Below are 71,623 nucleotides of genomic sequence, written 5' to 3' on the forward strand. Positions count from 1 at the left end.
AATCATTTCAGGTTAACTTGAATTATTCTATACTAAGAAAATCCTAATTACCTACTTATTATTATTATTCCTAATTATTTCTAATAATGGGTTAAGTATTATCCAAAATTTTTACTATTAAATGACATAAGGATTTAAGTATTTATTTAAATCCCTTAATGAATAAGGAAAATAAATAAATAAAAATCCTTAATATTAACCTAGGGCTTTTATATTTTTAATGCTTAGAGGAAAATAAAACAAACCTAATAAAGTTGGTTTGACTATTTTAGGAGACCTCTACAATTTATAGCACATAAAACAAGTTTAAAACAAATAAATAAAATCTAAACCAGATTTATTTGCACAAAACCCCCTAGACTTCTCTCTCCTTCACTTCTACCCTTTTCTTTTTCCACTCGGCCCCTTCCTCTTTCTTTCCTTTCCCTCTTAGCTCCTCTCCTCTGTTCTGCCTCTAAGCGCGCACGGCAGGGGGCAGCAGCCCTGGTGACCTGCCGGCAGCGGCCTCGCCGGAGGCCGGCGGCCCGCCCATGCGGGCGCCCCTGCTCCTCCTTTACTTTGTGCCCCCGAGCCCCCAGGAACACCCCTCTCTCCTTGCTGGGAGTCGCGCCGCCATGGCCGCGGCGGCGAGCCCGCGTTCCGGCGAGACTACACCCGAATCGGCCAACCAAACTCACCACCACTCTCCGCACACCTCAATCTCTCCCATAGACCTCCCAAACCTACCCCACACCACGGGAATCCCTTCTTCTCCGGCGACCTCACCTTACTGGACGGTGGTGACCCAAGGTTGAAGACGACGGCGAGCTGGCGGCGATGGTCGATGGAAAGGCTAGGAACTCTCAAAATTGATCGAGAGAGGGCTGGTGGTGCTGTGTATGCGAGGAATCGAACCGAAATCGAGCGAGGACGACGAATTTCAGTGAAGATCAGAGAGCTCGAGTTGGGGGAAAAAGTGAGCGGGAGGATGACGATGAGCTGCACTGAGAAGTATTTATTCAAATTCTTACCGCCTTCCGGTCCTCCACCTCATGCTTTCATGCTAGCTGCAGGCACACACCCGAATCGACGCGTGGCCTTGGTTCAAATCGTTGCCGCCAGGTGCACTGAACCTGATGAACACGAGCTCGGCTCTCTGTCTCTGTTCCTGTCTTAATTCTCTCCTCTCTTCTCTGAACTCGCGACTTCAGGCCCTTGTATCTCCAAAAACCAATAACGAACATCAAAATCGTCCAATACCAAACTTGTAGAAGGTACATTCCTTGACATTTTTCTCCATATACACTTCTCCTGATTCGGCCATAATTATAGTTAAAATCGGCCCTGAACATTGCTGTTCTAATGAATTCGACCAAAAATGCAGTGTTTCAGTTATCGGCTCAATCCTGCCATGTTTGGGTCCAAATATTTCCAAGTTCTATTACTGAAAATTAAAATTATCCAACATAAAAGTTGTAGCGGGTTTATCAAGCTATCTTTTTCATGTTGTGCACTTCCCTTGATTCGAACTCTAACTTATTCAAAAAGTGCTCTGAACATTGCAGTTTACACTGAGTTAAATCTGAATGTTTCTGAACCTGATTCTTGCAATGTACTTGTCGCCAAAATTTTCCACTGTACATCGAAATATCCCAAAATAAAAGTTGTAGACCTGATATGTTTCTATAATTTTCGTTGCAGGCACTTCTTCAAATTCAGCCTCTGACATAGCTGAAAACTGCTCTGAAGCTGGCTGTGTATATTGGTGTCAGACTGAACTTCTCTGTACCTGAAATTTGCAATGCATTTTCCTCCAAATTCTCCCACTAAACTTAAAAATATCGAATAAGAAAAGTTGTAGCTTTTATAATTATCTACAACTTTTGTTTCAGGTGCTCTTGCTGATTTGTCCTCTAACCTGTTCAAAAATAGCTTAGAGATCATAGCTTAGCTCTATCTTGCTTAGTTTCATATCCTTGTTAGCTTGTGTAGTTTGCTTTGTTTAGCCGGTTGGTGAATTGAGCCTTACTAGCATTGCATAGGTTAAGGTTATTTTATCGATCTTAGAAATTTGAAAAAGGCCCAATTCACCCCCCCCCTCTTGGTCCATCGATCCTTACAATTGGTATCAGAGCCTCGTTGCTCATTTGGATCATTAGGCTTCACCGCCTAGAGCTATGGCCAAGATGGGAGGTTCGCCGCTTCACTTCGAGGGCAAGAACTTTGCCTATTGGAAAGTTCGTATGGCCGCATACCTTGATGCGATTGCCCCCGAAGTGTGGTTGGCAACAAAGACCGGGTTCACGGAACTCCCACCACGGAGCAATTAAAATGGAATGCAAAGGCTAGAAATGCAATTTTCGAAGCCATTAGTGAGAAAGTCTTTGCTAGAGTAAATGGCATGGACTTAGCAAGTGATATATGGAAAGAGCTAATTGAAATTCATGAAGGCTCCACAAAAGTCCGTGAACAAAAATATCACTTGTTTAGAGCAAAATATGATTCTTTTAAAATGCTTGCTCATGAAAATTGCAATGATATGTATTCCCGCTTGAATGTCATTGTCAAGGACATTAATGCTCTTGAAGTTTCCAAAATTGACAGTGGCTCCATCAACCGCAAGATTCTCATGCTCCTTCCGAAGCCCAAGTACAACATTATCAATGCTATGCTTCAAAAGGAGAATCTTGATACAATGGAAGTGGGAGAGCTTGTGGGCGAAATTCGCGCTCATGAAATGAGTATCCTTGGTATGACCGAAGAGCCAACAACAAGCAAGTCAATTGCTCTCAAAACCAAGGCTAACAAATCCCGCAAGCTCAAGATGGTCAAGCAAGAATCAAGCTCAAGCAATGAAGAAGAGGATCATCATGAGAGCTCATCCGATGAAGAAGATGATGGAGAACTTGCTCTCATGATGAGGAAGTTCACACGCTTGAATAACAAGATCAACAAGAAGGGTTTCAACTTTGACCCCAAAAGAAGAATGTTCCGGCCATGGGGAGATGTCAAGAACAAAACTTGCTATAATTGTGGAGAAAAAGGCCACATCTCTCCCGATTGCCCCAAGCCGGACAAAAGAAAGAAGGACAACAAAGGCAAACATCGCCATGATTCAAGCGATGATGAAGAAGATGAGAAGAAGAACAAGAACAAGAAGCTTGGAAAGAAGAAGAGTCATGACAAGAAGACCAAGCTCTTCCCAAAGAAGAAAGGGCACACCAAGAGAAGCTTCTTGGTGGAGAAACAAGAATGGGTGACCGATGTCTCATCAAGCGAAGATTCAAGTGATGAAGAAGACATCGTCACCATCGCCCTCACCAATGAAGAACCACCACTACCTCCGCCTCCTATGTGCCTAATGGCAAAAGGTAACACCAAGATATGTGAGGTAGATAGTGAAGATGATAGTGATGAAGAGCTTGATCCTTATGAATTCACTAACCTCATTAATGAGTATACATCCGTCATCAAGAGGGAAAAGGGCAAAGTCAAAGTTCTTGAGAGCACTCATGCCAAGTTAGAGCTTACCCACTCCGATTTGCTTGGCAAGTACAATGACTTGCTCAAAAAGCATAATGAGTCACTTGTACTTGCTAAGCAAGTTGAAGAGAGCCACAAGAAGCTTAAACAAGAACATAGGGAGTTGGCTCACAAGTATCAAGAACTTGAATTTGCCTATGAAGCAATTGACCCAAGTCTTGAGAACTTTGCTCATGAAACTATTGAGAAGGTCAATGCTTCTACTTCATGTGATGACCTACTCATTAATGCAAATGCCACTAATGCTTTGCCCAAGCTTGTACCTTCTAGGGAAAAGGAATTGATGGATCAAGTGGCAAGCCTCAAGAGTAGTGTGGAGAAGCTCTCAAGAGGAGAATATATCCACAAGGAAATTCTCTTCAACAATGCACGTGACTTTGGCAAGAGAGGTCTTGGTTCATTTCTGGAGCCAAATCAAGGCACTACTCCTTCTCCGGAGATCAAGATTAGCTTCATCAAGGAAGTTGGATCATATTGCCAACATTGCCAAGTCACCGGGCACCACACTAGGGAGTGCACTTTACCATCACGTCCTCTTCCTAATTTACCCAAGAATTACTCTTCAATGTTTCAAAATAACCATTTTCTCTTGAGTAAAGTGAAGGGCAAGGTGAAGGCCAAGTTCATTGGCAAACTCACTAAGGAGTCAAAGAAAAAGCTCCCCAAGCAACTTTGGGTCCCAAAAGCTCTTGTCACACATGTGCAAGGCCCAAAGCTTGTTTGGGTTCCTAAAACTCAAAAGTGAATTCTCATGTGTGTAGGTGAACTACAAAGCCGGTGGAAAACATTGGGTACTTGATAGCGGTTGCTCTCAACACATGACCGGCAATAATAGCATGTTCACCTCTCTTGAAGACCCCGGCGATCATGAACATGTCACCTATGGTGATAACTCAAGGGGGAAAGTCTTAGATTTGGGTAGAATAGCAATCTCTAAAGATTTATCCATCTCTAATGTCTTGTTTGTAGAAGCACTTAGTTTTAATCTCATCTCTATTGCTCAATTGTGTGATCTTGGACTAACGTGTACCTTTGACAAGAATGGTGTTGTAGTAATTCTTGAAGAAGACAAGTCAATGGTATTCACGGGGTTTAGGCATGGCAACATCTTTTTAGTGGACTTCTCTTCAAAGCAAACAAGCACCATGACATGCCTCTTCACCAAGTCTTCTCTTGGGTGGCTTTGGCATAGAAGAATTGCTCATATTGGCATGAGCAACCTCAAGAAAGCCCACAAGAGAGGGATGATCACCGGCTTGAAGGATGTCACGTTTGACAAGAACAAGCTATGTAAAGCATGTCAAGCCGGGAAGCAAGTCGCAACACATCATCCCATCAAGACGATGTTGTCTACCTCCAAGCCGCTCGAGCTACTTCACATGGATCTCTTTGGTCCAACTACATACAAGAGCATTGGTGGTAACCTCTATTGCCTAGTAATTGTTGATGATTTTTCACGTTACACTTGGGTTATGTTTCTAGGCGATAAGAGTGAAACTCCGGAACTCTTCAAGACATTTGCAAGAAGAGCTCAAAGGGAGTACAACTCCCCAATTGTGAAGATCCGGAGTGACAACGACACCGAGTTCAAGAACATGAAGATTGAAGAATGGTGCGATGAAGATGGCATCAAGCATGAGTTTTCCGCCACCTACACACCTCAACAAAATGGAGTGGTGGAAAGAAAGAACAAGACACTCATCACCCTAGCAAGAGCAATGTTGGATGATTATGGCACGTCCGAGAAGTTTTGGGCGGAAGCAATCAACACGGCGTGTCATGCATCCAACCGAGTGTATCCCCACCGACTCCTCAAGAAAACTCCATATGAGCTCATCACCGGGAAGAAACCAAATATATCATACTTTCGAGTCTTTGGTTGCAAATGCTTCATCTATAAGAAGAAAAGGCTCGGTAAGTTTGAAAGTAGATGTGATGAAGGTTTCTTTCTTGGTTATGCATCAAACTCCAAAGCATATAGAGTATTCAATCAAACCTCCGGGTTAGTTGAAGAAACATGTGATGTGGAGTTTGATGAATCTAATGGCTCCCAAGAGGAGGTTGTTGGCTATGAAAATGTAGGTGATGAAGAGATTGATGAAGCTTTGAAGAATATGTCCATTGGGGATGTCAAGCCGGAAGAGGTGCATGAAGGCAATGATCAAGGGGGAGGACCTTCCTCATCTACACCAAGCACCTCCAAGGCACCCCAAGTGGATAAAGATCAAGAAAAAGATGATCCACTACCTCAAGAAGATGTGCCAACACCAACACCCCAAGTCCAAGAACAAGAAGAGCAAAGTGTTCCACAACAAGCACAAGTCACCAATGATTCACCCCAACAAGCATCCACGCAAATACCGCTAGTGAAGCATGGTCGCATCTCCAAGGATCATCCAATTGGTCAAATCATTGGTAGTCCTTCAAAGAGAGTAAGAACTCGCTCTAAGCATGCTTCATTTTGTGAACATCACTCGTTTGTTTCTTGTATTGAACCCACTAGCATAGAGGAAGCACTTGAGGACTCGGATTGGGTGATGGCCATGCAAGAAGAATTGAACAACTTCACCCGCAATGAAGTTTGGGTCCTCGAAGCTCCTCCAAAAGACAAGAACATCATCGGCACCAAGTGGGTCTTTCGAAACAAGCAAGATGAACATGGGGTGGTGATACGCAACAAAGCAAGACTTGTGGCAAAAGGGTTTTCTCAAGTCGAAGGTTTGGATTTTGGTGAAACCTTTGCTCCGGTCGCAAGACTTGAAGCTATCCGTATCCTTCTTGCTTACTCTTCACATCATAACATTAAGTTGTATCAAATGGATGTGAAAAGTGCATTCTTAAATGGCGTTATTAACGAACTTGTTTATGTTGAGCAACCTCCCGGGTTTGAAGATCCGAGGAATCCTAACCATGTTTATAGGTTGCACAAGGCACTCTATGGGCTCAAACAAGCTCCAAGGGCTTGGTATGAGAGGCTTCGTGACTTCCTAATCATGCAAGGCTTCAAGATCGGGAGAGTGGACACCACGTTGTTCACAAAAGACGTCAACGGGGATCTTTTCATTTGTCAAATTTATGTTGACGATATTATTTTTGGCTCAACTAATGATTTACTAAGCCATGAGTTTGCTACCATGATGTCTAGGGAATTCGAGATGTCCATGATTGGCGAATTGACCTTCTTCCTTGGTTTTCAAGTCAAACAAATGAAGGAAGGGACATTCATCCATCAAGAAAAGTATACTAAAGATATCTTGAAGAAGTTCAAGATGGATGAGTGCAAGCCAATCAAGACACCCATGGCAACCAATGGGCATCTCGACTTGGATGTGGACGGTAAACCGGTTGATCAATCCCTCTATCGTTCTATGATAGGGTCTTTGCTTTACCTTACCGCATCTAGGCCCGATATAATGTTTAGTGTGTGCTTGTGTGCCCGCTTTCAAGCTAACCCAAAGGAATCACACCTCTCGGCTGTGAATAGGATCCTTCGGTATCTCAAGCACACCCCAAGCATAGGCTTGTGGTACCCCAAAGGCGCTAGCTTAGATCTCTTGGGATACTCGGATTCGGATTTTGCCGGAAGCCGTGTGGATCGCAAGAGTACCTCCGGGGGTTGCCACTTGCTTGGGCGTTCTCTAGTTTCTTGGTCGAGTAAGAAGCAAAATTCCGTGGCTTTGTCCACCGCGGAAGCGGAATATATAGCGGCCGGTGCATGTTGTGCCCAAATCCTATATATGAAGCAAACCCTTTTGGACTTTGGTATGAAACTAGATAGGATCCCGCTCCTTTGTGACAATGAAAGTGCCGTAAAAATTGTCAAAAACCCGGTTCAACACTCTCGCACAAAGCACATTGATATTCGCCATCACTTCTTGCGTGATCACGAAGCCAAAGGAGATATATCTCTTCAAGGTGTGAGATCCGAGGAGCAATTGGCGGATATTTTCACAAAACCTCTAGACGAGAGTACTTTTGTTAGGCTAAGGAGTGAGCTTAACGTTCTAGATGCTTCTAACGTCATATAATTGCCTTATCATATAGATGCATTTCACATGTACATGTGCTAGGGGCTTGTCTAACCTTGTCAAGATAGTGATGAACATGGGTCTTGCATGAGCCGGTGGTCTTGGTTTCGCTCATGGCATGAAGAATGGTTCATCATGAAGAAGCTTGACGAGGGTTCAAACTTGACAAGATAGATTTAAATTTTGCAATGCATGTGCTTGTCATATAGAATGCATCCATGTTTAATTTCACGCTTTGCATTGGCATTGCATCACGTTAGTAGCATCACAAGGGAGCAAATCACACTTCGAGAAAGATATTCATGCTAAATATGATATATCATCTCTACAAGGGTGATAAGATCAATGTTGTGCTTTCATGCCTATTGAGTCACGTCCTATCGAACTTAAAGTTTCTATCTCTAAGTTCATAGGCAAAGTGGCTCATACATTTGGTTTTTGTGTTTAAACCTCGCTCGGTTCTTATTTTGTCTATGTTTATAAAAGCTTGCGAGCACTTAGTTTGAGTGTTTGAGGGGTGAGGTTGTCTCTCAAAAATGATCCAAATTGAGTGTTTATGGCTTTGGTTTTGAGAATTTGGATCAGAAGTAGAGTTTGTAGTTCAGCAGAAATTTTCCTTAACCACCGGTTAAACCGACGCCCTGTGTTTTTGCTTCATCGGTTCAACCGGTGCTTAAAGTCTTCGTGGCACGGTTTCTGCATCGCCTCTGGAACAACCTCCGGCCGTTACACCGGTGCTCACCGGTGCTTCCGATGGTTGGCGGATGAACCGACGCATAAGCATCGGTTCAACCGGTGCTACTATGTGGAGTTTTGGCCCGTGCCTTGTCTCTGGACCTTACTCCTGCCGTTGCACCGACGCCCATCGGATGTTCCGATGCCCCAGTAACGGTTCTTCCGGTGCCCTTTTCACCACGTTTTCCTCCCAAATCAGATCTGGTCAAAGTTACACCGGTGATTACACCGACGGTCTTTTCTCCAAACCATCGGACCTTCCGGTGCTTAGGGTTGGCGGGCCCGCCCGTTATGTTTTCACTTAATCTTTCCGCGGGCCCACGCGTCAGTCTCACTCACCGTTCTTCTTCCTTCTCGCGAAACCGCCGCCCTCACACACGCCCGTACGCCGCTCCGCCGCCGCCACTCCCGCGACGCCCCTCCACTGCCGCACGCGCGCCGCTCCTGCCCAACTTCGCCGCCGCGCCATGCGCCAGCGCTCGCGCACGCGCCGCGCCTGCGCCCGCGCCACGCTGCGCCGCCCTGCGCTACCCTGCGCCGCCCGCACCGCGCGCCGTCGCCTTCCACGAGCAGCGCCGCCGCTTCGCAGCACCTCCGCACGCGCGTTCCCCTGCTCCTTTGCCCTACTCGAGCCGCAGCAAGGGCTCTGTCTCACTCCCTACACCCCTTGATCAGGCGCACTCAAGGTGCTCGAGAAATTGCCTCTTAGGTTTTTTCTTCGATTTCTTCCCTGATTTGCAAGGGTATGACCTTTACACCTTGTTGCAAAGTGAATTTCCTTTGTTACGTCATCCTTTGCACACATGTTTACATATATCAGTGCCTTGATCACACACACAAGAATCTTGTCACTTATCTTTGCACATGCTCACATAGATATCTTTTAATTCCTTTAGCGTGTCATCGATATCAAGGCTGCTATCCACTAGATTTCACGTCATAGGCTCAAATCAAAACTTTGTTTTGACTCTCTATGTCAGATGGCTGGTGACAAGAAGGGCAAGAGCAAGATGGTTGTGCAGAAAAAGAAGAAGCGCACCCGTGAGGACCGCGAGCGAGAGCAGGCTGAGGCAGTGGCAGATGCAGCTGACAGGCAGGGCTCACTCAGGATCAGGGATCCTCAGGCTCAGGGGGAGCCACAGCAGCAGTTACGTCGCTTAGGACGTACTCAGACAGCTCAGGCCACACCTAAGTTCCGCTCACGTCCACGGACTCGAGGTGGTGGCACACAGAGGGGAGCAGGTCATGCACCGCAGCAGCACACCGTCAGTCAGACACAGTCAGGGGGTCAGGACAGTGGTGAGGAGCTGCCCGAGGTTGAGTTGTTCGATCTCAGGGGTATTCCAGGACCTAGGGTCAAGAGACTGCGTTATGTGACCCCGGAGCAGTGGTTTCCCGAGCAGAGGGATGTCGGAGTTGATCGTCGTTTTTACACTCTGCTTCAGGAGTCTTTTTACCACACCTACTGCCAGTTGGACATCAAGATTAGTGAGCACAAGATGCTCCACTGGGTAGCTATGTGTGTAGCAACAGGTGGGACTCCAGTGCTTCCTCTCTTTGAGAGATATGTTGGATTGCCTGCTCTACTCAGTGAGAGGTCCAGGTATATTCGAGAGTGGGTTCGAGTCTTCTACGCCACTCTGTTTATTGAGGAGGACCGGCAGTTTATTGACTTCATGTTCCAGGAGAGGCACTATCGTTTGACCCGAGCACGACTGGCTACCTTTCTTGGAGTTCAGATTGCCGAGGAGCCACACTTCTTACACTATCAGGCTTATGGCAGCACGGTACCTCCTCGACGTCCTCATGAGTCTCACGTACCATCTGACGAGGAGATCAGTGTTCTTTTCCAGTAGCCCTTCCTGCCTGGCACACCGAGGACTCCGGACAGGCTGACTCCCATGGCACACTCTATCCATCTAGCTTTGAGGAAGAGTCTGTTATTTCGGATTGGATACAATGAGGGGATTACAGCTCTGCAGCAGTGGCTTCTACTTTATATCATGACAGGTCGTGACTTTGACCTAGTCGACTTTTTTATCTGCGAGCTAGAGGATGTGATTCTGGATGGCATGACAGTTCACCGTCGGCATCCGTTTGCTCATTGGATCTGTTGGATTCTGGCTCAGCTAAGTCAGAATGAGCATATGGATGAGCTGGAGCACTCGAGGACACAGTTCAGTTTTTACTCACCAGCTACTCCTCGAGACGGTCGTCGTGGCTCGAGAGGCCAGCGCCGAGCACAGCGGGTTCTTGATGAGCGTGTCTTGGCTGAGGGCAGAATTGCAGACGATCCGACAGCAGCCGAGGACGCTTCACTAGCAGCAGCAGAGGCTCAGCTCCCACACTACCTGATCACTGACTCAGAGGACTCGGAGGATGACGAGGACTTCATTCCTACTGTTACAGTCCCTCGAGGAGCTCATGATGATGAGGCAGGATCCTCTGGTGCAGCACGAGCCCCTGCTCCTCCAGTCACCACTGCTCAGGTTACTCAGCCTGATGCTCTTGCTGCCATTCTTACTCGGCTATCAGATCAGCAGGATCGGTTTGCTGCAGCTCAGCTGAGTATGCAAGCCGAGCAGGCTCACCAGCAGGAGGCCCAGACTCTAGTGCTTGAGGGGATTCGGCAGCAGCAGGAGGCCATGAGGCTACAGCTACAGCAGCAGTCCCAGATTCAGCAGCAGATGTTCACATTCTTTTCGGGATGCTTCGGTCAGCTGTATCGTCACACTGGACTGCCTGAGCCTCAGCTCCCTACACCCCAGCAGCTCCAGTTCGACCCCACTGCTCCTCCTCCACCTGCTGGCGGATTCATGCAGACACCCTTGTCATCTTTCCCGATGTCACCACTTCTACAGACCGGGTTGTTTGCCAGTCCTGTTCCTACTGCTGCCCCGGCTCCTGCTCCACAGCCTAGTGTCTGGACAGCCGAGCAGCGTGCAGAGTTTCATAGACAGCAGCAGATCCTACACCAGCTCCAGCACCCCTCGGCTCAGTCACTCACGTTCGACTCTCCTTCTCAGCCCGAGGTGCTCCGTCCGTCCGTCGTGCGCCCCACTCAGCCAGACCTGACTCCCGTCACGTCTGCTCCTCCGACGGACTCCACGATAGTCGCCGCGCCAGCTTCTACCGCTACACCAGCTACTTCTGCTGCTCCGACGACTCCGGTCGAGCAGAAGTCTTCTTCGGTCGACGACGACTGGACGGACGACGACGTCGACGACTCCGCCGCTCGTTTCTCCACCAGACCCAGCCGGAAGACCCCGCCTTCTCCAGCTCAGGATTAGATCGCCTTCCTTTTCGGTGCTTTGTTGCCAAAGGGGGAGAGGTGTTAGGGGGAGGGTAGAGAGTTAGGGGGAGGGTAGAGCTAGAGAGAGAGCTCGTAGTTATCAGGACTTTGATTCTTTGTATCACATTTGGTGTTAATTCATGGATATGTACATTTGTCGCTTGAGTATGCCGCTCTTTGAGACATATCTATGGATTTCGTTTGAGCCGTTGAGCTCTTTGGTCCTGCTTTTGGTTTGCTCGTGTTTTTTTCCTGCTTTATCTTTCTCGCTCTCTCGTTATTTATGTTTGTGTTGTCATCAATCACCAAAAAGGGGGAGATTGTAAGCATCTAGGCACTCAAGGTATGTTTCGGTGATTAATGACAACCATTATTGTGACTAATGAGTTTGTGCAGCTTAATAGATCATTATCGCTCATTTGGTCATATGTCAAAAGAGGCCCCTCAATTTCGGTCATTCAAAAAGGCGATCTCGGCTTTTAACTTATATTTGTCAAGGCTAAGGATCTTTCTAGTCCTAAGTGTCACAAGGTTGAGAAGGACACTTAGGTTAGTATAGGTTTTATAGTTTTGTAGTGATCGCACTATTAAGAGGGGTTCATGAGTTTGTAGCTTGATCAAACTTAAGTTGGCCCTAGAAATATTACACACTCACTCAAAAACAGCAAAAGATGGTCAATAGAAGTCAACACAACTCTTGGAAGAAGAAACAATCAAAGTCACATTCGAATCCAAGTCAAAACAGCTGAAAACAAAGAAAATCAACAGCACCGGTTGAACCGATGCTCTAGCATCGGAGCATCCGATGAATGGCGGAAGGACCGATGCCCTGTCGGTCTATCTTCTCTGGATGAAGGCAGAAATCAAGTTAAGCACCGGTTGAACCGACGGTTCAGAATCAAAGCACCGGTGCAATGAAAGTCCTTTGTTCCAGAGAGCATGTTTTGGTGGACTTCAACATCTCTTCAGCACCGGTTGAACCGACGGTTCAGAATCAAAGCACCGGTGCAATGAAAGTCCTTTGTTCCAGAGAGCATGTTTTGGTGGACTTCAACATCTCTTCAGCACCGGTTGAACCGACGGTTCAGAATCAAAGCACCGGTGCAATGAAAGTCTTTTGTTCCAGAGAGCATGTTTGGTTGACTCCAATTTCTCTTCAGCACCGGTTGAACCGACGGTTCAGAATCAAAGCACCGGTGCATTGGATGTACTTTGTTCCAGAACACTTGTTTGAGTTGATTAGCGAACCTCTTCAGCACCGGTTGAACCGATGCCCCTACGGAGCATGCACCGGTGTAATGACGCAAGCGTAGATACTGTGTCAGAACTTCAACGGCTACTTCTTTGACACAGAGAGACCGGTTGAACCGATGCCTATATTTTCTATACCGTCGGTTCTTCCGGTGGTCACGGTTTTTCTGCAGAAAACTTCCAACGGCTATGTGACCTCCTCCACTCTATATAAGGGTACCCCCTGGTTCATTTCAGTTGCCTTTTGACACCTTGAAAACCTGAGGCCACCCTTGAGAAGAAGAGAAAGAGCTTTGAGCAAAAGAGAGAAGATCTAGTGCTTAGTTTGTGCTTCAACCTTGAAGAACTCATCCTTTGCAAGTGTAGCAAGTGTGCTTGAGCTAGGGCCAACTGAGTGTAGGTCAAGTGAAGGCTTAGGAACTTGTTACTCTTGGTGTTTGGCAGCACCTAGACGATCTTGGTGATCGAAGTGTTTCTCGCGGAGCTTGCCAAGGATTGTGGGAGCCCGGAGAAGAAGATTGTACGTGGCTTGAGCTCCACCACGCCGGGATGGTGAACGGAGACTCTTAGTGAGCGCCCAAGTCTCGGTGACATGGGAGGTGACAAGACTCTTAGTGAGTGTCACAACGTGGATTAGGGCCTTAGGGGTGTGTGCCAACACATCGACACCACGGGAAAAATCCGGTTGTCTCTTGCACTCTCTTTCTTTTCAAGCACTTACTTTCATGCATTCTTTCATGTGCTTGACCTTAGAGATCATAGCTTAGCTCTACCTTGCTTAGTTTCATATCCTTGTTAGCTTGTGTAGTTTGCTTTGTTTAGCCGGTTGGTGAATTGAGCCTTACTAGCATTGCATAGGTTAAGGTTGTTTTATCTATCTTAGAAATTTGAAAAAGGCCCAATTCACCCCCCCTCTTGGTCCATCGATCCTTACAGAGGGGCTAGGGGGGCGACACCCCTGTGAGCCACGCCACCTCCTAGCCGCCGCCCCTCCCTCTCTCTCTCGGCCGCCGCCCATGCCGTGCGTGCGGTGCTAGCACACCGACGCCCGGCGTTTCATCCCCGTACGTGTGGACTCCGTGGAGGCGCTGCTGCGACTGCTGCGCTGATCGGCTACCGGGATCAAGTACGAGGAGCTCGGTTCGTGGGACGTGATCGACTACTTCCTCTACATCGACGCGCGACTTCTTCCGCTGCGTTGCGCGTCTAGTGGTAATGATCTATGATCTTCTACTCGCAAGTATCTTGGGTATATGCGGTAGTGATGCTAGCGTAGCCTACCCGTTTCCCTACAGTGGTACCAGAGCCATCTTGCGTAGTTTTTGGTCTGGATCTTTTGCATATAGGTGATATGTTGTTGTAATAGATTGGATCTATTACTTTTGCACGGTTTGATTAGATCAATTGGTCATAAGGGGTTAAAACTGGAGCGAGTTGATTGCGCGGCATGTGACAAAAGATTAGTTTGTGTTCTTTCTCTGTTATGCATACGACATGTCCCTACCGGCTGGAATCACCATCGGGACTAACTGTGTGCATAGTCAGCAGATTGAACCAACAGATCGAGGTCATGTGTAGATGCAGTCTTCTCAAGTGCAAAGTTTGCACGGTCAATGTGATTGACCTAGTGAAAATTGAGGCATTATGAATGGCTCGGATTTGAGGTGATGCGATCACTCTGATGAGATTTTCATAGGGATTCCATAGATGCGATCTGTGTAATTCCGTGAGGTTTTCAGGGCGCTGCCCTGAGACCCGCGGGGGGCGGCTCCCCCCTGCCGTTGCTTTCTCGCTATAGCGGCTTCCTAAGCGCTACTTTGGTAGAACACGCCGTACGCCTAACTTGTTTTTGTAGGGTGTGATTTGAATGGTATGGCCTCAATGTCATGTGATGATGTATGTGATGATTTGTGCGGCCTGCGTGTTGCAAGTTAACACAACCGGGTTGAGGTTGCACCATTATTGTATAACGACCTGCGTGTCGACTTATGATGTTTGAATCCTCATGTAATTATTTCACTAGCTATTAGATGTAGTGGCTTAGTATCTTTTCATGGAGGCTTCAATCACGATGGCGATGATGATCACCACAAGACAGGACGGATGGCAATGGAGGTCACCTTGGAGCCATGGCGATGGAGCCCATTGTGATGCAAGAGGCCATACTATTCACAATATAATATGATTATATGCCTGTGATGTTTATTTTCCTGTCATACTATTCTTTCATGCTTTTACATATGGTGGATGCTTTAATCATGATAGAATAGCTTCCCTCGGAAAAGGTTGAGTTTTTGATGCCTTTTACCAATGGCTGCACCTATAAATTTTGATCGTTGTGTGGTAGGTTTACCAAAGTAGAGTACCCTCAGCTATCACTTTTGTATAGGGTGGATGTCGGACATTCACAAGCATAGTATTGGTTTACTCAACAAAGCTATCAAAACAATTTTGGGCTTTAAGGCATAGGGTTGGGGCCGGGGCATTGGATGCCACCCAACAAACAAGAGTCGCATAGAGATGTGATTAGTAATTTGTTACTTACCTGTATCACTACTTTTCTAGCCGTGATGCTAAAGCTCACTAGGATTTTAGTGATTATGGATCTTGAACCACTATATGTCATTAGAGGGAAGATGACTTTGATATAGTAGGTTGTCTTTTGTTAAATCAGTTAATGAAAGTCTTTTACATAAACTTAGTGCTGAAATCTTGCTTTACTTTAATGTTGTAGATCATGTCTACCAGTAACAATTCCGCTTTCAATTTGCGTTCTATTCTTGAGAAAGAAAAGTTGAATGGAACAAACTTTATTGATTGGTACCGCAACCTGAGAATTGTGCTCAGGCAAGAGAAAAAGGAGTATGTTCTTGAGCAGCCATATCCTGATGATCTCCCTGACAATGCAACTGCTGCTGATCGTAGAGCTTATGAGAAGCACTACAATGACTCACTTGATGTCAGCTGTCTGATGCTCGCCACCATGTCCCCTGATCTGCAGAAGCAGTATGAGCGTGCGGATGCTCATACCATGATCGAGGGGCTGCGTGGGATGTTTCAGAACCAATCCAGGACTGAGAGGTTCAATATCTCAAAGTCCTTGTTTGCGTGCAAGCTGGCAGAAGGTAGCCCGGTCAGTCCTCATGTGATCAAAATGATTGGTTATATTGAGACTTTGGACAGACTTGGTTTTGAACTTCACCAAGACTTGGCTACTGATGTTATTCTCCAGTCGCTCCCGGCGAGCTATGAGCCTTTTATCATGAACTTTCAGATGAATGGCTTGGATAAAACATTGAGTGAGTTGCATGGGATGCTAAAGACAGCAGAGGAGAGCATTAAGAAGAATCCCAATCATGTGATGATGATTCAGAAGGGGAACAAAAAGAGGAAGCGTTGGACGCCTCCTAATCCCAAAGGTAAAGGCAAGGAAAAGAGTTCCAGTGGTGAGTCCTCGGGCTCTAAGCTAAAGCCAGCACCTAAGGCCAAATCTGGCCCTACTTCTGAGGATGAATGCTTCCACTGTCATGAAAAGGGACATTGGTCTAGGAACTGCAAGAAGTACTTGGAAGAAAAGAAGAAGAAGAAGGGAAGTGAGACTTCCACTTCAGGTATAAATGTTATAGAAATAAATATTGCATTATCTTCTAGTGAATCATCGGTATTTGATACTGGATCGATGCTTCACACTTGCAAATTGTTGCAGGGTCTAAGTGAGACTAGAAGATTTGCAAGAGGCGAGTTGGACGTTCGTGTCGGCAATGGCGCAAAGGTTGCGGTGTTGGCGGTCGGCACCTACCACTTGTCTCTACCCTCCGGATTAGTTTTGGAATTAAATAATTGTTATTGCATTCCTGCTTTGAGCAAGAACATTATTTCTTCTTCATGTTTGGAAGAAGTTGGTGATTTTAAGATTGTAATAGAGAACAAACGTTGTTCTATTTTTTGCAATGGTATTTTTATGCTCATTGTCCATTGGTGAATGGATTATATGTTCTTGATCTTGAGGATAAATCTGTCTGTAACATTAATACTAAGAGACTTAGACCAAATGATTTGAATCCCACTTTTATTTGGCATTGTCGCTTAGGTCATATAAATGAGAAGTGCATTGAACAACTCCATAAAGATGGATTGTTAAGCTCATTTGATTTTGAATCATTTGACACATGTGAGTCTTGTTTGCTTGGAAAGATGACCAAAGCGCCTTTCACTGGTCAGAGTGAGAGGGCGAGTGACTTGTTGGGACTTGTACATACCGATGTGTGTGGACCAATGAGCTCAATAGCCAGAGGTGGTTTTCAGTACTTTATTACTTTCACTGATGACTTTAGTAGATATGGCTATATCTACTTAATGAGGCACAAGTCTGAATCATTTGAAAAGTTCAAAGAATTTCAGAATGAAGTACAAAATCAATTAGGCAAGACAATTAAATTTCTGCGATCTGATCGTGGAGGAGAATATTTGAGCCTTGAATTTGGTGATCATTTGAAGCAATGTGGAATTATTCCGCAGCTAACTCCGCCCGGAATGCCTCAATGGAATGGGGTATCCGAGCGGAGGAACCGAACCTTGTTGGACATGGTTAGGTCCATGATGAGCCAAGCTGATCTTCCATTGTCATTTTGGGGTTATGCTCTTGAAACTGCTGCGTTCACACTGAATAGGGTTCCAAGTAAGTCTGTTGAGAAGACACCATATGAGATATGGACTGGGAAGCGTCCCGGATTATCTTTTCTCAAAGTTTGGGGATGTGAGGCTTATGTCAAACGTTTGATGTCAGATAAGCTCACTCCAAAGTCAGACAAATGCTTCTTTGTGGGGGTATCCTAGGGAAACCAAAGGATATTATTTTTACAATAAGGCGGAAGGCAAAGTGTTTGTCGCTCGCAATGGTGTTTTCTTAGAAAAGGAGTTTCTCTCAAAAGGATTTAGTGGGAGCAAGGTGCAACTTGAAGAAATTCAGGAAACACCCGAAACTGTTTCAGCACCTACTGAAGATCCACGGGATGTGCAAGATGTTGCACAACCCATAGTTGAGGCACCAGCCCCACGAATGACAAGCTCAACCTCCTTATTACGGAGGAGCGCCACGTATTATTGATGGAAAATGATGAGCCCTTGACCTACAAAGAAGCAATGATGGGACCCGACTCCGACAAATGGCTTGAAGCCATGGAATCCGAGTTATAATCCATGCATGATAATCAAGTTTGGAACTTGGTCGATCAGATTGACAGTGTAAGACCTGTCGACTGTAAGTGGATTTTTAAGAAAAAATTAGACATGGATGGAAATGTTCATATCTATAAGGCATGATTGGTGGCGAAAGGTTTCCGACAAATTCAAGGTGTTGACTATGAGGAAACCTTTTCGCCCGTCGCAATGCTAAAGTCTGTTCGGATTCTCCTAGCAATTGCCGCATATTATGACTATGAGATATGGCAAATGGATGTCAAAACCGCTTTCCTTAATGGACATCTAAGTGAGGATGTGTATATGACACAGCCTGAAGGTTTTGTCGATCCTAAAAATGCTGGGAAAATATGTAAGCTTCAGAGGTCCATCTATGGATTGAAGCAAGCATCTCGGAGTTGGAATATTCGTTTTGATGAAGTAGTCAAAGGGTTTGATTTCATCAAGAATGAAGATGAGCCTTGTGTTTACAAAAAGGCTAGTGGGAGCGCACTTGTGTTTCTGGTCCTATATGTGGATGACATATTATTGATCGGAAATGATATTCCAATGCTTGAAGCCGTTAAAACCTCATTGAAAAAGAGTTTTTCGATGAAGGATTTAGGAGAGGCGGCTTACATTCTGGGTATTAGGATCTATAGAGATAGATCAAAAAGGCTAATTGGATTAAGCCAAGACACGTACATTGACAAGATATTGAATCGGTTCAATATGCAAGATTCCAAGAAAGGTTTCTTGCCAATGTCACATGGCATTACTCTAAGCAAGAGTCAGTGTGCTACGACACCTGATGAGCAAAAGAGGATGAGTACGATTCCTTATGCTTCAGCCATAGGGTCGATCATGTATGCTATGCTTTGCATGCGCCCAGATGTTTCCTTTGCTCTAAGTGTTACGAGCAGGTATCAGTCAGATTTCGGTGAAGCTCACTGGACAATTGTAAAGAGTATCCTTAAGTACTTAAGAATAACTAAGGATATGTTCCTAATATTTGGAGGCGAAGATGAGCTCCTTGTAAAGGGTTACACCAATGCTAGTTTTCAAACAGACAAAGATGACTCCAAATCGCAATCCGGATTTGTTTTCTGCCTCAATGGTGGGGCAGTGAGCTGGAAGAGTTCCAAGCAAGATACGGTGGCTGATTCGACGACAGAGGCCGAGTATATTGCAGCTTCCGAAGCTGCAAAAGAAGCTATTTGGATCAGAAAGTTTGTTTCTGACTTGGGTGTTGTTCCTAATGCGTCCAGTCCAGTGGATCTCTATTGTGATAATAGTGGTGCCGTTGCACTAGCAAAGGAGCCTAGAACAACTAAGAAGTCCAGACATATACTGCGGAAGTATCACCTCATCCGTAACTTTGTTGAGAGAGGTGATGTGAAGGTTTGCAAGGTGCACACGGATTCAAACGTTGCTGATCCGTTGACGAAACCTCTCCCACAACCAAAGCATGAGGCGCACATGATATCTATGGATATTAGATACTTACATCAGTAATTCTAGTGTGCGTGGGAGATTTTTGTGTCATGAGTATGTTTATGTAATGATAAATAATTGTTATTTGTTCCATGGATGATTATTTTTTACATTGATTATCAAGTATGTGACTTGTTCGTGAAACTCTTTGTTGACAATGATATGATTCTAAATTATCCCTAGTTTATGTCGTTGTGTGGGACAACAACGACGTTGAGACTAGCACGTGCATTAATTGATTATCATGTTTCACGGATCATGGATATGGAGATATCGGATTAATGATGTGGACACATGTTGGTGAATATGGTGTTGGATTGACCCACTCCAAGACAATGTTGGGATTGTTATTTTGTATGTGCCATCAGTTGTTCTTGAGTGTTATACCTACTGGATCCTTAGACCTGAGATCGCCATTGTTTCTCACTGTGTGTAGTGGTGCATCTTGGGGCTGCTAAACGCTACTCCGTGACTGGGTAGTTACAAAAGTAGCTTACATGTGTGTCATGAAACATGGAATGGGATGTGAGCGGATCAAGATGGAATTTGCCCCTCCTAGATAATGGGAGAGATATCTCTGGGCCCCTCGAGATAGTTGGATTTGAAAGTGCATGGCCATGCCAAAGTGATTAAAGAAGTTAATCATGATGACTAAAGGTTAGTTATGAATAGAATCCACTATTAGATCGAGAGAATGGTCGAGCTATCACAAAGGTGGCACGCATCTCGCTTTGAGCTTGACTGGTATCGTGTGGCAAAGGGATCAGTGTATGAATATATCTAAGGTTCGGCCGATATGATCTTTATGTGTATTTGTGAGTCACTATGCCCAGCTAGGTGCCGCTATTGACTTGTGATTCGGAAATGATTTCCGATCACGACCACCTACACATGAACCTAACGGGTCACACACTTAAGGGGTTTGGAATGTTGGAAAGCTTGCCTGTATGATTGTCTCTAGTGCAAGTGGGAGATTGTTGGTGATATGCCCAAGAGCCCATCATCACAATACGGTTTAAAGGCCCAAGATGATATTGATCCAAGAGGGATTAGGGTTACTAATGGGCCTATGAGATAGAAGCCCATTAGTACGCCCTATATATACGAGGGAGGGGCTAGGGGGGCGACACCCCTGTGAGCCGCGCCACCTCCTAGCCACCGCCCCTCTCTCTCTCTCTCGGCCGCCGCCCATGCCGTGCGTGCGGTGCTAGCACACCGACGCCCGGCGTTTCATCTCCGTACGTGTGGACTCCGTGGAGGCGCTGCTGCGACTGCTGCGCTGATCGGCTGCCGGGATCAAGTACGAGGAGCTCGGTTCGTGGGACGTGATCGACTACTTCCTCTACATCGACGCGCGACTTCTTCCGCTGCACTGCGCGTCTAGTGGTAACGATCTATGATCTTCTACTCGCAAGTATCTTGGGTATATGCGGTAGTGATGCTAGCGTAGCCTACCCATTTCCCTACACATACCTTATTATCAAAGACATCTGTTCTTGGTGGATTGCATCAGGAGTACAGTCAAGTAAAACTGAGAAATACTTTGCTTCTTTTACCTTTGCAATGATTGCAGTAGCTAGCAAATTTATCAACTCATTTTGGATGGAAGGACCAAGATAATGATCACGGATTTTATCATTGGTGATGCGATCAACATGCTCTTTGATCACTGGGTCAAATTCAGCCAACATTTGAACAAGTCCTAAGAAATTGCCATTGTGATCTTGGTACAACCTGCTATTACTTCCCCGAAATGCTATATTATGCTCTGCAAGATATTTAACAATCAAAATAATCCTCTGCAAAACTTTTCTCCAATGCTCTCTTTCTTTTTGTAGTTCTCGCTGAGCAACATTATCAATTGTTTGATTATTCTGGAACATGAGACGCAAGTCATACCATGCAGTCATATTTGTGACATGTTCCCTACTAGTCTCATGCTCTTTAAGTCTATGGCCAAGATGAGTCAGTCATTAAAGCCCTCATTTGCTAACTGACCTCTCACAAGCCCTTTTTTTATCAATTTACAGCAAAAACAGAATACTTTGTCAAGGTCTTTGCTATACACAAGCCATTCTCTATCACATGTTTCTCTATTTGGTAGAATTCTATTGTATGATGATGCAGAGAACCTTCTTCCAAATCTGTCTCTAGGTCCATACTTAATAGACAAGTCTCTTTTAGGACCCTTTTGTAGCAAAATGTCTATCATTTTAGAATCAAGTGCATTCCAAGTTCTTGGATCAAATATATCAGGCTAGAAAGAATTATTTATGTGATTGGAAATATTACCATCATCACCCCCATTTGCAGTACCATTATCATGTTCTTGATCTCCATCGTCACCCCCATTTGCAGTACCATTATCATGGTCTTGATCTCCATCGTCACCCCCATTTGCAGTACCATTATCATGGTCTTGATCTCCATCGTCACCCCCATTTGCAGTACCATCATCATGGCCTCCTTCAGGGATTTCTGTAGCAGGAACCTCGATATCAAACTCTAATGCATTATCTCCTTGAAGAACTTGTGCGGCAGGAGTGTCAGCCTCTATCACATTAGCATGTGCAGTTTCTCTAACAATAAATCTTTCAAGAGCACCCTTCTGGAATTGAATTGCGGCTTCTAGTCTTTGTTTTTTCTTACGCTTTTCAGCACCACTATCATATTTCCTGTTTCTTGTAGACATGATGATGATTGACTGATTGAGTAACAAGCATTAAACAGATGCCTCCTATTTTACAAAAAGAAAGAAAATAGTCACAATCAATTCTTGTTGACTGATGTACCACATTGCAGATTATAACTTGCAAACATCATAATTTTTAACGGAATAATCAATTAATCAAGCAAACTAGGATACGTACTGGATAGGAATTTGGAAATTAGGAAGCAAACTAGGTTAAAAGTTTAAAGCTTGGTGCCAGGTGCTCACCTCAAATGTCAAATGCGGCGCAGCAGTGAGGCGCGGGCGCGCGGCGATGGCGTGCAGCGCCAGCGGTGCAGGTGCAGGCGTGGCGACCGCCGACCGGCGAGCCGGCAACGGAGCAGCGATGGCGCGCCGCGGCGACGGCGCTGCGCAGCAAGCCGGTAACGGTGCGGCCAGCGGCGCGGCATCCAGCGACGGCACGGACGGACGTCGAGCGGAGGGACGAGCGCTGCGGTCACATCGATCGGTCGAAGGAAAGCAAGCATCGGCGACGATTCGTGTTCTCGTGGAAGCAAACCTACGAGGCTGCGACCCTGCGTGGAAGGAAGCCAGGATGGGCGAGTCAATGGGCCACTCTGCTTCATTGGCCGACGGTTCGTATGCTGCTATGGGCCTTGACACTATCGATTTGGGGGCCCTCAGTTTTTGGAGGCCCTGTGCAGCTGCTCACCCTGCACATGGCCTTCAACGGGCCTGCGGCGGAGCAGATGTGGAGTGTGGGAAGGGCATTAGAATGGTTAAAAGTAACTCCCTTCTACTTCTCTCCCTGTGTTTCTCGGTAAAAATTGGACACGTGTTGATCAGCGCTCGCCCTGGCGGTTTTGCAAAAAACCCCTTACTCTTTATTGAAATTACAGAATAGTCCAACTCATCCAATCATAACAGTAAAGATGCTATATTATTTTGCATATAGATCCTCTCTGTAAAATTTATTTCATTGTGAAGAAGAGAAAATCGAGAATTCTTACCGTTTTTAAAAAAAACCGCCCGCACATCGTTTTGCGGAAACCCCTCCTCCATTCCAAACCCTACCACCTCTCTCTATCTCTCTCTCTCTCTCTCTCCTCTCCCTGCCGCCGCCGCCGCTCTCCTTGCTCGCTCGCGCTCGCGCCTCCGCCGCCGCATCGTCTCCCCCGCCGCCTCACCCAGCTCGGCCCCCAGCCTCCGCCTCCCCGTCCCTCGCCTCCCCCTCCCACCTCTACCAGCACGCGGCCCTAGCTCGGCTGCAGGGCCTCCCGCGCTAGATCTCGCAAGGGCGTGCTCGGCGCGGCAGCCGGTGACCCCCCGGCGTGGAGGCCCTGGCCGGGCTCGGGCACGGCACTGAAGGCCTCGGCAAGCTCGGCCCACCAGATCTCGCGCGGGCGGGGGCAGGAGCTATTGTGGCATGGCTGGCGGTTGCGAGAGAGAGACGTGCGCCTGGATCCCCTGCTGCGACGCATCTGCCTCTACCGGCCGAGTCTCAGCTCGTGCTCCTCCGTCTCCACCTGCGCCGGTCCCGGCCTCTGCTCCTGTGGCGGCGCGTCTCCCCTGCCGCCACCGCGGCGGCTCCGCCTGGACGATCTCCGCCTCCGCCGCCACCGTGGGAGAGATCCAGCTCCGCGTGCATGAGCTCCACCGCCTTCGCCCCGAGCACGCGAGCAGACGCCAGGACTGCACCACTTCCTGCAGCACGGCTAGCGTGGCCGCGTGACGCGCCACGGACCGCAGCACGCGCATCGCCTGCTCGCTGGCGGCATCCGACACCCGCCGTGCTGTTGTTCGCTAGGGGCGTGCGGAAGATGGAGAGGGCATTGCCGGCAACGACGATGCGGGAGATGCTACCCAGGTTCCTCTCCGTATCCTCTCTCCTCATCTTCCCCGCCTCCTCTAATCTCTCCTCTATTCTATGTAGCTCTCTTTGAACATGAAAAGTCGTTGTTTTATATTGTTGGATCTTATTTGTTTAGCATTGTCTCATTATCAGAAGATGATGCAATACGCTTAGCTCTGGTTGTGTGGGTTGGTTAATTTGAGAGAAGTATCATCAGTTGCCATTGTTCTGATGCGCAGAACATCATCAACTACCACCTACAAGGCCACACAAACGGTCCTCCATCAGCTCTACGAGATGAACCCGCCGTCCTACACTTGGCTCTACAAGTGAGCAAACAACCATCCTCTTCAGTCTGTATTCTTACCTGCATTTGAATATTTGTTCGACTGCCTTTTGGAATTAACACTACTCCTTTTGTCAGCTACGTCTCATTAGGTTGGACCATTAGATGGCGATTATTTCCTTCGCCTGCTCGCAATGGTATTATTAATTTACTGTCCATCTCCTTCGCTTCTGCTTGTTCTGACAAAACTGACAAAAAAATATGAGTGTTTCAGCATTGTGCTACGGTTCATTTCTTTGGCTTGGTTCGTATCTGACAGGAGAGGCAGGACTTGGCTTAGTAAGTGATGATCACACACCTTCACCTATACGGCAAATGGATCAAGGTAGTAATTCAGATATCAGTTCATCAGCTAAGTCTGAAAGAAATACAAATTTAGGGCACAAATTAAACTTACCTCTCTGTTTTGTGCCTGGGTGAACTGATCAGTTCATCGGCAAAATAGGTGTTTCTTTTTCTTTTTGAAAACCTGGATTTTTGTCTTGTGCCTAGATTTTGAAATGAAGTTACCCTGCTCTCCGCCGCCTAGATTTTATAAAATGGCTGGCCGTGATCTAATATTCCCCCTAATTTAGTGTATTCATGAGTTAAATGAGAATATCAGTCATCATATTGAGATCATTTGTTGTTATGTTTGAATAACTAGGCCATGCCTTTTGGCATCTTGTTTGCTTGTAGAACTATTTTGCTTCAGCAATGTGTAGTCTGATCTTCAATGAACCAAACCAAAATTGTGAGTGCATTGCTGGACCTCTCACTTTTATGGTTCTCAGTTGTCAAACCAATTCGGATTCCATAATGTTGTAGTGAACCAAATATTGACCAATCATGATTGATGATCAGCTTTCCTGTAATGTGTTGGAGGCCAGCTCCATAGACCCTATTTCATTTCAGTGTCGGGTCAATCAAACAGGCCAAGAAAATAGGATAACCTCAGTTTGGTGCTGGGAATCAAATAGGGTCTGCAGAGCATGGTTTGCACTAATCAAAGTTTTGTTGGATAGCTGACTTGTAGGACAAATATTCTACATGTTCAGGTTATAGCAGTAACAGGTGCTAATTTAGAATTCAGTTTGGCTGTCATAATATTTCTAAATTCTGATGGCCTCCTAGATTGTGCACTATATTTATGGGAAGTATGTTGTGTTTCATAGAAAGAATCAGTTTTAATCTCAATTTCAGCTTCTATTCATGGGTACAATCGGAGGTTTTATTAATTTTGATGAATTTTGACATTTACAAAGTTGAAGAGGATCAAAATACCTTAATCCAGTAATATCTCAAAAACTTTGGTAGAACAGTTTAGTAATTATAGCCATTTTGCATATTTTCTTTTTTCCCTACCATACCAAGTAAATAACGTTTAACTTAAAGAAGACATATTTATTGTAGCGAAACTCATATCTGTACTTCTAGATCCCGTTCATTCCCTAGCCAGAAAGTTGCTAAGAAGCTATTTACTGGTGAAGAAACTGCAGATGGCAGTGGTGGCAGTGACAGTGGTGCAGCCACCTCTGATCAGAAACAGGTACTTGGCTACTTTCATCAAGCTCCTGCATGTGATATTTTTATGAGAAGTAAAATCAAAACAAGCACATGACTCCAGTCCTACTTTGAGAGTAAACAGCGAAGTGATTATTTTTTTGCAAAGAGTAGAAGAACTAAGTAGCATATGAAATGTACTCTGAAGATGGGAGAAAATACGAGCATTGGCTCCATGATTCAACTCAAGTTCAGATCTTAACCTAACGTCAACTTCACCTCGCTAGGTCCACTCCTCAATATTCTTGTCATAGGTACCACAATCATGCTATCCTAGATGGACCTGAATAGAGTAGATAGCATTACAGCCTAAGATGATTGCTTGCCCGTTATTAGCTTGCTTGTGCAAGCACAACCATGTATTGACTAAACATTGGGAGCTGACTACATGTGATATCTTTCAATTGAACAAAATGAGATCGACAAGGTATATAACCACATAAACTCGGCTGATCAAAGTGGCCAAGCTAGATAACTTAAACAAAATGCAGTAAGAAGACACAGAAGACAGAGAAACAATCGAGTGTTACTATTTTGTTGGTCTTTTTTAGTTTGCAACCTTCCATCCTGTTTTTAGAAACCATTCAAGTAACAAATCAATTGGAAGTTGTTGCTACATCTCCATGACACATGCTAGACATTAAATTATTATCCTTTTGCAGTCCAAGTAAGGATGCATGACTATTGCAGCTCATGTTGATTTTGTCTCTACCAGTTGCGGCCAGCTTTTGTTTGGTCTTCATCTCCGGCAACAAAAGTCCGATGCATGGGATCTGGAGTCTGCATCGACCTCCACGCTGCAATTGTGGCATAGTGATTAGCTACCAGCTAGGTTGTTTGGTAGCTATGCATATGGATGTAGATTTATAGTGGCCGTATGTGCTGCAATTTGGTGTTTGGATGTACTGTGGTGTTGATGATTGAGATGCCGGGCAGACACCTGATGGATAGGTGATGCGGAGGAGTTGCAATTCAGCGGCGGAGCCAGGGGGTGCTGGGGGGGGGGGGGGCTCTAGCCCCCCTACTGGCCGGCAGCCCATGGAGTTTCTGTGCACTATCATCTTATCTTCCATGCAAATAACAGTGGTTAGCCTCTTTAAATGTTATATCAAGGTTGCTCAGCCTCCCCTAGCAGTTCAGCCTGGCTCCGCCACTAGTTGCAAACTATGATTTACAACTCATCGGTACTGTGATGTTGATGATTGAGATGCCGGGCAGATACCTGATGGATAGGTGATATCGGATGTGTTGTAATATTTATTATTGAGATGCTGGACAAACACCTAATGGCTAGGATAGTGATGTGCTGTGGTACTTATGATTCAAATGCTAGATAGACAAACATGATGGCGATGTGCTTGTTACAAGATTTAGTGGTTTCTTATTGAATTCATGTTCAATTCTCAGTTTTTATTGCTTTATGATTACTTATATTTGATTGTTCAAATGGTAGGGCGCGCATCGCGCGCCGAATGTTCTAGTTCGATGTATTAGACTTTCTATCCCTAGCATTCCGGGTTGTTTTTTCTTTGGGAGGCCACACGTCCGAACTCCCGCACCCAGAGCCATATTATTTATATCTTATATTCTATATATTTTTTTCTCTCCATCACCAGCAATATCTTTTATATTTGTTGTAGGTAACATATTACTCAAAGGATAGAGTAGAAAGAAGAATCCTCTACATTTGAGTAAGAGAGAGGTGTGTTTTGGCGATCACCAAAAACAATTTTGTATTGACAATGGAATTAGTAATCTGATGAAGCACCTCCTATTGCAAAAGAATAAAATTTTTGGTATCAAGGAGAGGGATGAACAATCTGTTGAAGATGCTCTTAGGCTTAGGCATGTGCATAAGATTTGAAAAGATCTACCTCTCTGAAGCCAACGTGATGCCTTTTTTTAGAGCAGATCACAAGAGTTTATTAATTCGCAGGGTTACAATTAGTCTGAACTACTTCCGCAAGTCTTGTCAGAAAGCAGTCTGACCAGAACAACTCAGGGTTCAACTCCGAAGGCAGACTCGCACAGACATGAGCCGCCTCGTTGCCTTCCCTATTTACATGCATAATCTTAAAACATCTGAAAACCCTACATAACTCTTGGATCTCTTGCCAAATGCTAGCAATCATGCTATGACGACCATCATTAGATCGCAGCAATTTAATGTAACACTCTAGGTGTTAATCACCTGTAGTTAAGATTAATCACAGACTTAACATGATCATTAGTATTAAAACCTGCATGAGCAAAACCACTGGATAAATTTTTACTAGCAATTTAACCGAAGAGATGAGAAAATTTCTTTCAAAATGACTTCTAACAAAAGTTCGAGCTATTTTTTAAATCAAATTATATTAAAATTCAAGAACATGGACATAAGTGTGTTTTAGCTAAAAATATAGTTGTGGATGCCAAATGGATCAATTTTGATAATTGGAAAACTTTTCAAAACAAATCAAATAGACTCAATCTCAATTTATCGTTGGAAATCATTGTGAACCCGGAATCTCCGGGTATTTATCCGGATAATCCGGAAATTCCCGGATACTCCGGATTGGCATTCATCTTTATCCTCAACCGACCTGCCACTTTTCTCTTACTCGGCCCTTTCTTCTCCTCTTTCAGACAGAGCAAGCAGAGTCGAGCAGAGTTGCTTCCGCCGGCAACCCGACCGCCTCCGGCCACCATCCTTCGATTCCTCTCGCGAAAGCCTCCTCAACCTCGTCCCGCACCTCTGCAGCCTCTCCCTGAGCTCGACCATGCCCTACCTCGGCCGGAATCCCTAGCCCTACCGCCGGCTCCATTAGAGCACGACCCGAGCTCCACCCCCTCCCGTCGATCCGCTTCTCCAGCCATCCTCCGTTCAAATCGACCCCCCAAAATGGGTTCGTGGTGGGCACCTCATCCTCCTCGACCTCTTCCCCGCCGCCTTCCCTCACCAGAGCGCCACCGCCGCCGCTAGCCACTGCCGCCGTCTCTACTGTATCGCCGGCGAGCCACTCCGGCCATCCCCGAGCCCAACCAAGACCCCCAAAAGGTTGCTCTCGTCGCCCTCTTGCTCCTCCCCCTCTTCTCCCTCCCCTCTGGTGACCACCGCCACCGGAATCCGGCTGGCCAGCCGGCCCGTGCCGCCCTCCCCTGTTCTATCCCCTATTTTTTCCCCAAATCCGGAACTGTTGGTTTTGAACGCGGAGGTTCTGGTTTTGAGTTAATTTCCAGTTTTAGTTTCTTGTAAAATTCATAGCAAATAGTAGAAAAATGGTAAAAATGCCAAACTAGTTTTGTTAGATTCATATTTTTATGCTCTGTAAGATAGAGTCATGAAATGTGTTATTTGATAATGTTTTCTGTGCAGTGGAGTCATAATATGATGTGTGTTAGTAGAGAATTTTTGCTGTAAAAATAGAAATATACGTTAGTTTTTTTATGATAGTCTGTCTTATCTTTTTCATAACTGCAGTTTTATTGCTAGAATAAATGTGAGATTTTTATGCCATGTTACTCAAGAGATAGTTGATGCCTGGTAAAATTTTAGGATTTTACGCTTGATAGTTTACGAGCTATGGAAATAATAAAAGTTATGTGTTGCTTTGTGCCCATTCTAAACCGACATGGAAGATGGCATTGTTTAGCTCGTTTCGGATTTGAATTATGCTTTGACAATAATAAGAAAATTGTAGGTAACTTTATAGGCTTGTCGAAAAGTTTAGGAACCCGGATACTCCGGAATTGTATCCGGATATTCCAGGCATGCTATTCCGGATACTCCGGATTTTGTGTCCGGGTATTCCGATTTGGAACCTAGAGTCTCCGGGTTATCTCAAATTAAACTAGAGGGCTCTATGAGTCAGTTAAATGAAGCCTTTAGTACTCTCTGTAGCGAAAATGGCCTCTCATGCCATATTTCAATATAATGTTTTGGCGATTGATGACACACGCAACACTTGAACTAATGTGTTTGCTTAGATGATATACTCAGGCTTTTAGGTTCAAGTGATGACAAAGAGAAGAGAGGCGAAGCTAGGCCCGAAGGGCCGCCCCTACACACGTCGGTGCATTGACTTGAGCACGTCTGGGAGTTTTAGTATCACCGGTTAAACCGACGTAAGGCAAAATGTACTCATCGGTGCAATGACAGAGATGGCCTGCGGGCTAGGGTTTGGCACCGGATGAACCGACGATAGGAAGTTTGAATACGTCGGTGCAATGGCAGAAGCAGACCAAGAAAAATGCATACATCGGATGAACCGATGATGCACCAGTTAATGGCGTCGGTGCAGTTGTCCAGAGAGTTTGTTTTTCAAGGATCAGAGGACAGTTGCACTCACCGGTTAAACCGACGCTAATATTACATACACCGGTCGATTGCGTCGGTTGATTGCCCGTACACGTAACGGCTAGTTTTCAGTGGGCAGTTCAGTATCACCGGTTAAACCGACGATGGCGATTTGGGGAGCATCGGATTAACCGGTGTTAAGCACATTTCTGGCAGCTTTTCTCCAACGGCTATATTTGCTTGTGCTGCCTATATATACCCCCAAGGCCGCACCATTTGAGTGTGCTGGAGTTCAAAGAAGTATACTAGAGCTAAAGATCATCTCCAACCACCATAGAGCTTCATTGTACATCATATAGGCTTAAGCACACTTGTTAGAGTGCTTAGTGCTTGATTAGGGATTAGTTCTTGCGAGAGCTCCCTTGAGAGAAGTCTTGCTGCGGCAAGCAAACACTTGTACTCGTCGTGTGACCCTCCGACTTGGTGTGGAGTGGCAACGACACTTTGTGCGGGGAAGGAGGCCCCTACTTGGTGTTAAAGCTCCAAGATAGTGAAGACGGTGCCGTGGTGACGCTTCGAGATAGACGGTGGCGGTGACCTCGTCTTTGTGACTTGGTGTCACTTAGCCTTTGCTTGTCGGGAGCCTTGGAGGCGTGGCAAGACGGTGATCAAGCGAAGAGACTCGGTATCACACTTGTTCTTTGTGAGCAAGTGGCCGTGGACGTAGGGAGGGACTTTGGTGTCCTAACCGAACCACGTTAAATCGTGTGTCTTGGTGTCTTCACGGGAGTTTGCATATCCTCTCCCTTACCGCTTTACTTACCGCATTACGTTTCCGCATTTACTCTTTCTTGCTTACCTTTACTTTCCTAGTTAGTTTGATTAGGATTGACTATAGGTTGCAAGTCTTTTGGGGTAAGTAGAGGGTAGCATAGATAAACCTTAGTCATAACTAGCATGTGTAGGACGTGTTAGGTTTATCTTATGCAATTAGATTGAGCCCTAGGATAGAAAAGCGATTAGCGACCCTATTCACCCCCCTCCCCCTCTAGGGTCGGACACCCCGGTGATCCTTACACTCTCTTTTGCTTTTGTATACATGCCTAGCCTTCCTAAACAAGTTTAGTAGTTTTTGTTTAAAGGGTTTAGAGACCGGACGGGGAATGATGATGAGATGTAGGGTATGGCAGCAGGACAGGGTTCCTGAGTGACCTAGCCCCGTCTGTGTCGGTTAAGGACCGTTCGTTGTCTGGCCCTGCTGATCGAGTTTGAACTGTACTAACCGCATAATGGGAGTAGGAGGTTGTTGAAACCGGTAAGCCTAATACTGCCTCACTTCGAAAGTACATAATTTCGTCACCACCCCTTAGGGTAGTCGAGTGGCCGCGGAGAATTGGGATGCATATGTTTACTTTTGGTTGTCTCTTGTAGGGCTCGGCTCACTATATGTAGGTGGGGCGGTTCTGTAGTTCGAGGCGGGGAGGGAAATGGTTGGCTCGTATAGTCCGACGGGGCAAATACGTGCCGTGTTGGTTAGGTCCACCTTGAAAGGTTAAATCGGATCAATTCGCCGTCAGTCGCTCTCGGATATGAGCACCTTGATCGCAGCACCGCATCGTAGTAATGAAATGGAACATGAATGAAATATGGAAATGATTATTCTGAATTAATATTCAATATTTACCATGTTTGCTTTAGTTATGCAAATCATAGTTGATGAATTATCTATATAGAATCTTGAGCTAAAATATTGAAAATAAGGATCCACTGTTAGTTGCTTTTTGGCAAAACAAACCCACCAGCCAAAAGCCTTACATGTCTAGATAATGGGCTAAGTATACCCATAGTCGGGTAAGTCTTGCTGAGTATTAGTTGCTCAGGTTTGTGGTTTACCCTATTTCAGGTATAGAAGCTAACTAGGATTAACATCGGTGGGCTCGATGTGACGTCCTTTTGTTTTTGTAGTTGTTGTTTTGTTTAAAATTTCTTTCTCTTAGGGTATATTCTCTTCCGCTGCTGTCATTTATTCTATTGTATGTAAATTCTAAATTTAAGCTATTTTGTAAATATTTATGTTGATATTTATTTTGTAAAGTTGTATCATGCTGGTACCGTCTGCACTCGCCGTTATGCGAGACTACTGGTGATGTTTTAATCGGCCTGTGGGTTAGAAACAACCTGCCAAGTTACACTTAATTAAGGTAATGCGCCTGATGCGTTCAAATGATGGCGGTTACACTTAATTAAGCCGTTTAACTTGGTGGTTCTGTCACAGCTGGTATCAGAGCTAAAATGCACCAGGAAGGGTACTAGCGTGATTATTTTGGTGATTTCAAAACTAAAAGTGAGCTTTAGAAAACTACGTTTCTTTGTGCTTAAGGGATTAAGAGAGATTAGTTCGTAAGCCCTATATAGGGTAGGTTATGTCAAGTGGCAGTGTATCTAGTATCAACTAAATTCTAGCTATTTATTAGTCATGAATATACATATTGTGATTTTTCTGCACGTACACTAACCCCGTTTACGCAGGAATAATTCGTAGCAAACAGCTAGTATATATATAGGGAGAGTCCGTATTATGCCACCGAATGATCTTCGTATATTGCCATAGTTTGATTGGCAAAAATTTATCTTTGTTAGGACGTATAGGTCATGCATGCATCGCATCATCTTATTGAATTTTTATGTTTTTGGTTTCATTAGCACTTTGGTATAATCGTTTTCACCTTGTGCACGTCTCACAAATTCATAGAGTTGGCACTAATAGCATGTGGCCAATTCTCACCACCAAGATCATTTTCTCGCAACAACTAAACAATTAGAAAGTTGTAATTTGTAGTTCGGGGTGGTAGATAAATTTTAGAGTTTTTCGGTGAGTAGAATTCAGGTTATGGTTAATACTTTTGAGCCGAGTTTTCTAAAACTTAAAGTGCACAACAGTTGTTAAGTTTTTAAAAAATTGACATGTTTGAGTTCGGAATCTATTCAAATAATGGGTACCCGGAGATTCCGGATATATGTCCGGATAATCCGGATGTTGTTATTCCTGACTGCAACTCGGACTCTCCGAAACTCTGTAGAGACACTATCAAAATATCATTTTGGAATAGTATTTGAGGATCTCATGGATTTGTATAGGTTCTTTTGAGTACTGGTTCTAAATCAAACTCTACAATTTATCCTTGTCTCTAGGCCCTTCATTTTCATGCTCAAAGATAATTCATTTCGGCCATCCTTGAAGACTAAAAGTATCCTGTTATTCCTTCCACAATTTGTATTCGTTGATTTCTAATCGTCTTGATTCATATGCCTAAGATGGATCCGCTTGCATTCTTGCTCAAATAAATATAAGTAAATTAAAAACTTGATCACATTCATCGTTGTCATTATGCATCATTATAGTCATCATGCATGAGTAAGATCGCACGTTTGTTGCATGGCAACCGCACAATTGCATTACATCACATTGCATTGGGCCATGTAAGGTTAGGAAAACATTAGTGGTAGTTTGACTGACTATATATATATGGCTTTTGAACATGTTTTCTTGCTGCTTTCTGCTTATTTAATCTCTTTCGATCCATTTGTGTTATTCGCGGTGTTATTATTGGTTTTTATGTGGTGAAGATTTGCCCCACGATCTCTAGTGCCGCGACGGGACCTAGGGCTTCACGTGTGCGGCCGCCACGCGATTGTGCCACTGGGTGCGTGCTGGTGCTTGAGTACGTGTGGGTGAAACTACATCGCCAATTATTTTTGTGCAGGCTTTGGAATCATTTTTCTCTGCTTTTGTTCTTTAAGGGGGTAGGCCCTTAGAGGAGTAAGAATGCGAGTGGGGTGTTTTACGTTGGAGTTTATGGGGGTTTACTAACTTGCATAGTAACATAGTCGTCTTGCATCATGCAACTTGATTAGTAGACAACTTGAGCAAGAATGTCCTTGAGCGGAAAACCCAACTTGATGTCTTTTCTGTCTAGAAAAACTCACCTTGATGTCTTTTCTATCTAGATTCACAACCCAATTAAGGATTTGATTTTTCCAGGACTTAGAACCTCTCTTCTCTGCAAAATCCTACTATGTGCTGGTACTTTGATGGTGAATGTGTCCACCGGCCTCTTTTCAGCCGACTTTGATAGTGATTGTGCCCACATATATTATCCACAGTTATTCGCTGCAAAAGTTGAAGCCCTGGAGCTTTTTAGTGTGGAAAAACAATTGATTAGTTCACACAGTGATGTGATTAATCTCCAATTAGATAATGACAGTCTGGTTGCTATGAAACTTATGTCTCCTAGAACCATGTCGAGCAAGGAATTAGCAAATCAGCTGGCAATGTTTATACCAACATTAAAATCAGCTGGCAATGATTAGTCTAGAGACTAGCACCTTAGAGAACTAGACCTTTGAATTCACAAAGTGTAGAGTACGTACTTAAGAGTTCCAAGAAATGCCTTCATTGTGAATAACAATTTCCTAAAGTCTACCTATAGAATCTGTTAGTAGTCTAGACGTCGCTAACCCTTTCTCCGCTTAAAACTCGGGACGAGATTTCTTTAAGGGGGTAGGATTGTAACACCCCAGGTGTTAATCACCTATAGTTAATATTAATCACAGACTTAACATGATCATTAGTATTAAAACCTGCATGAGCAAAACCACTGGATAAATTTTTGCTAGCAATTTAACCGAAGAGACCAGAAAATTTCTTTCAAAATGACTTCTAACAAAAGTTCGAGCTATTTTTGAAATCAAATTATATTAAAATTCAAGAACATGGAAATAAGTGTGTTTTAGCTAAAAATATAGTTGTGGATGCCAAATGGCTCAATTTTGATAATTGAAACAGTTTTCAAAACAAATCAAATCGACTCAATCTCAATTTATCGTTGGAAATCATTGTGAACCCGGAATCTCCGGGTATTTATCCGGATAATTCAGAAATTCCCGGATACTCCGGATTGGCATTCATCTTTATCCTCAACCGACCTGCCGCTTTTCTCTTACTCGGCCCTTTCTTCTCCTCTTTCAGACAGAGCAAGCAGAGTCGAGCAGAGTTGCTTCTGCCGGCAACCCGACCGTCTCCGGCCACCATCCATCGATTCCTCTCACGAAAGCCTCCTCAACCTCGTCCCTCACCTCTACAGCCTCTCCCTAAGCTCGACCATGCCCTACCCCGGCCGGAATCACTAGCCCTACCGTCGGCTCAATTAGAGCACGACCCGAGCTCTATCCCCTCTCGTCGATCCGCTTCTCTGGCCATCCTCCATTCAAATCGACCCCCAAAATGGGTTCGTGGTGGGCTCCTCATCCTCCTCGACCTCTTTCCCGCCGCCCTTCCTCACCGGAGCGCCACCGCCGCCGCTAGCCACTGCCGCCGCCGCTACAGTATCACCGGCGAGCCACTCCGGCCATCCCCGAGCCCAACCAAGACCCCCAGAAGGTTGCTCTCGTCGCCCCCTTGCTCCTCCCCCTCTTCTCCCTCGCCTCTGGTGACTGCCGCCACCGGAATCTGGCCGGCCAGCGCCGCCCTCCCCTATTCTGTCCCCTGTTTTTGCCCCAAATCCGGAACTGCTGGTTTTGAACCCGGAGGTTCCGGTTTTGAGTTAATTTCCAGTTTTAGTTTCTTGTAAAATTCATAGTAAATAGTAGAAAAATTGTAAAATTGCCAAATTAGTTCTATTAGATTCATATTTTTATGCTCTGCAAGATAGAGTCATGAAATGTGTTGTTTGATAATGTTTTCTGTGCAGTGGAGTCATAATATGATGTGTGTTAGTAGAGAATTTTTGCTTTAAAAATAGAAATATATAGGTTAGTTTTTTTATGATAGTCTGTCTTATCTTTTTCATAACTGCAGTTTTAGTGCTAGAATAAATGTGAGATTTTTATGCCATGTTACTCAAGAGATAGTTGATGCCTGGTAAAATTTTAGGATTTTAGGCTTGATAGTTTACGAGCTATGGAAATAATAAAAGCTATGTGTTGCTTTGCGCCCATTCTAAACCGACATGGAAGATGGCATTGTTTAGCTCGTTTAGGGTTTGAATCATGCTTTGACAATAATAAGAAAATTGTAGGTAACTTTATAGGCTTGTCGAAAAGTTTAGGAACCCGGATACTCCAGAATTGTATCCGGATATTCCGGGCATGCTATTTCGGATACTCCGGATTTTGTGTCCGGGTATTCCGATTTGGAACCGAGAGTCTCCGGGTTATCTCAAATTAAACTAGAGGGTTCTATGAGTCAGTTAAATGAAGTCCTTTAGTACTCTCTTTTGCTTTTGTATACATGCCTAGCCTTCCTAAACGAGTTTAGTAGTTTTTGTTTAAAGGAAACACTTTAGGCTAAAAATAAATTGAATGAACTCTCCTAGTGCAGCGTTGACCCGCTTTCCTTTTAAGCTTGCTTTGTCTTTTTGATGCATCATCCTTGCATTTATACATCTGTGTTATTGCATTTCATTAGATACGCTAGATGTGCAAAATGTGGATGTGAAGCACGTGTTTACGGAACCGAACTGAACCACAAGACGTTGTTTGGAGGACTTGTCCTGAAGAGAGAAGAACCAGCTGGCACAACCGAAGACCCGGCCCAAGGTCGGAAGGGCCCAAGGCCTTGATAATATTAACACTAATTTAGTGTTATCCCAGGCAAGCCCGGTGCATAACCTACTATTTTAAATTATGAATTATTATATGGTTATTACTTGTGCATTACATTTTTAGAAATTGCCTGGAACCTTAGCTGCATGATCCCTAGGTTCCCTTGGTCTTATACTAGTATGTGTAGGTCGATAACACTGCTATGCTTAATAGGTATCGGTAGAAGTCGAGTGATTTTCTGTCACTCGCGAGTTATAGGATAGAAGTCAAGTAACTTCCTGTTACTCACGAGATATAGATGTCTTTATATTTCAATATATGAGATATGGAATGCAATATGGAATAAAGGAAAATGGAGACCGGACGGGGAATGATGATGAGATGTAGGATATGGCAGCAAGATAGGGTTCCTGAGTATCCTAGCCCCGTCTGTGTCGGTTAAGGACCATTCATTGTCTGGCCCTGCTGATCGAGTTTGAACTGTACTAACCGCATGCTGGGAGTAGAAGGTAGTCGAAACTGGTGAGCCTAGTACTGCCTCACTTCGAAAGTACAGAACTTCATCACCACCCCTTAGGGCAGTCGAGTGGCCGCGGAGAATTGGGATGCATATGTTTATTTTTGGTGGTCTCTGGTAGGGCTCGGCTGACTATATGTAGGTGGGGCGGTTCTGTAGTTCGAGGCAGGGTGGAGAATGGTTGGCTCGTATAGTCCGACGGGGCAAATATGTGCCGTGTTGGTTAGGTCCACCTTGCAAGGTTAAATCGGATCGATTCGCCGGCAGTCGCTCTCGGATATGAGCACCTTGATGTCTGCACGGCATCCTAGTAATGAAATGGAACATGAATGATATATGGAAATGATTATTCTGAATTAATATTCAATGTTTACCATGTTTGCTTTAGTTATGCAAATCATAGTTGATGAATTATCTATATAGAATCTTGAGTTAAACTATTGAAAATAAGGATCCACTGTTAGTTGCTTTTTTGGCAAAACAAAACCACCAGCCAAAAGTCTTGCATGTCTAGATAATGGGCTAAGTATACCCATAGTCGGGTAAGTCTTGCTGAGTATTAGTTGCTCAGGGTTTGTGGTTTACCCTATTTCAAGTATAGAAGCTAACCAGGATTAGCATCGGTGGGCTCGATGTGACGTCCTTCTGTTTTTGTAGTTGTCGTTTTGTTTTTTTGGTTCTCAATCAAATTTCTTTCTCTTAGGGTATATTCTCTTCCGCTGCTGTCATTTATTCTATTGTATGTAAATTCTAAATTTAAGCTGTTTTGTAAATATTTATATTGATATTTATTTTATAAAATTGTATCATGCTGGTACCGTCTGCGCTCGCCGTTATGCGAGACTACTAGTGATGTTTCGATCGGCTTGTGGGTTTGAAACATACTGTCAAGTTATACTTAATTAAGCTAATGCGTCTGATGTGCTCAAATAATGGTGGTTACACTTAATTAAGCCGTTTAATTTGCGGTTCTATCACATTTAACCAGGGAAAGATTATCAACCTCCAGGATAACATTTTCATGGCCTTGTTCTGCAACTAGCCTCAGGCCATCTCGTGCTGCCAGGGCTTCCCCTGTTAGAGCATCAGGAACATGCTCATATCTTCTTGCTGCCACCGACAGAAGTCAATCATCTAAATTTCTAATGACAACTCTACCTGCTCCTATCCTCGAGGGAGGTACGAAGGAAGCATCGGAGTTAACTTTCACCCACAGTTCTTGCGGACGCATCCACTTACCCGGCACCCTTGGCGATGGCTCTCCCTTAGAATCCAGGCAGACGAGTTCCTGGACCATGTCGGCAATATGTCTCACCGCAGCACCAGGATTCCAACTTGTTCTTCCATGCCGTCGTGCATTCTGCCCAGACCAAAGGGACCAGACGCCACAAATTATGAGAGCTTCCTCCTCCTGTGAGCACATATCCGCAGCCAACAAGTCCCTTGTCCATGTCACTGGATGAAGCGATGGTAGCTTGCACCCAGTGATCTCTCGTACAAGCTTCCCAGAACCGAATCGCGTAAGTGCATGATATCGCGATGTAGTATAAATCCTCACCCGATACTCCACACGTCTCACAATGATCTTTAGAAACATGTCTTCTTTTGAGTTCTTGCTTTGTTGGAAGAAAACCATGCATTGCCCTCCACCAAAAAACTCTGATTTTAGGCGGTATTTTGAGTCCCCACACTTTTTTCCACCAAAAACTTCCATCTGACGCCGCAACCGAGTTATCACTAACCTCAATCTTGTTGTCTTGCTCTTTCTTTAGCGCTCGGTAGCAGGATCGAACCAAGTAGACACCAATTCTTTCATAAGCACAGGCATCTAAATCTTCCTACAGCTTGACCCCCGGCCTAATTTTCAAAATTTCTGCTGCATCCCGATAGATGAAGGAGGACCGAACCAGTTGCTCATCCCAATCTCGAGTCCCTGGAATAAAAAGCTCCTCTACACGCTCAACCCGTGCCGAGTCCAACCTGACAGTTGGTTTAAAGGACTCAAGGCCTGTAATCCATTTGTCCTCCCAGATGTTGAGTCTATCCCCTAGACCAATCCTCTTGATCAGTCCCATTTCCAGGGCCTCACTCCCATACAGCATCGCTCTCCATGTTTCCGAGCTTCTCCTTTTCTTGGTCGTTGACATGAGCTGTTAGGATAATATTTACCTTTGATTACCCTTGCAAAAAGTGAGTCAGGGCGAGTCATGAGGCGCCATCCTTGTTTTCTTAGCATTGCTTTATTAAATAGAGCGTTTCACGTGCTCTAAGCCCGGCCTGCGCGCAGTTAGGAGGATTGGCCGCTATCTGCCATATCTCAAAATCTCATTCCTCCATCAGCTTTTGGCTGAGATAGCTTCTCCCATTTAAGCCAGTGGATCTTGTGATTATCAATGGAACTTCCCCACCAATAATTTGAAATATAAGTCCGCATTTTCTGACATATATTAGAAGGGATCTTGAAGCAGCTCATAGGATAAGTGGGTACTGACTGGGCATTTGATTTAATCAGCACCTCCCTTCCTGCACAGCTTAGGAAGTTCTCTCCCCACCCATTGACAAAATTTCAAATTCGATCATAACATAATTGAAAGTGCCATCCACAACTCGCCCAACTGATGTAGGCAAGCCTAGCTATTTCTCCCCCAAAGCTTCAGTGGATATTTGCAGCGCATCATGCACCTCCTACCTTTTCACACCATCACAGTTCTCACTGAAGAACACTGCTGATTTCTGTTTATTCACAAGTTGTCCTGTCCCTATGTTATACATACCGAGCGCAATCCTCTCCGCACCCCGTTTAGACGCTTGGGTAAAAATCAAGCAATCATCAGCAAAAAGGAGATGTGAAATCCATGGGGAATGTAAACTGACCCGAACTCCGCGTGAGATGTACTCTCACCTTGAGCATGCATGTCAGGCCTTCAGAGCAAAGCAGGAACAAATATGGGGAAATAGGGTCACCATGGCCGATTCCCCTTGTCGGCCTAAATGATGGTGAAAGGGCACCATTCACTCTCACTGAGAAAGTCACCAATTACAAACATTTCATCACCAGATTACACCAGCCTGGAGGGAAACCCAATGCCAACATGATGTCATGCATATATCTCCATCCCACGCGGTCATACGCTTTCATCATATCCAGCTTGATAGCACAAGATCCAGATTTTCCTTTTTTGTTCCTCAAGTAGTGAATACATTCATAAGAAATTAATACATTATTTGTGACAAGTCTCCTAGGAACAAAGGCACTTTGCTCCTCTGATATTATGTCATCCAGCTCCAACCAAAGTCTGTTCGCCAATGTTTTCGAGCAGATTTTGTAGATAACGTTGCACAAGGAGATCAACCTAAACTGAGATAGTTTGTGGATTTGCCACCTTCGGAATGAGCACCAAAACAGTTTTATTAATTTTCTCTGGCATCACTCCCCAATTCAAGAATCCAAGAACTGCCTCACAAACATTCCGTTTCAACAGCACCCAATGTTTCTGGGAAAAAAAAACTAGCAGTGAAACCATCGGTGCCTGGTGCTTTGCGTGGTTTCATCTGGAACAATGCATTACGTACCTCTTCTTCTGTAAAAGGTCGAACTAGAAGCTCGCACATTTGGTCTAACACCTTCCTAGGCACATTTTGACATACCAGGTCAGGTTCAAGCTGCTCTTGGGCAGTGAATAGGTTCTGATAAAACTCAGCGGTCCATTGCTCCATAACCTCCTGCTCTGAGGATCTCGTTCCGTCTGGCCTTGCAAGCGATTGAATACGATTCATTCGTGCTCTTGCTTTCGCCTTAGCCTGAAAGAATGTTGTATTCTTATCACCGTCCAGTAACCAATTCACACGAGCCCTCTGTTTTTCCATAGCCTCTTCTCTTGCCAAGATCTCTGACAGATCGGCCATTAGCACCTTTTCTCTGGCCATTGGTCCTCTATATAACGTTTGGCCTCGCTCTACCTCCAACTGCTCTCGTAGATAAAGTAGTTTTTTCTTCGCTGAGCCAAACACATCCCTATCCCATGTGCTTAATAATGATTAAAGCGGATAAGGAAGAGGCAATTGACAATAGATCACAGGCACCAGTCCCAGGATCCCATGCTTGGTTCACAAAGTAAACAGAGGAGTCGTGCCTCTGCCACATGTGCTCATATCTGAAAGGGCGTTTCTTGCGTCTTCTTCTAAAAACTCTATTCTCTGGCACTTTCACCTCAATGATCAACGCTGAATGGTCAGAATAAGTTAACGGAATATGTTTAACCGATGTCTCATTGAGGAGGTCCATAAACTTTTAGTCGTCAAAGCTCCGGTCCAACCGAACCTTGACATTTCTTTCATCATCCCGCTGGTTGTCCCACGTATAGGGAAGCCAAGTAAAACCAAGGTCTACCAAGCCACATTCTGTCACAGCCTGTTGGAAGCCTGCCATCTGCTACGACTCCTGCACATTATTTCCAAAATGTTCCACAGCTAGAAGCACCTCGTTGAAATCTCCGAACACAACCATGGCAAGTAAAGCTATGCCCGGAGCCATTTCAGTAGATACCTTCTATTTTTCCTCCGTTCCCGACGAGGTGCACCATAGAACCCAGTGAACCGCCATTGCCGAACAGCCACGACATCACAGGAGAGGATAACATCAATATGTGACCGCGAATTGCTCTGAATGGCAATGGTAACATCTCGTCTCCAGAAAAGAGCTAGGCCACCACTTTGGCCCTCAGACCCCACTACACTCCCATTTGGAAAACCAAGCACTTGCTGTAGACCAAGTGCTCGCGCCTCCGACATCCTTGTCTCCATTAAGAAAACCATCGCGGGCTTGAATGTCTCCACCAGATGGCGGAGCTTCTGAACTGCCTCGAGCTGCCCACAGCACCGACAGTTCACACTCAGACAATTCATTGTGCCCGGCGGGGACTACCACCCGCAGCTGCCGCCGATCCTCCTTTTGTTTGAGTATTAGACCTTTTTTGCTTCTTCGTCAACTCATCCGAAGTCACAGTACCCGCTCCATCCGCCTCACCATCAATCTGGTTCACCCGTGTGGACACAAGGCCCCTTGGAACTAAGGATGTCTCATCACCAACCGGAAGATTGAGGTCCGGCGTCGTATGCGAGCTTGACACCTTAGACTTCCTCTTCATTTGTTTCTTTTGTCCTTCTTCCTTCCGAGCCTGAAAGAGTAGCCGACTCACGTTAGTGGCGGCGAGTGCCACCCTCTTTTCAGAGCTCGGATTGACTTTATGTGGTGAGGTAACTTCTTCCTCCTCAAACACCGAAGTTCTTTTCAAATTCTCAGAAGGTCCATCACCCGATCTAGTCGCCGATCCTCGCGACTGTTTTGAGGTCCACAATGATCCGCTTCCGTATGCCTCAGCAGCCGCCTTCGAGAAGCTTTGCAACTTCTTCTTGTTGGGATCAAAAACCCTAAGCTTAACATCATAAGGCAGCTTGCCGTCCTCCTTGCGAACGACAGGTTTGTCACATTCCAGATGGGAGTGTCCCATGACACCGCAAGACAGGCAAAAGAACAATAGCTTCTCATATTCGATGGCAAACCATTCAGGCGCCCCGTCTCTCTTTGTCTCTAGCAGCACCCCCCCGTCTCAAGGGTTTTTCGACGTCAATGGCTACACGAGCTCTCAGGTATGGGCCGCTAGCCTTCCCATGAGAATCAACATCCAGCCTCTTCACCTCTCCGATCAGACCCATCGCTCGCGAGCCACGTTTCTGATTCATCCATCCCAACAGAAGGTCCAAAATGCGAACCCAAATTTCCATTCGATGAAATCTGATTTCCGATGGCTTGAGGTCCTCCTCATACTCACGTAGGATCACTGCGTGCTTCCCTACGGTAGCATGTCTTGCTTAAAGCCAAACTCAGCCACAAATAGGTTTTCACCCTTCATCCCGATCGATCTAATCTTCAAACCACGCGGGTTTCCCCAAGCCGGTTTCATCGCGCCATGGACGGCATTAGCATGCACCGTGAGGGCGACAGAACTTTGCCGACCAGCGCCCATTCCGTAGGCCGTAGCTGGGGTTCCACTGTCGTCTTCTTCATCGCTGAAACGCTGCGACCTCCTTCTCCTCTGCCGTCAAGTTCAGATTCTTCAGCAGGTCAGCAACCGCAGCCTCCGGTTGTCCCGGATTCCATCTCCACATCCGACCATAGCTAGAGATCGGAGAGGACACAAAAGATATGTGTGCCTTCAAAGCGAATACAACATGCACAAAGCGATCCCGAAACTAGGGTTCCTAAGGGGGCGTAGCCCTAGTGGGAACGAAATTTTTTTTGGTCGATGGCGCCGGAGCGGCTAACCGTCGATGTGCGGTGGCCGCCGCCGAGTGGGTCTCGATAGGTGGGGCGTGGGCACTGGGATCACAGTGATCGCCGGTGTTGCAGGTCCAGGTAGCCGGTGTTGCGGCCTAGGCTGGCGACGGGATCTCAGTCGCCAACGGGATCGCCACAGAGTCGTCTCCGGGGAAAGCTGATCGCATCGTTAACGGCTCCACCGACGCGCGCGAATCATTTGGGAACTAGTGGTCAGCGGCCCAGCGTGATGCCTTGGGTTGGCTTAACTTTGAAGTAGTAGTTTTCTTTCTTTTTGGGAAACACCGCACACACTCACAAACGCACGCATAGTCTTATCCTATCAATACAACTATCAACACACCCTACGAGCAACTGTGCTGAGTATAGTACTCAAACTTGGGTGGATAGATTTCACAACAAGAATCTTACCGAGTACTCAAACTAATCATATAAATTTCTCTGTCCAACGCAACATCAAATAATAACGTCGCAACACAGAACGAAAACATCTGCAATATAAAAACCCACCATTTGCAACATCAAAAAAATGTTGAAAAAAGTTTTCAGCCGGATAAGGAAAAAACACGCCGCAACATATGTTTTATGTTGCATGGAACATTCAAATTTCTCATTGAAGACGTAACATCCAGATAAATACTTGCAATCTAGATAAAACACTTGCAACAAATACAACAACTCAACATATAGATCTACTTTTGCAACATCTACATGAAGCACATGCAACATTTCAGAAGTATCTACTTCAACGTCATAAAATACCTATTACAACATGACCAACTAGTGCTCGCCACAGCCTTCACTCCTCTTCAACCTCCAGGGCTGTCTGCCATGGCTGCCGCCTGAAGCTCCTCCAGCGGCCAGCACGGCTTACCCGAGCAGTGAAGTAGCGACTGAGGCAAAGGAAGGCGAGGGGGAGCGGCGGCCCGACCCCTCACTGCCTGCGCCCCACCCAGCAGCCGCCCGGAGCTGCTTGGCATGGCCCGGAGCTTGCCGGCTCGAAGCTCACGGCCGCCCGCGCAGGCTTGCCGCCGCCGACCTCACACGCTGTCTCACGTCACCATCGGCTGGGGCTCGCCGCTGGCGCCACTATCCCGCTGTCTGGAATGAATGGTGGGGAAGAGCATCCGATCCATCGGACCCTTGATCCCTAGCATTTCTGTTTTCTTTTTAGGTCCAATTCGATACCAAAAAGGTGTAAGTAGAGAAAAAAATTTATTTTAATATCCTTACCAATTCACTGTCCTGTTAACCTCCAATAAAATTAACGTTCAATTTACTTGCTTAAGCTATCAATTGTCCAACTCTTTAGGGGATTATTTTCTGTGTACATTTACGAGATAACTTTTAACGTGACATTTTATGTTAAAAAATACTTTAGAAAATTTTTAGGATTATATTTATACAATAATCATTAGGATCAGTTTCATATTAAATATTCCTAACCAATAACCATGTAACACTCTTAATTTCTTTTCATGCCAGCATGTTCTCTATTCACTCCCCAAGTTTAAATTTTAAACTCAATATGTATACGGAAAATTCATTCTACACACATGTAGCTACTCTCACGTATGTATCTCATGTTGTAGGACAAGTCTGATCCAACGAAGAACATGTACATGAAGTATATGATCATACTAAACCATCTATGATGGTATAGATTTTAGGTATGTGTTGACGGTCGCTACAGATCCAATTTAAGTGTCAATTTGCTCAGAAAATTATGAGAATTAACATTCATGCCTGCATATTTATCTAAAAAAATGCAAAATCCTCATGTCCTTTGAAAAATATTGCTATGTTGATCTAAGCTACAAAAGCCTAGCCGGCAATACCATCTATTTTGGGAATGAAAGTTAGAAGTTTGAACTTTCAAGGGTCGAGGAAGGAATTAGTCATTTTGCTAGTATCAAATAGGAAATTTCTTCCTAAACTTCTCAAAGAAAACCATACTAGCAAGGGAACTGAAGAATGCCCGAGACCACAAGATAAAACGATGGAGTTTGAATCCGCAAGATATTTCTATCTTGTCACCACCTACTCAATACACAGAGGTTAGTACCGCATGGAAAGAGTGAGCTGAAAACGTTAGCAACCCTTCATCTTGTCCTCCGCCAACTCTATGCAGCGGTACAACACTAATTGAAAAGGATTTAACGAGCACAAGATCTGATTTGCAAGCTCACTATCATCCCTTTCGTTTTCTGACAGAATTCCCGAGACAATTGGTCTTAATGGGATCAGCCACTCCGAATGCACCTTGTGTAAAGTTTCTTTCTGGAAGAATTTCCCTGATCTTGGTCCTGACCAAAAAAGAAGAAAAACAAGATGATCAAACACACAATTCACAAATGACTCACTGTGAAAAACTGTGAAGCTTTATAATTGATTTCACACCCTATTTGCGACCCGTACTGCATGTGTCCGCAACATAGTAGCTGAATTTTACGTATATATATTTATGCATAAATAACAAGTACGTGCAAGAATTAAAACTTTGGAATAAGAACCTATGCTGGACCAAGCTGTTGGTTTGACATTTGTTAAACAAAATACGAACTTGCAAGATGCAATGATTTTGCTGATTGGACACATCTTTGGAAAGCAACGTGGTAAGCATCTACCAAAACTTAGGAGTTTTTAACCTATATACCATTATGAAAGATGGTCTTTACTTGTGTACCACTCAAAAGTTCGCTAGCACCTACATGCCATCGGCCGAACTATCTTTGCCCTCCATACCATTCCGTCGACCTTCCATCCAGTTTTCACCGTTAGCTGCCCTGACATGTGGGCCCGGATAGTGAAATGTACAAAATACCGTCTCTCCCCGTCCATGTGCACTATTGTGCCAGTGCCCGCCGCGCTGCCTCCCCTGCCGCATTGCCTCCCCTGCAGCGCCGCACCGCCGTCCGCAGAGGCCTGCAACACCGTCCGCGCGGCGCTCCAGGCCCACGGCGTCGCCTTGAGGTAGGGCGACGTCTCCATGGACTGGGGCTTTAGGGAGGAGCTCCGGTAGCTGCTCGCACCCGCTGCCCGCTCGCTCCCCAGGCTATTCCTGCGGGGCCGCCACGTCCGCGGCGCGGAGGTGTTGCACCTGGACGAACAGGGTCTGCTGGCGCTGCTGCTGGAGGGCCTACCCAGATTAGGCACCTACAGCTGCGACGGATGCGGCGGCACGAGCTTTCTACCTTGCTTCGACTGGCCGTGCCCGTGCTCGACAACCAAGCGGGCCACAGGCGATGGACCACGGTGGTGGTTCGCTGCTGGGAGTGCAACGAGAACGGCCTCGTGCTCTCCCCGATCTGCTCCTGACTGCTCCAATCCGTTGTGGGTGTGGCTAGCTAGTAATTGCATGAATCTATCTGATGACCGTAACCTCTATGCATTGCAATTGGTACTGCTAGCTAGTGGTAAGTAGATCAACGAGCATAGTATAGCTAGCTCCTGGCAGCAGGGTAAGGTGGGCGGCGCACACTGCAGGGCGAGCTGGCGGTGGCACGGCACTGCAGGGGGAGGCAGGCGGTGGCATGGCGCTGCAGGGCGAGGCGGACGGTGGCGCATCGTGGCAGGGGAGGCAGCGCGTCTGGGGTGGCGCGGCAGGGGAGGCAGCACGACGGGCACCAGCACAATAGTGTACAGGCACAGGCAGAGAGGGGAGTATTTTGCACATTTCCACGGTCCAGGCCCACATGTCAGGGGAGAAAATTGGATGGAAGGTCGACGGAATGGCATGGAGGGCAAAAAAAGTTTGGCCGATAGCATGTAGTTGCCAGTGAATTTTTTAGTGGCACATAGGTAAAAACCATCTTTCGTAATGGCATACAGGTAAAAGACTCCAAAACTTGGCATTGAAAATGAAACCAGAATGCGTAATTGAGAATCACAAAAATAAGAAGTTTACATTGACATAAAAATGGAAAAAATCTGAAGCATATAATAACTAAATGGTATTTGCTGCATGAGCTGAAATGTAGTGGATGCAATATAAGCATAACATGCCAAGGTTGTGACAAATTTATCAATACTTGAAGATAAATTATTAACATTAAGGTTTGGATTGGATGTTACCTCTTGAATCTATTATCAAAATAAATCTAAGCAAGTTCAGAGCTGATATTACCTGCATACAAATAGGAAATTGTGAAATATCATATTGGCAGACAAGTATACATTTACAATAGCAGAGCACTCCAAAATGAACCACTGAGCCCACACCACAGCAATCAAACAGTGGCCAAAATATAGCACCAGAAGACCACCTTGCTCGACCACATGCAAGGTTTCATAATTCTTTGAGAAATATATAACTAATAGAACTGCAGAACCAATAGCACAGCACAGCTTTATCCAGATGTTCAAATACATGTCTTATCGTCCCTGCAATTTTTTTTTTCCTTTCAGGACAAAATGCACTGGCAGCAGTTTTAAGTGCTTGCAGTCTTGTCCACTATGGACAAAGATCAATCTGGTCACTGAAATAGCATATTTTAGCTCAGTAACATGGATTTCGTGCCCCTAGCGGTTTGCAACACGATGTCTTCAAAATCAAAATATTATAGCATACATCCCAATGCAGTACGAATGGAGTAGAAAAAGGGAAACATATGCACATTGGCTTTGATCCACTTCACTAGCAGGGTAATTTAAGATAAAATCTCCCTAACTATTTTAACCATGAAACTAAGCAAAACTGCTGATTTTGAACCCCCAACTACTCAAGCACGAGCAATCAAAGAGGCCAACCAATTATATCTGTGCAGCATTTAAAGGGTTGTTTGACTGGGATCAAATCCCGTCCTTTTAGATTAAGAGGGAAAATGACTATTTAGTCAAAGGGATTTATTCTTAACTCCTTTTCTTATACACAAGCAACCATTATTTAAAGCACATTAGTAGACCAGTAAAAGGAAATGTACCTGTTCACTGTGATCAGGAAGGCAAGGAGGGCCACCTTGTGGAGGCCTCAAAATCAGCTCGACTAACTCAAGTGCATGAGAAGCCCAAGGTGGCAATCCATCAGATTCAGCACAATTGTTTTCAGCTTGACGACTCTCTCTCAAAACTTCATCCCTCACTAGATCTAGGAGAATTGCGGTCTGAACAGTAAGCAAAAGCCAGAATTTTATTGATGAAGTTAAAAGAGAAGCAGAAATTTTCAAAGATATTGTTTCTGTCATTCCTAGCACACTGTCGATCAGAAAGGGTTACGATAAGTCTCACAATATTTTTAAATTTGTTTTGTCCTTCAATAGATTATAGGCATCATGGAAGTAACCAAAACATAAAGAATGTATCCACTTGAACTTAGTGTTAGAGAACAAATAGTGTCCTTACCAAGGACGGCGACATGCTATTGTTTAGAAGAGCTTGTAAGATGTCGAATCTCTAATATGAGGGCACCATTGAAATAACCTGACAAAATTAGTTTTAAAAATAAAGGAAACTAGGCAATGCACGGTACATATAGAGAAAATTCCTTATTTTACACTACTAAAGTTACTAATTCCTTCCTTGACCCTCGAAAGTTGAAAATTCCCTATTTGACACTACTTCAAACTTTCATTGCTGTCAAGTCTAGTAGCATGTTCCGTTAACATTTGAGTGTAGCTTGTCAATTTTTACACGAATGGACGGAAATGCCCCTTGTTATAGAAGAGGAAAGGCTGGTGCTCGTTACCCCCGTCTCGTGCTTTGTTTGCCACCCGAAACCCTAGATCGGGGCGTAGAGAATTGGAGAAACACCACATACCCTAGGAGGGGAGGGGGGTGACCTTTCATTATATAGGCCGTATAGGCTTGGGGTGCAAGTAATACATATACAACACCTATATACCTAACACCCGCCCGCAGTCGCAAGGGGAGCCTGACAGACACCAAGACTGGATCCAATCTCAGTAAACAACTATATAGGAAGACCCTATGTCAGCAAACTGATGCGAAGAAGGCACATGTAGAACACGAACTTGTTCCAAAGCCACCTTCTCGCGGAGGAAGTGAATGTCAATCTTGATGTGCTTCGTTCGTCATCGACAAACAGGGTTGGCTATCATATAGACAGCACTGACGTTGTCACAATAGACGAGCAACAGATATAGGAGATTCTTCTTTGCCTTGAAACCATGCATTGAGGGATTCCTTAGTGGTTGCAGGCCGTACTTAGCAATAGATAGCACTTTCTTGGCCGGCAAGTTCAAGGGGCAATTAGCTAGTGCTTCAGCTGTTGATGGACATAATTGGTTATTCGCAGTTTGTTTTTGGTGTCTTTGATTCTGAAACAAATGAGAACTGGATCTGGTTCATGCAAATGCTTAGACAGGCTATAGGATCACCTAGGGGCTTAGACAGTCCCCAAATGAGAGGGCATGTTATTGCACGCAATGGCAAGTTTCTGGTATTCCTTGCAAACATGCAATAGCATTTATCACCTCACTCAGCAATGCTCCTCTAGAGAAGTATGTAGACTTGTATTACTCCATTGAGAAATTTAGAGCAGCTTATAGCCAAGTAATTCCTGCTATGAAGTGTAGCTTGAGTAATTAATTCGTCAATTGGTGTATCCATAGTCCATTAGTATGTTAGAATGTGAATTTTTCATATTTTATACTTGTATACTGCATTGCTAGAGAATTTTGTAGCTGTGTTATCAATTTTTTTTATCGTACTTGCAAACTAAAAATTTTGTCTAGGCATACCCCAGATTCAGATCCTGGGTCTGCCATTTGATGCTAAACCATTTGCATTACACAAATCTGGGCAAAGACAACATCAGTTAAATGTTGAAGACTAATCCATCCAGATCTATTTGATGGTAAGAAACTATATCAGGCATTTTAGAGGCCAAATGGGCATCAGTTATAGCCTTTGCCAGTCAATGCACACATAGAAGTACATCAAAGGAGCCATGTATAACATTATCGCTATCCCACATCTAACACAAAGGAGCCATGTTTATACACTTGCTATCCCACATCTAACATTACAAGTTCAGTCATCCTAATACCCCCACCCCACAAACTGCAATCTGAGGGTGGAGCAATTTCATATCAGCAAATGTAGTCAAGCTTGCAAGCATTATCAAGCTCAAGCTTCCATGTGTGAAGGGACATCCTATCAGTATCATTACATGACAGTTAACCAACAGCCAGAACTTTTCAAAAACAAATCAAAGCGTAATCACCTCACAGAGGATGGAGAGCATGTCCCTCGGACTGCAATTCGTCACGAAGAACCTGAGGATAGCAGCAGCAAGGTCCCATCATCCCCCCGTTTGAACTCCAAGCTTGGCCACATGTTTGGGGAGCACAAGCGAGAGCGCGTCAATTGCCATCTGTTCTCACAACAAAGCAACGAAATCAGCATGCCAATCACCAACCGTTCTCCCCCAAAAAACCACAATATGATACACTGCTTCAAAGAGGAACGGTGCCGACCTGGTTCGAAGACGGACGAGAGAGGAACTCGTGCACCTCGCGGAGCATCTCCTCGGAGACCCTGGCCGCCGCCGCCGCGGCGTCGCCATCGCCGTCGCCCCTCCCGTCATCGGCCTCAGCACTCATGGCGGCGGCGGCGTCAACAATCTCAGAGACGGTTAAAGAGGCGGCTTCCAAAGCATCGGAGACGCCGGATTTGCATTCCTGCGGCGGAGGCGTACATTTCAGGGGGGGGGTTCGTTTAGAGGGTTGGGGGAAGCAGCATATGGTCTGCGAGATCGATGTATAGTACGACCGTCGAGTGCTTCGCGGAGGCGGTCGGGGTACGGAGTTGCAGAGGAGAAGGTGGCCGGGGCGTCGCTTGTGTCCGCGGCGGAGGGACCGCCGGCGGCCATGAAGCTGCTGCCACGGTGTGCCCCGTCGGAGGGTCGATAATCGGGATCCCTCGTTAAACTGACCTTAACAAACAGTGGGTCGGTCTTATTCTTCCTCCTTGGGTGCAATGGTGGGCCTTTACTTCTTGCGCAGTGCTTCTTTCAAAAAAAAACTTCTTGCGCAGTGCTAGAATTCATGACTCTCGCGGCCCATGGACGCGGCCCACTAATGGGGTTTTAACCTTTTCTTCCCAACTCCAGATGCTGCAACAAGATATTGGCTAAATGCATCTCCAAGAGTTCCCGAATCTCACTTCCCTATTTTTATTTTTTTAGAAAAGAAAAAAACTCTCTCCAATAACTTTCTATACTAGTTCCTCGTCTTCTAACAATTGCTAAATCTCCCTCCCCAATAGGTAAAAATACGCTCCTCCCGATCGCCCTTCCCGCGTCGTGTTTTTTTTTTCTCACGAGCTTCTTCCTGGCGCTCTTTAGGCGATTCGCCATGGAGGCCTTCGCTGCGCTGTTCAATCCCCTCTACTGCCCCGAGGAGCACCTCGACCTTTACCACGAGGAGCCTAGTGAAGACGCTGCGGAGCGGTGTCCGGTGGCGCTTGACGAGGGCACAAGGCCAACGAGGGGGTGGTGCTCGCAGCCGAGGGGGAGGAGGACGGGTATAGCGGCGTGGCGCGGCGTGAGGCTGCAGTTGGCTGGGCGTGCCACGGCGCGGCGCAGCTGGGCTTCACTGCGCTCGCCGCCGCCTACCTCGACCGTTGCTTCCTCTGCGGCGGCCATTGGTTTTCTTCCATCTGTGATTCCGCGTGATGTCATCCATACGCGCCATTTTCACTTCTCCCCTTCCATCCTCCTCCAGACGCACAAGGCTCTAGGGGTGACGCCGGCAAAAGGGCCATCCGCCCTCTACGGGCAATGCTGGCGTCGCTGCCATGGCTCGCAGGTAGACAACGACTGGTGCGGAAGAGGGGTTCTTGACTTGCTCTGCGACTGGCTGCCTGTTTTGATTCGGCGGATAGAAGAATAGAGGGAGGGAGGAGCACGAGCTACTTTGATTGGAAGTAATTCAGAGGAGCTGCTTTGATTTGGAAGCGGTACAAAGAGGAATAAGGATCGATGAGGACTGAGCAGTATGCTTAAGCTGCTAGCTGCCGATGGTGCTTCGGTTGAGAGAATGAAGTATGAAGATGTTTGGCCAAGTTCGGAGGACAGACAGATGCAGCTATTGCTGATTTGATGGAAAACAAAGAAAAGATGAGAGAAAGGGCAGCGGTGGCCTGCCTGGGAACGGAGGGGAGAGAGAGGCGAGAGGTGCAATTTCTATATGTTAAAGGCTTAAAGCACAAGTGCTGTGGCACCGTTGGCGCTATCCATGTCGGCAAGAAATCTTCTGGCTGTCCGATATTCCTTCCATGATCTATGATGCAAGCGTCATGGGGGCCTTCTCCCACCGCGTGCCCGTCCCGGTGTCAACCGTTCACACCTGCTCCTCCCATCGCCTGTGCGTGCCGGCGTCACGCGTCCACACCTGACGCGGTTGTGCCGTCTCCTTGGTCGGCCTTTCACACGGCCGCCTTCTCTCCGCTCGAGTTTCTTGCCGTTCCCACATCTAGCGCCTACCCATGACCTTCATTGCTGGCTGCTCCAATCATTTCCCCACTCCATCTTCTTGCTTGGTTGCTCCCTGCTCCGTCCATCGGGCAACCTTGGCCACCAACATTCCAGCGCTGCTGTGGTCCTCCGTCCAAACCCCCGCTGCCCCGCCTCCTTGCTGTCGGTGGCGTTCCTTTGCTCCTCGCGAGCAGCGGTTCCGGATTTACCTTTCCTCCTTTCTCCTTGTCTCGATGGTGCATACGGCGGCAGCGTCCGGATCCGGCAGCCCGAGCTCCGACCTCCCTCCCCCCTTCCTTGGCCGAGCCGGGTCCGCGCACGAAGGACGGCCGCACGGCTTGCGCGGTCTGCGCGGCGGCGACGAGGTCGGCCTGCGCGGCCTGTGCGCAGAGCCGGATCTGCGTACGGCCAAGGGCCTCCAACGCCGGCCGGCGGAGCTTCCACGGGCGGCGAGCGAGGCACGTGGTCCATTGGCGACGAGCGCGGCACATGGCTGTGGAGGAATTGGCATTGCTGCAGGGCCGCCTTGGCGTGTTGTTCTCGGTGTTGCTGCCGGGCGACGTGCTCCTCCTCCTCCTCCAGTGCGGCATCCTGCTGCGCGGCGATGGCGGGGCCGGCCTGCGGGCGGCGGCAAGGTCGTCCTGTTTGCCGGCTGTAGTGAATAAAAGCCACCACCCCCTCTACTCTGCCTGTCTAGCAGTCTGCGCGGCGGCGGCGGGGCCGGCCTGCACGGCCTGTGCATAGGGTTGGATCTGCGCACGGCGAGGGGCCTCAAATGTCAGGCGGCGGAGCTCGCACGGGCGACGAGCACGGCACGTGGTCCGGCCGCAGCACCCATACCCGAGCCACCTCAGCAAAGCCTTCGCTGGCTGCATGCCCGACCACGTGTTCCACCTCCTCGCCTCGCTCCTCTCCCTCGACCCTGCCGGCCGAGTACTTCACGACGGCGCCGTACGCGTGCAACCCGGCGGGGTTGCCCAAGTACGCGCCCAACAAGGAGATGGACGCCAAGTTCTGGGAAGATTCTAGGAGGAGGAGCAACGCCCAGAGCCACGCCGACGAGACGGCGAGGCGGCCGTCGAGGGGGCACAAGAGCATGCAGCTGCAGGACACGAACCAGAGCCACGTGCACGCCGAGGCGCAATGCCACACGACATCGCCCGCCCTGTGTGTTTCTCTTCTGTTCAGAGCTTACCTGATGTGTGCAGAAATTGCTGCCTGCTGTGGCCGCCGATGGCGGCGCGGCGGCAAGTAGCGGCTGTTCGTGGACTTGGAGCCCGTGCCGGCGATCAGCAAGCGGCACGGGCACGGTGACGCCGACGGCGGCGGCGGCGACGCAGCGCCATACGCTAGGACCGTGTCCAACAGCTTCAAGGAGGCACCCCGGATCGCGGACCGCCTTCCACTCTCCAGCCCCGTGCATCTTGCTGAGTCCACCGGCTTCGCCTGGGCCAAGAAGCCCGGGCCCGACGCCACGGCGGCGGCCACGGTGATGAAGATGAGCGGCTCCAAAGGGGCAAGCGACAACAACAATGCCAGAGGACATGCCGCGAGAACGGCGGTGGCGGCCACCACCGCCACAGCACCATACAAGGTGGAGAAGCAGGAGACAATCAAGCAGTGGGCATAGGTTGCTGACGCCTTCAGCACCTCCGAAGCTTATAACAACAGCAGGTTCAGACGGACGCTGGGCACCAAGCAGCTCAAAGAACGGGAAGGTCTTACTCTCACTATGCAAAAGCATTTCATATTCAGTGTTGTGTTCTGAATTTTGACAGTCTCTTTTACTTTAGTAATTTTGTTTCTCAGATGCGTGATTTGGGAACTGAAAGTGATCGGATGCTCTAGTCTAAGAGGGGAGGGGTGAATTAGGTAACTTAAAACCTTAATCTATGGCTCCAACTAATTTGCACAAAACTAAAACTAAAACGTGCTATCTAAATGTGCAACTACAGTTCTTCTAGTGTGAAACTCTCATCCCAAAAAGAGTTTAACAAACTATAGCCAATCATATCAAGAAACTACTCTATGAAAGTAAAGGCACACAAAGATTGCAATACGTAAATGTGGAAGCTTAAAGATGGGATCAGAGGAAGCAAACTCTTTGACATGAGGATTTATCCCGTGGTTCGGTTAGCCACAAAGGCACACCTACATCCACGTAGTTGAAGCACTCACAAAGAGTATTGCTTCTCAGCAATCAAGTCGCTCCTGGGGACACCAAGTCACCACAGTCACCTTGATCCCGATTTCCACTAAGGATTTCACCAAGAAGGGTGGGGTCTCCACTCCCCCCATACAAAGATGTCGACGCCGCTCCACACCAAGTCGGAGGGTCGTTGACGTGCCGGCGAGCTACCAATGCTCCAAGGGGCCGACACACCGAGATACAATGTTGGTTCACTCTAGAACCACTGCACAAGGCACAACACCTTGTTCTCTCACTCAATTAAGAGCTAACCTAGCACTAACACTCACAAAGTTGTGCTAAGGACTAAAGATTTGATCACTATGCTCTTGGATGGCTTGGAGGTGTTCTTGGGTGTGAATGTGACTTCTAGAAACTACAGCAACTCCAAAATGGCCGGGGGAAGCCATATACATAGCCCACAAACTTGAAGTAGCCGTTGGGAGCATTTCTGCTTAAGCACTGTTCTAACCGGTGCCTAGTCACCGGTCTAACCGGTCATTAATAGCTTGAACTAGCCGTTGGTCTTTTCTGACAAGTTATGCAGCTGAAATATGGTATCACTAGTGTATCCGGTGATAGCGTCGGTCTAACTGGTGCTAAAAAACTTTCTGGACCCAAAAACATGCTCTCTGGTCAATAGTACCTTTTCTGACAAGTTATGTAGCTGAAATATGGTATCACTAGTGTATCCGGTGATAGCGTCGGTCTAACTGGTGCTAAAAAACTTTTTGGACCCAAAAACATGCTCTCTGGTCAATAGTACAGTGATTGCACTGGTGCTTTTTTTTTTGTAGCTCCGGTCTAACCGGTGCTACAGAAATCAGCTTCACAGTGCTTCGTATTTTGGTCATAACTCTTTACTCTGAACTCTGATTTCAATGATCTTGTACTCTATATAAAGCTTGTGAAATGCTCTACAAAATTCTAGTGAAGATAATCTCGTTTGACCAAAGTTTGACCACCAGTGTAACCGGTGATCATCGGTTGAACCAGTGCTTCCAAAAATCAGCTTTCACAGTGCTTGGTATTTCGGTCATAACTCTTTACTCCGAACTCCGATTACGATGATCTTGTAATCTATGGAAAGCTTGTAAAATTCTCCATAAGATTCTGCTGAAGGTCATCTCATTTGACCAAAATTTGAGCACCGGTATAACTGGTGCCACACAGAAATCAATTTTCTCGTGTTTTGGTCATAACTTTTTGCTCTGAACTCCGATTTTGATGATCTTGGACTCTATGGAAAGCTTATGAAAATCTATACAATGATATCCAGAAGTTCATGTCATTAGATCAATTTTTGGGCACCAATTTAATACATCAGTTTAACCGGTGCTACTATTTCATGTGAAACTTCAACCAATTCAGCATTTCTGTGAGTTCTTTCTTTGATTCTTGTTTTGCTAGGGCTTTGTATTCATCCTTGGGACCTAATATGATTCACTTGACAAACTTATTAGTCTCATTGATTATGTTGTCATACAATCACCAAAATCACAAACAATGGCCTAATGGGGCCATGTTTCTTACAATCTCCCCTTTTTGGTGATTGATGACAACACAATCAAAGCAAGCATAAATTTTGCAAAAATTGACAATTTGGACTACTTACACTTGCTTGGATGCTTACTATTATTCAATGTTGGCATGGCCTCCCCCTAAATCCATCATCCCCCCTTTGTTTCTCCCCATATTTGCTACTTCATTAATCATGTTGTGATCATTTGCTTTGATCACTTGCTTCGTTTCTCCCCCATTATCAAAGCCACTTACTTTTATCCATATTTACCTTGGTTTGATCCAAACTTCTCCCCCTTTATAATCAAATCATTTAAAAAGGCCTTGCAAAATAATATAGCTCAAAGGAAAAAGTTAGTAGTCTAGGGAGTTAGTTCCATGAATCATGATCTAATTGTATGCTATCAATGAAGATACCAATTGAGCAATTACTAAGGTGGATCATAAAATCACAAAACTAGCATGAGATGAGCTAAGCTTTCCACAAAGTGTGTGCACAAAATGACAATGTGAAAATCAAGTGCACAACTAGACATTTGAATGAGAAAGCTTAGATCATATCATGCACGGAGGTAGCTCTATAATAATAAAGAATTGACAAAGATACCAAATTAAGGAGTTTTAGACCATGCATATCTCCGGGGGATGTAGTTACCTTGCATATACCAATTTGAAAGTCTTGAAGTGAAGAACACTTGGTACACCAAGGTGAGAAAATGTATGAGCATATAGTCTATGAACTTAGATATGAAAATTTAAGTTCAATAGATCATGACTCAATATGCATGAAAGCGCACTATTTTATCTAATCACTTTTGTAGAATAGTTAATTCACATTGAGAGTAAACAACATTCTCTTAGAGTGTTAACTCTGGAAAGAGACTACAAAAGATAAACTTGTAAATATGTTAGTTTCCAAAATCACAAACCATAGGATGAGCTCCCCCTAAATGTGTGCATTTAGTGTTTGAATCACTAATCAAATGTATGCACATTGTTTTTAACAACAGTGGAAAGTTTACCCTACAGGTTGTGCTCATGGTACACAAATGAAATGCATACCTCATGAAGTCCATGTACCATGAAAGGTAACCTTGTGTAGCTTTCTACACACTTATCAAACCATGTAGGTTGCTCATGAGTTAGATCATGACACAAGCAACCCACTATATATAGCACTAGGCGATGCAATGCAAACAACCTAGTAAGGGCAATGGAGCTACATGATGATTTAATTGAAATCTAGCTACCATTACCTTATAGGGGACTTGGGCAACAAATGTCCAAGATGCGAGCTTGGCTTCTTTTAGCTTGAATCCTTTATCTTTTAGTTAGCCAAGCCTCCAAATCCCCCGAAGCCATTCTTGGGCTTCAAGTTTCCTTTGGAACCCATACCATTTGAGGCCCCTTCATATTGGTGATGATTTCTTTGGGCACCCAAATGGAGTGATTCCAACTCCTTTCTTGCTTCCGAACCTTGTGAGCAACCACATTGCCATTTGCCATCTTTTTGATCACATAGGAGGTGCTATGGCTCTTGTTCCTTCGCTTGGGCTTGGTGTAAATGAGAGAACTCTTGATTGTAAGCTTCTTTTTGTTCTTCTCATCCGAAAGCTTCTTCTTTCGTTGAGGGCACTTGTTGGACTTGTGGCCTTCTTGATGGCATTTAGAGAAAGTCACGGTGGACCCCTTCTCAAGCTTCTTCATCATGCTTCACTGTTATCTTGAGAAGGTTGGACAATGCTCTTGCCCTTCAATCTTGCTATGTCCTTCATGAGCCTTTCAACTTCTTGCTTGAGCTCATTATTCTCCTTTGCAATGTGATCGTCACATGATTCTATAATAACATCCTCAAAGTATTTCTCATTGCAAGGGTTAGATTCATCAATTAAATCAAAGCAAGAAGTTGAAGCATCTACCTTAGAAATTGAGTTTGTACTAGGGGTAGATTGCTTAGTTTCCAAAGAGTCATTAATTTTTGTAATACTCTCAATTTTTAATTTGAGCTCTTTATGCTCCTTGCCAAGCAATTGGAATTTGCACAAAAAATCATCATAAGTTGTGGCAAGAGTAGCATTAAAATCATTGAGAGCACTACATTTTTTAGATTGTCTTTTAATTACTTTTTGGTGCTCATGTATTAAGTCAAGAAACTCATCATATAAAGGAGAATCGGAGTCATCATCACTTAAATCACTTTCCATACCTTGGGCCATAAGGTCAGTGTTTGATGATGACCCTTTGTTGGTGCGGGTTATGAATTTCTTATTTGATTCATCACTTGAGCTTGCACTTGATTCTTCACCACCACTAACCAATTCTCCAAAAATGACAAATGATTTATGTTTGGGCTTCTTCTCCTTCTTTTGTTGCATCTTCTTAAACCTCTTCTCAACCTTCATATGTTGGTGGTGATGCCCATCTTTGAGGAAGATTATGTACCCCATTGAGTTGATTTTCTTCAAGCATTTGTTCATCTTTTTTACTTGCTTGTAGAGGTCGGGGTTCATTGGCTCTTTTTCATCATTTGAGGTGCTTCTTGCATCCTCCTCTTCCTCTTCACTTGAGCTACCTTTGATGGCCATCTACTTCAACTTCTTGACTTGCTTGCATGCATGCAAGTGCACTATGTGTTGGTGAAGGAGGTGGTGCTCTTGACTTGATATCATGGCGTAGCTCATGGGTGATCACCTTGTTGAGGACTTGATTTGGTGTCAATGTATTGAGCTCTTTCTCATAAAGAAACGTGATCACCAAATCATAATCCGGCCTCCGTAGTGAGTGAAGGATCTTGCGAATGAGCTCCATATCATCAATTTGCTTCACACCTAAAGAATTGATCTCATTCACAAGAGTATTCAATCGTGAGTACATAGATTCGGCATTTTCATCATCAAGTTGCTTAAAACTACTAAGCCTATCAATGAGAACATGATATCTTTCATTGGCTACATTATCTGTGTCTTCATGATTCTCAATGATAGTCTTCCATAGTTTATGAGTATTTTCACAAGAATAAACACGATTGAACACATTGTCATTTAGATATGACAAGATTATGCTTTTGGCGGTGGCGTCATATTGTCTCTCTTGTTGACTATTGCTTTTAGTTCCTTAACTAACTACTCTCCAAACATTTAGGCCCATTGCTTGGAGATGGGCTTGAATTAAAACCTTCCAATATTGGAAGCCCGTGCCAACTAACCGTGGAGCAATTCTAAAGGGATCCATCCCTTCCCTAAAGAGCTAACTCACTAGGTGGTGAAGCCTAACCGATCAAATGAGACGGTAAGCACAAATTACCAATGAAATTGGCTTTCTTTGTGAAAGAAATAAGTCCCGGCTCTGATACCAATTGAAAATGATCGGATTCTCTAGCCTAAGACGGGGTGGGGGTGAATTAGGCAATTTAAAACCTTAACCTATGGCTCCAACTAGTTTGCACAAAACTTAAACTAAAACGTGCTATCTAAATGTGCAACTACGATTCTTCTAGTGTGAAACTCCCATCCCAAAAAGAATTTAGTAACCTGTAGCCAATCCTATTAAGAAACTACTCTATGAAAGTAAAGGCACACAAAGATTGCTATACGTAAATGCGGAAGCTTAAAAGAGGGATGAGAAGAAGCAAACTCTTTGACACGAGGATTTATCTCGTGGTTCTGTTAGCCACAAAGGAACACCTACATCCACGTTGTTGAAGCACTCACAAAGAGTATTGCTTCTCGGCAATCAAGTCTCTCCCGGGGACACCGAGTCACCACAGTCACCTTGATCCCGATTTCCACTAAGGAGCTTCACTAAGAAGGGTGGGGGTCTCCATGTCCCCCGCACAAGGATGTCGACGCCGCACCACACTAAGTCGGAGGGTCGTTGACGTGCCGGCGAGTCACCAATGCTCCAAGGGGCCGGCGCACCGAGATACAGTGTTGGTTCACTCTAGAACCACAGCACAAGGCACAACACCTTGCTCTCTCACTCAATTAAGAGCTAACTGTGGTAGAACCACCTGAATTATCCCGGCTCAAGTGCGCTGGCCATCACCATAAAGGCAACACCGACTCAAACGCACTTCAAACGGAACAATTCTTGGTCTGTCGGGTAACGTCCCGATACAACCACCGGATCTTGGATCGAACAAGCATACCCCGCACGAAGGCGAGTCCAGAGATATTACAACCATATATCTTACAACACAGGCATAGTAGTTATTACAACAAGTTCAAAGTATTATTACAGGTCCAAACTCAGTAAAACATTATACAAAACATAAGTTTAAAGTTCAGAGTTTAAACAGCGGAAAGAAAACACGACGGCTACAACACGTCGCAAAAGGATACCAAGCTAGCCCAAGCAAGGTATCACTCGTCGGGGTCATTGCCGGCCGGAGACGGGTCCCACTCTACGGACCAGCCAGAGGGCAAAGAGCAGGGCCAAGTCAGACTAGCGGTCTGGTCCTCAAAACACATATCTGAAACAGGATTCAACAGCAAGGCTGAGTATACTAATACTCAGCAAGACTTAACCGTCGACAGATATACTTAGTCCACTTAGCTAGACTATGCAGGGTTCTGTAAGGCTCTGGTTTTCCTTTTGCTGAAAAGCAACAAAGAGTAGGTCCTTAATTTCACATTTTAACTTTCAATATTCTAGTTGATTAACCATTCTATGTAAGCAACTAATTCTAATCAACCATGGTAGAATTTTAGTCAAACATCAAGATTGATCATAATAAAATTACTCTTATTACTTTGTGTGGCAAAGGGATCAAGTAGTCTCAATATCCGCGAGAGACGGTCAATTCGAATCGGATTTTTCAACCTTGCAAGGTAAACCTAACACACACGTTTGGAACACCGTCGAGTCGTTCCCAAACAACCGTTGACCTTTCATTCTGGCTTGTGGATAGGGTCACTCTCCCCGACTACAGGGCACCAACTTCCTCCCTGCACCCGTGGTGTTGCGCAACATAAACATAAATAAAAACCTATCTCTAAGAGAGAGTGAAAGGTATATCCACTCACTGGTCCGATCAGCTACTAGGCTTACCGCGTACCATATTTACGGCATGTGGCTAGTACGTTCAAACACTTAACCACCGCTACCACACACCGCGACCTTAGCAGAATTCATCAACACAGACGAGGTCACACCCAAGGTCATGATATCGAACATGACCTCGTCCGACGTCCTTGTAGTGATTGCAGATAAAAGAAAATAAGCAACTCCTATTAAACTCGCGAGTGACAGGCAATCACTTGACTTTTACCGGTCCTAAAAGCATAGCAATTACTCGAACTCAAGTCTAGTGTTCAGTACATAGGTTCCTAGGATCATGCGTCTAGGGTTTCAATTCAAATCCTAAGAAATGTAAATGCACAAGTAAGTAGTATATAAAGTGCATAATTTGAAATACTGGGTTTATGTCCGGAGCTTGCCTTCTGTAACACCCTAGTTTAAATTCCAGCATTTAATAATAAATTTAATTGGCTTCATTTAAATTTCTAAGGTTTATTGTGTTTAGAATGGCACTTAATCTAATTTTTGTTCCTTATGTAATTAAAATTTATCATAGGTTTAATTTTTGGTGTTGCATTCATGCATTTGCATAATAACAAGCAGACAATTTTCACGACTTAGCCGAGTTTAACATACAACTCAACTAACACGACGCGTCGCAGAGCGTGCTATCGTATTATTATAAAGGTTCACCTAGCTAATACTCATGGTGGTCAGATGACTGATTCAGGCCAAATCTACGAAAACTATTCTTCAGAGAGAGAAATCAAGGCAAGACGGGTAAAAGTCATAGAAGTCAAGGGGTATAATAGTAAAATAGTTTCAGCAGGCAAGGATTGGAGAGAAGAAGTTCTAAAACTCGACCAGTTCTATCTAGGCTTTGTCCTACAGTCGATACAGCTCTAATCCAAACCCAACTCAAACTAGCCCAGCAGCCCAACCCTCGACCCAGGCCCAGCTCCCCTCCGCTCCCCGCGTCCGGCCCAGAGCCGCGAGCCCAACCCCGTCTCTCTCTCCCCGCTAAATCAGCCCGCGAATGCGTCCAGCCTATCCCGCTCACCCGCCTGCCACCGGGCCCCGCTCGTCAGACCCCCCCTCTCACGCCCGGCCCGCACGAGCTCCCCGCCCCGCCGCTGACCCGTGGGCCCCGCATGGCAGCTCCGTCTGCCCCGCGCAGCGCAACTCCCGGCCGGGAATCTCGCCGTGATTCCCCGCCCGGGCACGCACGCCTATGTTGGGCCGCCGCCCTATAAATAGGAACCCCCACTGCCCCCCTGCACGCCCATCCACCCACAACCCTAGCCGCCGCCCTCGCTCTGCTCCGCCGCGCAAGGGGATCTCTGCACCGCTGCAGGTAACCTCCGCCGCCCGATTTCTCGCCGCCGGCGGCTCCTGAAGCCTCCCTGACCCCTGGAACATCACCGCAGATCAATGCTGAAGCTTTGCGTGGGATCTAGAAGCCGGAGCACCCCTGCTGCAGCCTCGTCCACGAGCTCTGTTCCCGCCTCGCCGCCGGTCAGCGTCGCCATCGACGACAACACCCCTCCGCGTCCTCCTTGCTTGATTTCAAGCTTCGGTGAGCACTATCCCGGCCCTATCTTACTTTTGCGCTAGCTAGTTCAGCCCGTAGTTCATAGCTGGCCCCTGGCCGCCGTTGCGGTCCGCGCCGGCGAGTCTCGCCATGGCGCAGAGCCGCCACAGCATTTGCCATCCACGCTCCGGCCTTTCCCGAACCCCGTTAACCCCTCAGGTGGTTTACGCGTATCGCACTGACCGCCCCAGAGCCAAACCCCGGTCGGATTAACCCCCGGAATGCCGTATACGGCGAACTCCGGCGAGCCTAGCGCCGCGCCGCCACGAACAGAGTCGCCGGCGGTAGCGCCCCCCCCCCCACGCGCCCGAACCGCCCTGGCCGCCCAATATCGGATGGACGGCCGAGATTAGAACCCAAGCCGTTTAGATCCAGGCCATCAGATCTAGATCCAAGCGCCCAGATGCAAAAGTACCGGTTCGCCCTGGCATTTTTGTTAAAGAGACCCTGGAGTTTTCTTTAATCAACCCGTGGTCCACCTGAGTTCAAAAATAATTAGATTTAAGTCCTGGTTTTAACGCGTAGCCCCCTGGGTTTCTTTAAAATACAACCCGCAATCCAGGTTTGAAGTTTTTGCGAGTTAGACCCTGAAGCTTTAGTTTAATTACGTTTAGGCCCTCGGTTTTAGCAGAAAAGCCCCTGGAACCCTGTTTTTATTTCAAATAACCCCCTGAACCTTGTTTTAGGCCTAGTTTATGCGTTTTAGCTCCGTTTTTAGCGTTCTTTATATCCACACGATCGTTGTAACGCGTAGAATAGTTTTAGACTAGTTTAGTGTGCTGTTTTTATGTATTGATGTATTGTTTCTTAGTTTTTATTAGTGTTTGCTTGTATGCTTATTGTTGTGCCTCGTTTTGGCCATGTGTTCGTGAGTAGACGTCGAGCTATCGGAGGAGCCCCAGTACCAGTACCCGGAGCAGCCGTCTTCTGAGCACTTTGAGCAGCAGCAGGAGCAGTACGAGGAAGGCAAGTATAACATGAACAACCTATCATCTTTAAATACAATTTCATACTGCATTTAATTCTGTATGCCTATAAGGACTGTCCTAGCCACTTTATATCCTTTATATATCCCTTTGGGTTGCATTTGGTTAGTTGTGCTAGGTTGCTGCACTATAACACACTCTGCTCCTTTTTAATTAATTTGATTAATGGTTTACTTGAACTTAATTCTGAGAGTGGCACTCTGTGTGGCTTGAGTGGCACTCTGTGTGGCTTGAGTGGCTCACTTCTCATTTAAAAATGGTTTTTGTAGAAACATGGTTTAGGGGGCCGGCACGGTGCTTAGTGCTTGGTTGGTCACTCTCCATAAGGACCGGTTCATAGAGCGACAACCTGGGACAACAGCGCTACCACAAGGCTAGAATGGGATAGACTTGGCTTACTAATTAGGTCTTTTTGGTTTGGAGTAACTTACCTGCGGGGCAAGAGTAGTAAGCTTCAATGGTCCCTGCTCCTCCGGCTTGGTCTGTGCTTGGATTGCGCTCCTGTGCTTGTACCCCCGGAGGTGGGCCCCATCGTCGCTGATCTAACTCTTCGCGGTTACGCCTTACCAACGAGATTCTTTGTAACAGCCTCGTAGTGAGTCGCTAGTCATCTCACCTAAGGAAGTGTGATGAACCTCTAGCGTAGCTCACGACTTGTGGGTAAAGATGTGCAACCTCTGCAGAGTGTAAAACTGGTATACTAGCCGTGCTCACGGTTATGAGCGGCCCAGATCCTCCTTTTGATTAGTGGGGTTGTCTCCTTCCGACGAGGGAGGTGGCTCTCGGGGTTACCTTGGTTTGGTTGTCGCTTGGTTCTCAGTAGTAACATGTTTAATTCTGATTAATTACTATGTAACTGGGTTAATGGTAATTCATCAACTCGTAGTAAATAGCTTTAATAAAATTTTGCCAACACTTAAAAGCTAAGGCAGTTGAGTCAGCCAACCTTAGAGCCTCATAGTTTGTGTTATACTTGTTGAGTACAAGTTGTGTACTCACTCTTGCCTCTTCTCTACTTTTTCCTCTTGGCTACGCTACTGCTGCTCAGTTCCTGCTGACACGAGGGAGTTCGTTCAGCGCTACCAGGACTACGAGGACTTCTAGGCGTTCGTCTCCCAGTCGACGTCCCTATGGCGCCCTGCTCAGCTTCGGAGAGTTTTTATCGTATTTTGTACTTCGCTTCCGCTGTATCAGACATTTTGTCATTAATGTAATAAATAACATTCGTATTCGCTTTATTATGTCATTTTACGTGATATGTGCTATGATATACTATTCATTCTATTGTATATACGTGTGACTTGATCCTGGCACGTATATGATTGCTCGGTTTATGTTCTTTTATAAACCGGGTGTTACAGAGTGGTATCAGAGCCGTATCGACTGTAGGACGAAGCCTAGATAGAACTGGTCGAGTTATAGGACTTCTTCTCTCCAATCCTTGCCTGCTGAAATTATTTTACTATTATACCCCTTGACTTCTATGACTTTTACTCATCTTGTCTTGATTTCTCTCTCTGAAGAATAGTTTCCGTAGATTTTGGCCCGAATCAGTCATCTGACCACCATGAGTAATAGCTAGGTGAACCTTTATAATAATACGATAGCACGATCCGCGACGCGTTGTGTTAGTCGAGTCGTATGTTAAACTCGGCTAAGTTGTGAAAATTGTCTGCTTGTTATTATGCTACATGTTTGATTTGGATTTTTGAATGATTGCATAGCTTAGTGGTTTAAATTTGTTTAAAGAAAATCACTCTCATGTTAAAGTTAACTAATTAATAAAATGAGTTAGATCGTTGGGGGTAAAACAGTCCACTCTATCCTGTCTACTTTATCATGTCTGAGTCTTTTTCCGCAAAGAGTTATCATATCCATCTGAATTTATTCTTGCAATATCCTTACTCGTGAAATCTTTTGTCCAAAATCAGATGGTGAACACTAGGCGTGGTTCTGACTAGCAGGGGCAGAACAACCAGGGTCAGAACACCCAGGGGACCGGGATCCCGATGCCTCCGCCCTTGACTCCGGGGCAGTACTTCCAGCTCCAGATGCAGATGATGGCCACCCTGAACAACAGTGTTCAGGCTCTTCAGCAGGCTCACACTCAGCCTCCGCCTCCTCCACCGCCGCAGCCTCACGACAGGCGTGCTGAGTTCCTGAGGGGTCACCCACCGACGTTTTCTCACACGTCCGACCCTCTTCAGGCTGACGACTGGCTCCGTGCAGTGGAGCGTCAGTTGGACATCGCCCAGTGCGATGATCGGGAGAGAGTTCTGTACGCAGCAGGACAGCTGTGAGGGGCAGCTTTGGACTGGTGGGAGTCCCACCCAGTTCATGACCGCGAGTCTCTCACTTGGCTCCAGTTCAGGGAGCGTTTCCGCAGCCACAACGTCCCCGCGGGCGTTATGAAGATGAAGCAGAAGGAGTTCCTTGCACTGAAGCAGGTAACCTTAAATATAATCATTCAGCGGTTTCTTTTGAGCTAATGCCCCTTGTTCTATCCTTATGAATCTTGAGTTAATCTTTCGATATCTATCTGTCTTTGTCACTTCAGGGGACTATGTCGGTCACGGAGTATCGTGATCGCTTTCTGCAGCTTGCTCGCTACGCCCCTGCTGATGTTGCGGATGACCGCAAAAAGCAGGAGCACTTCATGGAGGGTCTTGAGGACTACCTCCAGTACGCGCTGCTCAACCTTCGCTTCGACGACTTCAACCATCTGGTTGACAGCGCGCTCAACACTGAGCGCAAGCACCTGGAGATGGAGGACAAGAAGAGGAAGATTGTCCCCGTTGCTTCCGGCAGCAACACTCGTCCTCGCCTCCAGCAGCCTCAGCAGTACTAGCAGTCTCAGTACCGGCCCCCGCAGCAGTACCCGCCTCGACAGCAGCAGGCAGGTCAGGGCCCGAGGTTACCGGCACCTCCGGCTCGTGCTCCACCCGCTCCACCGGCACCGCAGGTTCCACGTCCGGCAGCTCCTACCGGACAGCAGGCTCAGGGACCCCCTCGCGTCTGCTTTCACTACGACCAGCCGGGGCACTACGCCAACGCTTGCCCCCAGAAGGCGCATGCGGGACAGCAGGGGCGCCCAGCTCAGCCCAGGGCGCCAGCACAAGGTCGGGTGAACCACGTGACGGCCGAGTCAGCGGCCGAGGCTCCCAACATGGTTATTGGTACGTTCATGGTTAATTCATATCCAGCTACAGTGCTTTTCGATACTGGTGCTACGCATTCCTTCATTACTCAGTCTTTTGTCGAGCATCATGGTATTCATACTAGCACATTAAAGAGGTGCCTGTTAGTATCTTCACCGGGAGGACAGTTGAGGTCTCACACTTACTGCCCGAGAGTCAGTGTTTCCTTGAGGGGAGTGGAGTTCTGTACTGATCTGATGGTGCTAGACACCAAGGCCATTGATGTCATTCTGGGAATGGAGACTCTGGCCAAGTGGGGAGTCCGGATAGATTGTGCTCAGACGAAAGTCTTGCTATCAACTTCCAGTGGCCAAGAGGTTGTTATCAGTGCAGTGGAGCCTTCTGGATTTCTTCATCAGATGGAGGCTAGACCCACGGATGGTATTCGCGTAGTGTCTGAATTCCCGGATGTCTTTCCGGATGACCTGCCAGGTATGCCGCCTGAACGCGCCATTGAGTTTTGTATTGATCTCTTGCCTGGCACAGCTCCTATTGCAAAGCGGCCCTACCGTATGGCACCTATAGAGCATGAAGAAGTTAAGAAGACTATTGATGAGTTGCTAGCCAAGGGCTATATCCGTCGCAGCTTCTCTCCTTGGGCTTTTCCATTATTGCTGGTAGATAAGAAGGATGGCTCGAAGAGGATGTGTGTCGATTATCGGGAGCTGAATGCAGTTACTATCCAGAACAAGCATCCACTGCCCCGTATTGAGGATCTCTTTGATTTGCTTCGAGGTGCTCGTATATTCTCGAAGATTGATCTTCGTTCGGGATATTTTCAGCTGAGGATCCATCCTGGGGATATTCCGAAGACGGCATTCACCTGCAAGTACGGGCTATATGAGTATACGGTCATGTCCTTCGGCTTGACTAATGCCCCGGCTTTCTTCATGCATCTGATGAACATGGTCTTCATGGATTATCTGGATGTCTTTGTGGTGATTTTCATTGATGATATTCTGATCTTCTCCAAGACAGAAGAAGAGCATGAGGAGCATCTGAGACTCGTGTTGCAGAGATTGAGAGAACATCAGTTGTATGCCAAGTTTAGCAAGTGCGAGTTCTGGATTGACGAGGTTCCATTCCTCGGTCATGTTATCTCTCAGGGAGGCATTGCTGTTGATCCGAGCAAGGTGAAGGATGTACTAGAGTGGGAGACACTGCAGACAGTCAAGGAAGTCAGGTCATTCTTGGGCTTAGCTGGATATTATCGGAGGTTCATTGAGAATTTCTCCAAGATCGCGAAGCCTTTGACTTCTTTGCTGGAGAAAAATATGGCTTTCGTGTGGACTGATGAGCGTCAGAGGGCCTTTGATGAGCTGAAGAAAAGGTTGACTACGGCGCCAGTCCTGACTCTGCCAGACCAGACCAAGAGGTTCACGGTATATTGTGATGCTTCGAAGGATGGTCTTGGGTGTGTTCTGATGCAGGAGGGCAGAGTGATAGCTTATGCTTCACGGCAGCTACGTCGGCATGAGCTGAACTACCCCACTCATGATCTTGAGTTGGCCGTAGTTGTGCATGCTCTGAAGATTTGGAGGCATTACTTGTATAGGCAGCGGTGTGATATCTACACTGATCACAAGAGCCTCAAGTATATTTTCACGCAGAATGAGCTGAACATGCGGCAGTGAAGATGGCTAGAGTTAGTCAAGGATTATGACCTGGAGATTCACTATCATCCGGGCAAGGCCAATGTTGTAGCAGATGCTTTGAGCAGAAGAAGTTATGTCAACATGGCCGTGGCTTTCCAGATGCCTCCAGAGTTATGTGAGGAGTTCGAGCAGTTGAGTCTGGGCTTCTTGCATCATACTTCGAGTGCAGCGTTTGAGGCAATACCGACTCTAGAGTCAGAGATCAGGCAGCATCAGAAAGATGATGAGAAGCTGCAGGAGATTCGTGAGTTGCTTAAGAAGGGCAAGGCTCCTCATTTCAGAGAGGATGATCAGGGTACTTTGTGGTACAAGAACCGGATCTGTGTGCTAGATGTGAAGGATCTCCGGAAGTTGATTCTGAGTGAGGCCCATGATACACCTTACTCTATTCATCCGGGCAGCACGAAGATGTATTATGATCTGAAGGAACGTTTCTGGTGGTATGGGATGAAGCGTTCAGTGGCAGAGTATGTGGCTATTTGTGACACCTGTCAGCGTGTCAAGGCTGAGCATCAGAGGCCAGCAGGTCTGTTACAGCCTTTGAAGATTCCAGAGTGGAAATGGGAGGAAATCACTATGGACTTCATTGTTGGATTGCCTCATACTCAGAAAGGGTACAACTCCATATGGGTAGTAGTGGATCGATTGACTAAGGTTGCTCACTTCATTCCGGTGAACACTACTTACCCCGGTGCTAGACTGGCAGAGTTGTACATCTCTCGGATTGTCTGCTTACATGGTGTGCCCAAGAAGATCATATCTGACAGAGGGTCTCAGTTCACTTCTCAATTCTGGGAGCAGCTCCATGATTCGCTGGATACGAAGCTACGCTTCAGTACGGCTTATCACCCTCAGACAGATGGGCAGACAGAGAGAACCAACCAAGTGTTGGAGGATATGCTGAGAGCTTGTGCCATTCAGTACGGTACTAGTTGGGATAAGTGCATGTCATATGCTGAGTTCTCATACAACAACAGCTACCAGGCCAGTCTGAAGAAGTCCCCCTTCGAGGCATTATATGGCAGAAAATGCAGGACTCCTCTCTATTGGGATCAGATTGGTGAGAAGCAGCTCTTTGGCCCTGAGATCATAGATGATGCAGAGCAGATGGTTCAGGCTGTGCGAGAAAATCTGAGGATTGCACAGAGCAGACAGAAGAGCTATGCTGATGGCAAACGGAGAGATCTGACCTTCAGTGTCGGTGATTATGTGTATCTGAAGGTGTCTCCGATGAGAGGAATCCGCAGATTCAATGTCAAGGGGAAGTTAGCACCTCGGTATGTGGGGCCATTCAAGGTGCTAGAGCGGAAAGGCGAAGTTGCTTATCGCCTGGAGTTACCTCTCAGCCTCTCAGGAGTTCATGATGTCTTCCATATATCTCAGCTGAAGAGGTGTTTGCGAGTACCCGAGGAGCAGGCACCACTGGATGGAGTAGATGTGCAGGAAGATCTGACTTATATTGAGCATCCGGTGAAGATTCTGGAGACATCAGAAAGGGTTACTCGGAACAAGCGCATTAAGATGTGCAGAGTTCAGTGGAGTCACCACAGTGAAGCTGAGGCTACATGGGAGCGAGAAGACGAGCTAAAGAAGACATATCCAGATCTCTTTGCTAGCCAGCCCAGCTAAATCTCGGGGACGAGATTTTTTAAGGGGGTAGGGTCTGTAACACCCTAATTTAAATTTCAGCATTTTATAATAAATTTAATGGGCTTTATTTAATTTTATAAGGTTTATTGTGTTAGTATTGCATTTAACCTAAATTTTTGTTCTATAAGTAATTAAAATTTATCATAGGTTTAATTTTTGTGTTGCATTCATGCTGGTGCATATTTTTTATTTGAGTGTGGTTTGAATTCAAATTTGTATTTGAATTCAAATTTTGTTTGAATTAGAAATAGAAGAGAAGAAGAAATGGAAAAGAAAACCCAAAACCCCAGCCCAAACCCACTCCTCCCTCAGCCCAGCCCGCGGGGCACAGCAGCCCAGCGTCCAAACCCGTGGCCCAAACACCCCGCTAGGCCCAGCCCCTTCTCTCTCCTCGCGGCCTGCGCAAACCCCCGCTCGGCCTGCCAGCACCTAGCACGTCACCGGCCCAACCGCACGCGACCGGGCCCGCTTCGCACCCCCGCGCGCCCAGGCCGCTATCTCAGCGCGCTCGCCCGCTCTAACCGCCTGCCACTGGGCCCCGCTCGTCAGACCCCCCCTCTCACGCCCGGCCCGCACGCGCTCCCCGCCCCGCCCCGCCGCTGACCCATGGGCCCTGCATGGCAGCTCCGTCTCCCCCGCGCAGTGCAACTCCCGGCCGGGAATCTCGCCGTGATTCCCCGCCCGGGCACGCACGCCTATGTTGGGCCGCCGCCCTATAAATAGGAACCCCCAC

The 71,623-nt window shown here is 46.1% G+C and overlaps 2 protein-coding genes and 1 pseudogene across 19 annotated transcripts; 2 read left to right on the plus strand and 1 right to left on the minus strand.

Moving 5' to 3' along the window:
- The first annotated feature begins 23,330 nt into the window (after window positions 1–23,330).
- Window positions 23,331–27,311, plus strand: LOC120679326. 16 transcript variants are annotated; one of them, XM_039960882.1, is made up of 7 exons: window positions 23,331–24,038; window positions 24,263–24,352; window positions 24,448–24,506; window positions 24,584–24,694; window positions 25,839–25,893; window positions 26,624–26,876; window positions 27,069–27,311. In XM_039960882.1, the coding sequence occupies exons 1-6, from the start codon at window positions 23,818–23,820 to the stop codon at window positions 26,730–26,732; spliced, it is 645 nt and encodes a 214-aa protein (XP_039816816.1). In that variant the 5' UTR covers window positions 23,331–23,817; the 3' UTR covers window positions 26,733–26,876; window positions 27,069–27,311. The 16 variants fall into 16 exon arrangements, 15 of the variants coding, with proteins under 15 accessions (XP_039816816.1, XP_039816818.1, XP_039816820.1 ...); XM_039960884.1 differs by having other exon boundaries at window positions 25,848–25,893; XM_039960886.1 differs by having other exon boundaries at window positions 24,629–24,694.
- An 18,116-nt stretch (window positions 27,312–45,427) lies between these two features.
- On the minus strand, window positions 45,428–52,772 carry LOC120679640 (aberrant root formation protein 4-like). Of its 3 annotated transcripts, none has more exons than XM_039961277.1 (6): window positions 51,379–52,772; window positions 51,084–51,287; window positions 50,831–50,980; window positions 48,570–48,749; window positions 47,722–47,773; window positions 45,428–45,953 (listed from the first exon to the last, which is right to left on the minus strand). In XM_039961277.1, the coding sequence occupies exons 3-6, from the start codon at window positions 50,849–50,851 to the stop codon at window positions 45,739–45,741; spliced, it is 468 nt and encodes a 155-aa protein (XP_039817211.1). In that variant the 5' UTR covers window positions 50,852–50,980; window positions 51,084–51,287; window positions 51,379–52,772; the 3' UTR covers window positions 45,428–45,738. The 3 variants fall into 3 exon arrangements, with proteins under 3 accessions (XP_039817211.1, XP_039817212.1, XP_039817210.1); XM_039961278.1 differs by adding an exon at window positions 48,988–49,065 and having other exon boundaries at window positions 51,084–52,770; XM_039961276.1 differs by having other exon boundaries at window positions 51,084–52,772.
- Window positions 52,773–53,572: 800 nt separating this feature from the next.
- Window positions 53,573–55,041, plus strand: LOC120678027 (annotated as a pseudogene).
- Window positions 55,042–71,623: the final 16,582 nt, after the last annotated feature.

This window comes from Panicum virgatum, chromosome 6N (assembly GCF_016808335.1).
Source record: "Panicum virgatum strain AP13 chromosome 6N, P.virgatum_v5, whole genome shotgun sequence".
Lineage (NCBI taxonomy): Eukaryota > Viridiplantae > Streptophyta > Magnoliopsida > Poales > Poaceae > Panicum > Panicum virgatum.

Bases quoted from the DNA above. Each gene is read 5' to 3' on its own strand.
- LOC120679326 (XM_039960882.1), top strand. From the start codon at position 23,818: ATGAGCTCCACCGCCTTCGCCCCGAGCACGCGAGCAGACGCCAGGACT. The intron at 24,353-24,447 runs GTGAGCAAACAA...TCCTTTTGTCAG, and splicing joins TCCTACACTTGGCTCTACAA to CTACGTCTCATTAGGTTGGA. The intron at 25,894-26,623 runs ACAGGTACTTGG...TTTTGTCTCTAC, and splicing joins GCAGCCACCTCTGATCAGAA to CAGTTGCGGCCAGCTTTTGT.
- LOC120679640 (XM_039961277.1), bottom strand. From the start codon at position 50,851: ATGCTCTCCATCCTCTGTGAG. The intron at 48,750-50,830 runs GTGATTACGCTT...CTTACTGTTCAG, and splicing joins TGCTCTCCATCCTCTGTGAG to ACCGCAATTCTCCTAGATCT. The intron at 45,954-47,721 runs GTAACATCCAAT...TTTTTTGGTCAG, and splicing joins TTTGATAATAGATTCAAGAG to GACCAAGATCAGGGAAATTC.